The sequence below is a fragment of the Miscanthus floridulus genome, chromosome 7, assembly GCF_019320115.1.
Source record: "Miscanthus floridulus cultivar M001 chromosome 7, ASM1932011v1, whole genome shotgun sequence".
Lineage (NCBI taxonomy): Eukaryota > Viridiplantae > Streptophyta > Magnoliopsida > Poales > Poaceae > Miscanthus > Miscanthus floridulus.
In genome coordinates this window covers 102,251,233-102,313,920 of record NC_089586.1, presented here as the reverse complement: position 1 = coordinate 102,313,920, position 62,688 = coordinate 102,251,233, and the positions used below count along the sequence as shown (strand labels likewise).

Here is a 62,688-nt window from a genome sequence, read left to right as displayed (position 1 = left end):
GAGCGCGAAAAATACTGGGACTAAAACCAAATTTCGAAGTGGATCAAAAGTCGTTTATCTACTAGTGTGTGCCTCCGCTGTCGCTGCATGTGTGCGCCACCGTGTCCGCTGAGCCGCGAGCGGGGTCGAGCCAAGGTCGTGGCCATTGTCGTCGTGTCGACGTGGTAGTCGCCCTGCCCTGTGTCCCACCTACTACGAGCCCGTGTCGCCGTTCGCCACGTCTGGGTCAACCGACCCTAGTCACAGGGTGACGGCGACGCCTCTCTGCTCGTGCTACCTCACTTGCCCCCACTAGCCGACGTCGGTGAGACCTGCTCGGGTCTGGCCGCTCCAATTCAAGCACGTCGTGCCAAAGCCGACTGGTCTCATCACCTATGTGCACGAGCTCGCTCTGCCATCGTCGACCGGAGCCCCGCTTTAACACGCCCTACCGCTCGAGCTCATCCGCGTGCTTTTCTCCACGGCATGACCACCGTGGGTGCACTGTGCGCTCTGCCTCTCGATTCGCTTAGCTCGGAGCTTCACAGTTCAATTCCTTGCACCAGCAAGTGGACTAGGGAGTCGACTAGCCAGGCGACCCCTATTGAGGCTTTGTCGCGCCTCGGCATGGATGAAATTGGTGTTTCTATGGCCACCGGTCATCACGCCTCTGAAACAAAGCATGACTTGAGGGTAAGGCCCTACCCCTCAGTAGGGGTTCAACTAGTTGTTCCTATGAGCTCACCTTAGTCCCCTCGTGCTGTTGCTCATCTTCATTTGACCAGGAATAACGTGAGTGAGGACCTGACATGTCGGTGTCAACCTTGGAGCGCCACCGATATCACTGCATGCACGTGGCCAGGTGAAAGGTCCTAATGGCTAGAGGGGGTGGATAGCCTAATAAAAATTTCTACAACAACACTTAATAAAATGGTTAGACAATTATGAAACGAAGCAAGTGTTGCGCTAGTCTACTCAAAATGCAAGCCACCTACCATAATTCTAGTTTAGATAGTATCTATTCACACAATAGCTATGACACTACTCTATGTTAGTGTGCTCTCAAGGGCTAACTAAAGAGCCACACCAACCAAGCAAGAAAGCTCTCACAACTAGCTACACTAAAGAGCTTGACAACTAGTTTGCGGTAATGTAATGAGAGTGATCAAGAAGGTTATACCGCCGTATAGATGAAGGAACCAATCAATCACAAGGATAAATAACAATGAAGACCAATCACCTCGGAATCAATGATGAACACAATGATTTTTACCGAGGTTCACTTGCTTGCCGGCAAGTTAGTCCTCGTTGTGGTGATTCACTCACTTGGAGGTTCACATGCTAATTGGCTTCACACGCCAAACCCTTAATAGGGTGTCGTACAACCAACACAAGATGAGGATCACACAAGCCATGAGCAATCCACTAGAGTACCTTTTAGCTCTCCACCGGAGAAAGGTCAAGAATCTCTCAAATTACCATGATCGGAGCCAGAGACAATCACCACCCTCTGCTCAATGATCCTTGCTGCTCCAAGCCATCTAGGTGGTGGAAACCACCAAGAGTAATAAGCAAAATCCGTAGCGAAACACGAACACCAAGTGCCTCTAGATGCAATCACTCAAGCAATGCACTAGGATTATCTCACAAAGATGATGAATTAATGATAGAGATGAGTGGGAGGGCTTTGGCTAAGCTCACAAGGTTGCTATGTCAATAAAAATGGCCAAAAGTATAAGCTTCAACCGGCCATGGGGCTTAAATAGAAGTCCCCACGAAATAGAGCCGTTGTACCCCTTCACTGGGCACAACGTGGGCTGACCGGACGCTCCGGTCATGTTGATCAGATGCTGGACCTCAGCGTTTGATCGCCCGACGACAGCCAAATGTCCCGATCTCAACGGTCACTTAAGTTGACCGGACGCTGCACTATAACTGACCAGACACTTAGCCTCCAGCATCCGGTCGTTTCTAGTAAGGTTTCAGAAATGATTTTCTTTGACCAGACGCGTTCGGTCATGCTTGACCGGACCCTGCCAGCGTCCGGTCACACAGTGACTTCTCTCTACGCTGCCCGACAATAAGACCGGACACACCCTTCCAGCGTCCGACCGTTCAAGACCCAGCGTCCGGTCGTTTGACCGACGCTAGCATCTCTGCTGTTACAACTGATCGGACACGCCGGTTCCACTGGGACCAGCGTCCGGTCATCTTGTGACCAGCGAGACTAACTCATTTTCACCTCTAACTTCTTCACCCTTGCTCAAATGTGCCAACCACCAAGTGTATCAACTTGTGCACATGTGTTAGCATATTTTTACAAACATTTTCAAGGATGTTAGCATTCCACTAGATCCTAAATACATATGCAATGAGTTAGAGCATCTAGTGGCACTTTGATAACCGCATTCCGATACGAGTTTCACCCCTCTTAATAGTATGGCTATCAAACCTAAATGTGATCACACTCTCTAAGTGCCTTGATCACCAAAACAAAATAGCTCATATGGTTTATACCTTTGCCTTGAGCTTTTTGTTTTTCTCTTTCTTCTTTCCAAGTCCAAGCACTTGATCATTATCATGGTATCACCTTCATCATGCTATGATCTTCATTTGCTTCACGACTTGGAGTGTGCTACCTATCTTATGATCATTTGATAAACTAGGTTAGTACTTAGGGTTTCATCAATTCATCAAAATCAAACTAGAGCTTTCAATCTCCTCCTTTTTGGTAATTGATGACAACCCTTTCACAAATATATGAATTAAAATTCAATTGAATTCATGTTGCTTGCCCAAGCATATTTACCATGTGTAAAAGGATATGGACAAGTTTCATGAACCCCATATGGTAGCAATTGCTCCCCCTACATATGTGCTAAGAGTTTGGATTGTAGCTTACACATATGTTTAGATAGGAAATATAGGAGTCAATGTCTACCAAATAATGCTAAGGTATAAAAGATGGACCTTTGAAGCGTGATACCAATCGGAGTGCTCTATTATACCATCCTTAGCACCATGGTTAGCTTTATACTACTTGAAATCATACTTTGAGAAGATACCACTTGTAAAAACTTGCTTGGAAATGAAAGTTATCTGGTGATCTCATTTCATCATTCAATCTTACAACTAGCATATATCACACAAGCATGGATATTTTAAATTTAGAACTTATGCCATGCAAGCAAACATATGAAATGCACCACACAAGTTCATGAGCTTGCTCCCCCTACTTGTGTGCTTAAAGTTTTAATTGATTCCTTTCCTTTGCCATATTGCTTTCTCTATGTCAAATTCTCCCTTTTTGTTGTCTTTTCACTTAGTACACTATATTCTCTCCATGTACTAATATCTTTGTTATTTCTTTCCCTATCACTTATATCTTTGTTTCTCTCCCTTTTCATTATTTTTGTGCACTATTTCTCCCCCTTTGTCATCAATGACCACAAAAACTTAAAATATAGATAGTACCACTTATAGGGTCGAGATTATCAATGTCAATCAATGGGGGTGAGAATTATTTTCCCAAATTTGGTCTAATCTAGATTATTTACCAAAGATATTTAACTCGGTTTGATCCAAGAACAAGCTTCTTCACACCTCCAAATAAGGGTTATCTTGTACCATGTTGAGTTAAACACTTAGAGTTCATTTTCTAGATAAAACACTAAGTTTATAAGCCCATAAATATGTCATATGCTACCACTAGATCAAGTCAAGCATAGAAGCAATAGTGATACCATATAAACATTAAATTCATTTGATTTTCATGAATGAGCCTAATAAAATTGAACCATTTGAAAGGTCCTAATAGAATTGAAAATGTGACTAGATGCACTAAACATGTCCTTAACAAGAATGTATGTTATGCCAATCAACTTTTACCTTGACTAGCTCGAAGGAGAGGCATGTCATATAAGTGGGGGGTGCATCAACACATATTTGAGAAATCCAATATGTTCAACTCATTCCTTAGCTTGCAAAACCTTTTCTCATCCAATGGCTTGGTGACTATATCGGCAAGTTGATCTTCAGTGCCTAGACTCTCAATACAAATGTCCCCTTTTTGTTGGTGATCTCTTATGAAATGGTGGCGGACATCAATATGCTTTATTCTTACATGTTGAACCGGATTGTTGGTTAGCTTGATTGCACTCTCATTGTCACATAGCAATGACACTTTCTTGAACTTGATTCCAAAGTCACTCAAAGTGGCCTTCATCCAAAGTACTTGTGCACAACAACTACCGGTGGATATGTATTTGGCTTTAGCGGTTGATAATGCAACATTATTTTTCTTCTTTAATGACCATGAAACAAGTGATCTTTCCAACAATTGACATGTGCCCGAGGTGCTTTTCCTTTCAACCTTGCATCCCGCATAATCCGAGTCGGAGTAACCAACTAGCTCAAACTTTACTCCTTTGGGATACCATAAACCAACATTTGGTGTATACTTCAAGTATATCAATATTCTCTTTATAGCCTTCAAATGACTTTCTCTTAGTGAGGCTTGAAATCTTGCACACATTCATACACTAAATATGACATCTGGCCTTGATGCGGTTATATAGAGTAGGCTTCCAATCATAGACCGATACAACTTTTGATCCACCATGTTTTTACTTGCATCACTATCCAAGTTGTCATTGGTTTCCATTGGTGTGCTAATGGCTTTACTATCAATCATTCCAAACTTCTTGATCATGTCTTTGATGTACTTGTCTTGACTTACAAATATACCATTCTTCAATTACTTGATTTGAAGACCAAGGAAGTAACTCAACTCTCCAATCATAGACATCTCAAACTCATTAGCCATCATTTTTCCAAACTTATCATAAAACTCTTCATTGGTTGATCCAAATATGATATCATCAACATATATTTGCAATACAAATAGATATTTTCCAATCTTCTTGATGAAAAGAGTGGTGTCAACCTTGCCCATTGTGAACTCTTTAGAGAGTAGGAAATTTCTCAATCTCTCATACCATGCTCTAGGTGCTTGCTTCAAGCCATACAAAGCTTTCTTCAACTTGTACATATGGTTGGGCTTCTTGTCATCTTCAAAACTGGGAGGTTGCTCAACATATACTTCTTCATTGATGTAGCCATTTAGAAATGCACTCTTGATATCCATTTGATAGAGTTTAATGTTATGGGCACAAGCATAGGCTAGCAAGATTCTAATTGCTTCCAATCTAGCAACCGAGGTATATATTTCTCCAAAGTCAAGACCTTTAACTTGTGTATAGCCTTATGCTACCAATCTTGCTTTGTTTCTTACTACTATCCCATCTTGATCTTGCTTGTTTCTAAAGACCCATTTGGTTCTAATCACATTGTGTCCCTTTGGTCTTTCTACCAACTCTCATACTTGATTTCTTGTGAAATTATTCAACTCTTCATGCATAGCATTCACCCAATCAACATTCTCCAATGCTTCATCTATCTTCTTAGGTTCAATAGATGACACAAATGAGAAGTGTTCATAAAATGATGTCAATCTTGATCTTGTTTGTACACATCTTGAAATATCATCAATGATAGTGTCTAATGGATGATCCCTTGTAACATTTGTTGGTTGGAGAATTAGAACTTGATTGCTTGCACTTGCTTGATCATTTGGTTGAGATAATATACTAGCCACTTGATCTTATTCATTTTCATGAGATCCATTTATACTAACTTGATTTGTATCATCTTGCACATTTGAGTTAGAGAGCACTTGCACTTGATCATCTTTATCATCATTCACTTGCCTAGGCCTCAATTCATCAACATCCATGTTCCTCATGGCATTTGAAAGTTGAATGCCTCTAACATCTTCCAAGTTCTCATTCTCTACTTGTGAACCCTTGGTTTCATCAAATTCAACATTATGAACTTGCTCAAGAGTACCACTATCCAAATTCCAAACTCTATATGCTTTGCTTATAGTGGAATAACCAAGTAGGAATCCTTTATCACATTTTTTGTTAAACTTGCCCAATCTAATGTATTTCTTTAAGATATAACATTTGCAACCAAAGACAAAAAAAAATACAATGTTGGGCTTTCTACCATTCAAGAGCTCATATGATGTCTTCTCTTTCAATCGGTGACAATAGAGGCGGTTGCTACAATAGCAAGCCGTGTTGATAGCTTTGGTCCAAAAAGATTGACTCACATTGTACTCACTAAGCATAGACCTTATCATATCAATAAGTGTTCTATTCTTCCTCTTAATAAGTCCATTTGATTGTGGAGTGTACTTGATCGAGAATTGATATCTAATTCCAAATTCATCACATAACTCATCAATTCTAGTGTTCTTGAACTCACTACCATTGTCACTTCTAACTCTCTTGATGGTTGTTTCAAACTCATTATGATTGCCTTTGACAAATAATTTGAATGTTACAAATACATCACTTTTGTCTACTAGAAAGAATACCCATGTGTATCTAGTGTAGTCATCCACTATCACAAAAGCCATATTTATTACCACCGATGCTAGTGTATTGTGTTGGCCCAAACAAATCCATGTACAATAACTCAAATGCTTTGCTAGTGCTCATCATGCTTTTCTTAGGATGTGTGTTTCCAACTTGTTTGTCGGCTTGACAAGAGCTACAAAGTTTATCCTTCTCAAACACAACATCTTTAAAGCCTCTAACCAAGTCATGCTTAACCAGTCTATTCAATTATTTCATTTCAACATGACCAAGTCTTCTATGCCATAACCAACCCATACTAGACTTAGTGAACAAGCATGTAGATAATTTAGCTTCACTAGTATTGAAATCAACCAAGTATAGATTCTCATATCTAAAGCCTTTGAAGATCAAGTTAGAGCCATCTACACTTATGATCTCTACATCATCTACCCCAAATATACATTTGAATCTAAGATCACACAATTAAGCCACGGATAGTAAATTGAAGTTCAAGCTCTCTACTAGCAACACATTGGATATGCTTATGTCATTGGATATTGTAATCTTACCAAGCCCTTTGACATTGCCTTTGCCATTGTCACCAAATGTGATACTATCATAACCATCATTGCCATTAGTATTGATTGAGTTGAACATTCCTGCATCACCGGTCATGTGTTGAGTGCACCCACTATCAAGAACCTAATGTCTTCCTCCGGCTTTGTAATTGACCTACAAAAGAAGATTAATTCTTTTTAGGTACCCAAATTTGCTTGGGTCCTTGAAGGTTAGTCACTAAACTCTTTGGTACCCAAATGACTTTCTTCTTTGAGCCTATCTATGGTTTACTAATGAACTTAGCCTTCACACCATTTGTATCCCTAGTAAGCATATAACATGAATCAAGCTTTATGAAGGATACATTAGCTTGTGATTTCTTATTCATGCATTTTTGCTCTACATGACCAACTTGCTTGCAACTAGTGTAAAACTGACCATTGTTCTTCACAAAACTATTCTTATGAGGAGCAAAGGCCGCCTTGTCTTTCTTGAGGGTATAGCCCAATCCTTCTTTGTAGAGAGAAGCTCTTTGGCTACTCAAGCACATAAGCAAGCGGTCCTCACCACCATAAGCTTTAGCCAAGGTGTGAGTGAGCTTATTGACCTCCTTCTTGAGGTTCTCATTCTCAACCACTAGTGAGGCATCACAAGTGAGACCATCACTATTAGATGAGGTAGAAGTGGAGGTGCTACAAGAAGGGTTAGTAGGAGCAACAATGATAGACATGGATAGTGATTCATCAATTATATCATAAGTTAAACCTACATTGCAAGTTTCAACATGCTTCTTTTTATTTTGCTCATCAAGCAAAGATGAATGAGCCTTTTTAAGCTTTTCGTGAGCTTTGCCAAGCTTCTCATTGTCTTCCTTTAGCCTCTCATGAGATGCATTGAGCTCATCAAAGGCTTGCTTAAGGTCTTTTAGTTCCTTACGCAAGCTTTTGTATTCCTTTCTCTTGATGTCAAAGTATTCTCTAGCATCCTCTAGCATGTCAAATAATTCATCTTTAGTAGGTTCATCATTATCACTATCACTATCATTTTCATTTTCATGTCCATTTTCATCATCATCTTCCTCATCACTTTTATCATCATAAGATTGTACCTTAGTGGCCTTAGCCATGAAGCATGATGAAGATTCAAAAAGAGAAGGCTTCTCATTGATAGCAATGCTTGCAAAAACTTTCTTCTTGGTGGTCTTGTTATCATCACTATCATCATCATCATCACTTGAGGAAGCATCACTATCCCAAGTGACTACATATGAACCACCCTTATTCTTCTTGAATACCATCTTGTCCTTCTCTTTCTTTTCCTTCTTGTTCTTCTTCTTGTTCTTCTTGTTGTCATCATCATTGTCGCTATTGTATGGGCATTGAGCAACAAGATGATCTTTGCTTCCACATTTGAAGCACCTTCTTGAATCTTCTTTGTTCTTGGATGAAGACTTCTTTCTTCTAGCACGGTAGCCTTTCTTCACCATGAACTTGCCAAATCTCTTCACAAAGAGGGCCATCTTCTCATCATCATTATCATCCCAAGATTTATCTTCTTCACTTGAGGTTTCTTGCTTAGCTTTGCCCTTGGATGATGTGGCCTTGAATGCCATACTCTTCTTCTTCTCATCCTTCTTCTCATCTTTCTTTTCCTTCTTTTCTTCCTTCTCATCTTCATCTCTATATGTATCATCGGCCATGATATCTCCCAATACTTAGTTTGATGTCATAGTGTCCAAACCACTCCTTATTAGAATAGTGACTAATGTGCCAAATCTTGAAGGTAAGCATCTCAAGAACTTGTGGGAGAAGTCTTTGTCCTTCACCTCTTCTCCAAGCGCTTTGAGATCATTGATAAGCACTTGAAGCCTATGAAACTTCTCCGACACACTCTCATCCTCCTTCATCTTAAAGCTTGTAAACTTCTCTTTGAGGATGTATGCCTTTGCACCCTTCATGGCTTGAGTACCCTCAAATGATTCTTCCAACTTCTTCCAAGCCTCATGAGCCATCTCAATATTTTTGATTTGCTCAAATATTCTCTCATCAATTGCATCATGAATAGCACTTAGAGCAATGCCATTATTTTGAAGAAGCACTTCTTCGACCGCGGTGGGATTCTCTAGATCACCAATCTCAGTTTTGGTTTCTACCACCTTCCACACCTTGTGGCGATTCACTCACTTGGAGGTTCACGCGCTAATTTGCTTCACACGCCAAACCCTCAATAGGGTGCCACACAACCAACACAAGATGAGGATCACACAAGCCACAAGTAATCCACTAGAGTACCTTTTGGCTCTCCACCAGGGAAAGGTCAAGAACCCTTCACAATCACCACGATCGGAGTCAGAGATAATCACCACCCTCCACTCAACGATCCTTGCTGCTCCAAGCCATCTAGGTGGCGACAACCACCAAGAGTAACAAGTGAAATCCACAGCAAAACACGAACACCAAGTGCCTCTAGATGTAATCACTCAAGCAATACACTTGGATTCTCTTCCAATCTCACAAAAATGATGAATCAATGATGGAGATGAGTGGAAGGGCTTTGGCTAAGCTCATAAGGTTGCTATGTTAATGAAAATGGCCAAAAGTATAAGCTTCAACCGGCCATGGGGCTTAAATAGAAGCCCCTACGAAATAGAGCCGTTGTACGCCTTCACTGGGCACAACGCGGGCTGACTGGACGCTCTGGTCATGTTGACCGGACGATGGACCTCAGCATCTGGTCGCCCGACGACAGCCACGTGTCCCAATCTCAACGGTCGCTTAAGTTGACCAGACGCTGCACTATAACTGACCGGACGCTCAGCCTCTAGCGTCCGGTCGTTTCCAGTAAGGTTCCAGAAATGATTTTCTTTGACCAAACGCGTTCGGTCATGCTTGATCGGACCCTGCCAGCGTCCGGTCACATAGTGACTTCTCTCTGCGTTGCCCGACAACAGGATCAGACACACCCTTCTAGCGTCCGGCCGTTCAAGACCCAGCGTCTGGTCGTTTGACCGACGTCAGCATCTCTGCTGTTACAACTGACCGGACACACCGGTTCCACTGGGACCAGCGTCCGGTCACCTTGTGACCAGCGAGACTAACTCCTTTTCACCTCTAACTTCTTCACCCTTGCTCAAATATGCCAACCACCAAGTGTATCAACTTGTGCATATGTGTTAGCATATTTTTACAAACATTTTCAAGGATGTTAGCGTTCCACTAGATCCTAAATGCATATGCAATGAGTTAGAGCATCTAGTGGCACTTTGATAACCGCATTCCAATACGAGTTTCACCCCTCTTAATAGTACGGCTATCAAACCTAAACATGATCACACTTTCTAAGTGCCTTGATCACCAAAACAAAATAGCTCCTATGGTTTATACCTTTGTCTTGAGCTTTTTGTTTTTCTCTTTCTTCTTTCCAAGTCCAAGCACTTGATCATTATCATGGCATCACCTTCATCATGCTATGATCTTTATTTGCTTCACGACTTGGAGTGTGCTACCTATCTTATGATCACTTGATAAACTAGGTTAGCACTTAGGGTTTCATCAATTTACCAAAACCAAACTAGAGCTTTCACCAGGTCACCTCGGCACTCCTCCGCCTCAATCGCCACCGTAGCGCGAATGCCGGTGAGCTACTGGTGCTTACCCGCTATCCCTACCACCACGATACAACCTTAGGTTGTCGGAACAGTCGCGCCGCCACCGCGGATAGCCGCTCGCCGCTGTAGCCCGTGATAGTGCGCCTCCGAGTCCCTAACCGCCACCCATCCTTGCGCGTTTAGCTATAGTTGATGGTCGACACCTTACTCCCATCGTAGCACGCCTAGGTTGCCCAGTGTAACTGGCTTATGCCGTCGGCCACGGCGGCGGCGCACGCAAGGTTTCCAGGGATCTCCCCGTGGTAAAGGCAAAAATATTCGAGGGTTTGGTTGCAAAGTAACAAAAATAGTCTAGCACGTTAGAGCTATCTCGTTAGCTTGCGAGGCATAATCGTATTTCTAAGAGTTTCGGTTGTCGTTGATTATTTACGTTGATGTGTTGCATCCACGTATATCATAATAGAAACAACGATGGATCATGGAGTCGACTGAAGTAGCAGAAAAGATAGTGCCTTGATAATCGTGTCATCATGATGGAATGGTAACTTTTGGTTATATCTTATCCTGGCAAGCCCAGGTGCATAACCTCTATTATTATGCACTTTATTTTATGCGTGTGCATTAAGTTTTAAGGAGTTGAATGAAAATCCACTTGCATATATATATATATATCTCCTTATCCTATGAGTCATACTAGTATGGCAGGATCGTGTAGATTGCTATGCTATATGATTCGGTAGAAGTCGAGTGATTACCTATCACTCACGAGAGATAGGAAAGCTATTATTGTTGTTATTATATTACTATCACATGGGATATATATTGATGATAATTGGAGACCAGGCGGAATGGTACTTTGGATCTAGACTTGGTTGAGCATTCGAGCGAGGCTCAGATTGTATTTGTTCTGCTTGTGTCGATTGAGGACCGTTCATTGCTGTGGATGGTAGTCAGGTTACTGACTTATTATCCTGAGCACATACTTGCTTATGGGAGCGGGAAGGCTCGTTACGGTCTTGTTGTGGGTTCCAGGTCTTTCTAGACCGATTGATTGGAGGCGGGAAAAGGTGGAGGTCTAAGCACCATACTGAGACTAGGTCTCAAGTGTGGGGGTTTGGATTCGAAGTTTGGATGGGGACCTAGACCCCATAATAGGAGTGGAATAGGTTGATCTTGTTTGTGCCTGGGGTACAAACAGGTCATGTGTTTTGGGGTATCCAGCTAGGAAACATTGGTTCGCGAATCTCTATTTCTGTGAGACGGTACCGACTTGACTATGGTCTAGCACCATAGTAAGAACTGGAATATAAAATATGGTAAAATGGTTCTGATTGCTCACCACCTGCTTAAAAGTAGCATAGGTGCTTACATAGAATGGTTAGTTAATGGACTAATGATGACTGCTAATAAAATTGACTATAAGGATGCACGTTTAGTAATGCTTCCGTAGATGCAATAACCCACAAGCCAAATAAGTCTTGCATATCCTTGGAGTCTTTTATTTTTCTCCTGTCGGGTAAGTCTTGCTAAGTATAATCGAGTACTCAGGGTTTTATTCCTCCTGTTACTGGTAACCAGAGGATACGTAGCGCTGACTCTTGTGTGGAAACCTCCTATTGGGCTTAGAGAGAATTCCTTTCCCACTACGACCGTAATGTTTATTTATAACCCTCACTAAAGGTTTTTATAAGAAAAGATGTAAAATCTGCTAGCATATCTTTGTATAAAAATGTCCACTATGTTAATGCTCCACCATGTCATTAAATTAATTTTGCTTTCTCTGTAACTCTGATAACATTGTTATATTCCGCTGTTATAATCAATTGAGGTAATATTTTGTTACTGTAATAAAGTGATGTAAAAAATGCCTTAAGAATGTTGTAAGCTTTATTCTCTCATTTATGATTCTGATGGAAAAATGTGAATTTTCGAGTTCTCCCTTAGAGTGTGCTCGATGGAACTGCGTAGTTTAGTATCCTCTCTTGAGTACTTAGTGTCTAATGAAAGACAAGTACTCCTGGGAGACATTAGATTAGGCGGTTCTGCTTCTGCCACAGAAAACATAGGCCCAAAGCAAACAAGCCTTTGTCTTAATCTTAGTAAAAACAAACGAAGAAAGGTGTTATGCTTATGCGAGACTCTTAGCACCTAAATTTTTATTCACCATTTTACAAAATGAATTACAGCTAAAAAATAGGTAGTTTCAATATAATATACCTGTAACTATGCTGTTAGCAAAAGTTCAAGCGTGGGCGTGGGGGAGGGGGGGCTATAAGAGCATTTGAAAATTTGTAGATAATTATCATCTTAAGACATAAATCTTGACTTGAAACTATGGCATCAAAATTCAAGTGTTTGGAGAGTTGGAGCTCTTTAGAATACTAAGGGCCCATTTCGCAGAGCTCATAGAGCAATTTTCTGTTTAGTAGGAGCTCTGCCAAGTAGTTTTATACTGAGAAGTGATTCTATACTGGTTTATCAAGTAGCTCATCTTGATTCACTCTACATACAGAGTAACAATTTGCAGAGAGTTTATACAAAAGAATCATGGAAAAATAACAAACATAATTTTAGCATCTTTGTGTTTCGCGTGAGGCTGAGCCGCAACGAGAATAGAAGTACCACCTAGGCACCAACTTAGGTCCTATTTGGCACAACTTCTCCACCAGCTTAACAAGTTGTTTGAAGCTATTTTGTGCCTAACAGGTCTTTTGCAAAACCGCTTCAGGGTGAAGCTCCAGTCAGATTTGCCCCCGCAAGGCGCATGCGCGCGCTCGGCCACCGGGGTGTGACTGACACTGCTATCGATGCTCGAGTGCGTCCATCACCAAGCACAGTCAACAGGGCGGGGGCACCGAGGCTAGCGTCGGTGCGCCACCACCGCCAAGCGTGGGGGCAGGCACGATCGTTGGGGTAGGGCTAGGGCGCTTGGGCCGTCGTGGGGTAGGGCGCGAGTGGATCTGAGGATACTGGCAGTGAAGAAGAACGAAGAAAGTCGACTGGAAAAAGGAAGAAGAAATAGCATATGAGGGGGGGGGGGGGGGAGAACAACATCGTGATCATTTCACTCTTTTGTGTAACTTATGAAGTTGTGTTTACCTGATGTGTAATCAAAGCAACTTCAGTTTACTCATAGAGCCGAAGAAAAACAACTTTATTAGTGAAGCTGATCTGAAACAAGGCCTAAGGGCAGGTACATAGCTACACGTCAGTGGTAACGTACGCCGTCTCATGCAGTGCCACGTAGGATTTTTGCTGATGTGGAGGAAAGAGAGAGATGAGAGAGAAAGAGGTTATTGTTTCACGAAACAACTACGTCATGAGCTAAAATTTAGGATCATGAGACAACTATTCTACCATTTATATGAGTTGTTGTTGTTATGCAAATCATAACTTTACTTTTATTCTATCCATAAATTAAGAAATTATGAGTTACTACGATACAATTTTAAAAAGTAACCATTGTACATATTAAGTCGTCTTAGAATTACGTAGCACTATACGAGACAACCATGGTACATGTTGCCCTAAGTGAGCGGAGCGTCAAGGTGGTCTCGGCAGCGGCTTCGGCCTCCGTGGACGGTGGACGCGGTGAAGGCGCAGGGCAGGCTAGCGCCGGCCGGCGTTGGCAGTTGCGTCATCCGATCATCGTGCGATGTCTTGCCCGCTTGTCCCTCGCTTATGTCCCGTGCGGCCGTTGCCTTTGGTTTCCTTCGCGTCGTCGTCTATCGTCGTCGCTCGTCGGGGGACTCTGCCGCTACGCCACGTCACGCGGTCGCCCGGCCTCCTCGCGCAATGCTTTTGCCGTCCGGTGTTTGGACTGCCGTTCGTCGGGGAGGAGGATGAAATGGTTGGCTCCGAGTTTCCCGGCCTGTCGCTGTCTCCCGATTCCTGAACCCCGGCGCACGCTTCGTTCCGGGTTCTCGCAATCTCGCTGGCGTACATCAAAACGCCCGCGTGCGGTTTCGAAGCACCGCAGCACGCGTTCTGCTCCGATCATCCATGCATATATGTCGCGTTACGATTCCGACGTGCGGCGCGTCATGGCGTGAAGACACCAGTTAACACAATCGTGACCTAGTTCGCGATCGGTCGACTCTGAATCCGTCGCAGGCTAGGGCTAGCGAGAAGAGAACTCACGGCTGAGATCAGGCAGCAGAAGGTTACTTTCCGTGCAGCCGCGTACGATCTGCTTGCCTTGACGCACGTGTCGTATTCGCAGCGGATTATGTTTGCAAGGTTTGACAGCATTGCGAGCTGCGATTCTGCGAATTACCGGGGGCAGGCAGAGTGGCGTGTGCCAAATCAGAAAGCAACGGCGTGTGGGACCTGAAATTTGGTGGGGGCTGCCGGCTGCGTGCATACCTGGAATATGGTTTTGCTCCTTGGGTGGGAGCCGTGTTTGGCTCTTTGTGGCGCAGGATCTTACGGCTGGGACCGAATGGCGACGTGGATTAATTCCGCCCCAGCCCATAACCGGAAGCGGAGAAAGCAACGGTTGCTGGTTGCGGCGATGGAAAACCGTTGGTGCACAGCTGAAGCTACATGGTTTTGAATTATTCTAGCCTTTTATAAAATTTCTGCTTGCTACTACTTCAATCCGGAAGCATAAGCTACAAATGTTTGTTGTTGTGAAGAATACGAAACATTCTGTTACATAAACAAATGTTAAGTCATTTCTAGGAAAGATCAAAGGGAATAAAAATCGTTTTCACAAAGTAGACCTTTGCTTTCTACGTGGAACTCGTGTCTGATTAACTATTTTGTTCACACAAATTACACAACACAAAAAATACTAGAGGGTCCAGGCTTATTTTGACGTTTCTTGTCGCGGTTACTGTACATCTAGGTTTGAGCCTTCGGTTCAACATAGGTGCTTGCATTTCTCGATTAAGTATTATTTTTTTACAAGTGATGTGCATATCGATAATAATTAAGGTCTACATGTTGAGTTTGTTATATCAAAGTTCGTTAGCCTAATCAACATAGATGTTTGTAAGAGCAGGCTATGCATGCATGTATATCCTGGAAATACTGGATTTTGGGCTCCTTTGGAACGTAGGAATTTCACACGAATCGATTCATGTTCACATAAAAATGCAAGAAATAGGGGGAAAAATCCCACATTCCAAAGGGAACCCTAATTGCGTCCTTAGTAAAACTATGCAAAGTTTGATCAAGTTTATAGGAAAATAATAGTGATATTTAATACATCAAATAGGTATAATGGAAAAATATATTCCACAAAGAATATAATAAAAATATTTATTTTGTGAAGTATTCATACTTTTTATACAACCTCGGTCGAATTCAAGATGTTTTGACTTAGCACTACGCTAGAATTGTATTGAGGAAGTATGTGTGTTCGTAGAAATGAGCTTATGTTTAGCTAAAGGAAAGTAGTTTTGATGGAGGGTTCTTCATCGAGAACATGAAGCTGATTAGCCTCAAAAGTGTGAGAACCAAGGCAACTTTGAGATAATAAACGTTTGATAAGTTCAAAATTATAGCACCTTAATAATTGCCCATTGCAGAATATAAATCAAAACTAATTTGATGGAATCACATTGCTAGGAGAACTGAAAATTAAAGCAACCAATAAGCATGACACCACAAGAAACCGCACAACTAGTATGGGTGACCCCTAGCAATACTCAACCCTCTCCAAATATATATTGGAGCATAATGCGTTCGCTCGAAGATTTTTGCAACTCCTCAAAGCTCCAAAGACCCCAAAACTACCTTCCTGCTCAAGCCATTTTTTTTAGTTATCCAATCCGTTGCGCGTAGGCTGTTGGATAGCGCGCGGTGCAGCCGAGGAGACCTCGCAGTCGAAGCACGAAGGCAACCTCTGTTTCCGGCGAGACGGCGATGAGGAACCCGCCGGGCAGGCGCCTCCTCCGCCTCAGCAGCCGCGCCGTGCGCTCTTCATCCTCCTCGTCGGCGCTCGGCCCCGGCGCCGGCGCTTCCACCTCCGCCGGGTCCCCACGCCCGCGCGCCGTCGCGGGCGGGCGGCCCCTGCGCGCCAGCTCCCCGCCCCCGCCTTCCGCGGTCGCCGCCGCCGCGTACTGGGAGTCCCGCGCGCTCCGCCGCGACGGGGAGGAGGGGGACTGGGAGGAGGTCGTCGCCGGGGCCCCCGGTACCGGGGAGATGGAGGAAGAAGACGAGGAGTACAGGGTGGTGTTCTGGTCCCCGCCCACCATAGACGAGGTCACCGGCGCAGTCACCAGCATCCAGGAGTAAGATTTGCGTGCTCACCTCGTTAAGGCATTTTTTTTCGCGCACTGTTAGATTGGATCTAACTTTGCGTCTTGTGTTGGTGACGCGCTTGATTGTCACGACCTAGGTTAACCTTTGCTTCCATGGATTAGATTCGGTAGAGCTGTTTTTGTATGTAGTTTGATGCGACATAGATAGCTTCTCATGGGGACATGGGAGCCTTGCATGGTTCAGTTCGTTTAGCAGTGGTTAGCATTCGTTGTCGTTGTATATGCGGTCCCTCTGCCATCTTAGTATAGAGTCTTCTGGGTGGGGATGGGGGTGGGGACGGGCTATGGGGGCAGGGGTGGGGGCGAGGGATGCATGGATAGACATCCACATGAACTTGCAGAGTTGCAGTATCAATTTTTTTATCATGCAGAATTCATTAACTATTGATGTTGTGTTCTTGAATCATAGTTCTGTGTACCTTATTGTACCCGTGTTGTAGGGACTATTATAGAACATTAGATCCACCTAATTACATCAACTTTCAATCATGATTAGTAGCAACTCTATGAAGAATTATAATTGGAATTATGGTAATTCCTCAGTGTTTGTTTTCTTGTCACCTTTTCCAACCCTGTGGATTGTATTACTTGCTCACTTTGGTTCATTCTTGCCAGGTGATCCCCAAGACTAGCTTTGTTGTGCTAACAAAATTTGCATTTGTCTTTTAACACTCCCCCCACCCCACCCCACCCAAAAAAATACAGAACGATTGGTCTGAAAAAAACTAAAAGATTTGTTCTTGTTTGTATTCTAATTAGAACAAACAAAAACTAATTAGATAGAAAAAGGTGCGGAAAAGGTTCTATGGATTAGACTCCTTTTCTTTCTGGGGTTTGTATTATGCAACACCTTGTTCTGACCATATTGCACTATGTACCATCATTTGATAAACCGAAAAATGTTTTTTTTTTCTCTGATTCAAGTTTGTAGCATGAAAACAAACCTTTTTTCTTTAAAAATCTATAGTAGACCTTTGCTCATTAACTCATACCAAAGAGTTAAATCTTATGCGTTGCTGTTCTTTGCTCCATCTAATCGAGTTATCGTTTCCTTCAGGGTATTTGAGAATCCTCTTGGACAGGATTCAGATACAACTGATAGACAAAGAGCACTGCTGTCTGCATCAGTACACTCATCTGGCAATTCATCTGGATCAGATGACTGGATTGAACCTGCTGCCTATGTTCTTAACTCAACTGCTCTTCTTTCAAGGGAACATAGGAATGTTTTGGATGCTTTCCGTCTGTTGCAAAAGGACCCCACCGTTCAGGTTTAAACCGAACCTATTCCTTTTATGTATTTTCAGTGTTCACCTAAACACTAGATGCTAAAAATGGTCAGTCACTTACTGCGTAGCCTTTTATTCGGGCTCAGGAGCTGTTTAAACAAGCAAAATGGCTGGTTAAATGGACACAACTGGTGACCATGTAGTGATTAAACAAGCTAAACGGATGTTTAGGCGAGCAGAGGTATTTTGTAACACTTAGTTAGATAATGATACATTATTACCAAATCATCTTATAGTGCACTGTCATATTTTGATGTACCATTCGTAATTTCTGATCTGAGCTGTCACCTAGAAGTTTCTCAACAGATTATCTGTCAATCATTGTGTTAACCTTGTCCATTATGCAGAAAATGGTTTTGTCTTTGTCATGCGATAAGGCTGTTTGGAATGCTGTCATGAATAATGAGGCAGTTCAAGACTTCAGGAGATCTTTACATGATGGTATGTTGCATGAAACTTTCATGTACATGCATGAATCATATACAATGTTCTGTTTGTTAATTCCAAGCTGTACTCAGATGAACCATTTGACCTTAGCCGTGTAACATTTGCAAGAAATATCCACTGCTTTAGCTTTTCTTTCTGGTCTACATGTTTTAACATATTCCGGCTAACAACATCGTTCAGGAAAAGAAAATGATAAAAAGGGAAACACTGATGGTCCTGCTGAAGTGCTTAAGTGGATCCTGGAAAGTGCCCAGGCAAAAATAGTTGAATTCTTCGAGAATGTTATGAAGATAATCAGCATGTTGATCCACCCTGAAGAGGATGAAGATAAGCCAGATGCATACAGCGATGCAGTTAAGGTGTCGTTCATGCTCACGGTATTCGTCTTCACCGTGGTGGCCATTGCTCGTATCAAGTGAGCACAACAATCCGTCGACTTTATATTTCTATATGTTTTATTGTCTCTTGGTTATACACGGAGCAAGTCTAGTCAGTTAGTCAGGTCAAGATTGAGGCCATCCAAAGGTTGATTGGCCAAGAATTTGGAATTTGTTATCGTGCCATTGTGTGGAATTATGATATGTCCTAGTAATATTAACATTATTATGCTTGCATTCAGCGTGCTTATGCTTTTCATTTCCTGGTGATTTTGGCTACAGTTATGAACATTGGGATTTCAAAGTGTGGTGAGGCGAGATTCAGGCATTCTACAAGCTCGTCTGTATATGTTTTGTAGAACCCACCAAGCTTCATAACTTAGCCTACTCAAAATTTTACCCTATGGTTTGGCTGTATCATTTAACCCGGGCAGTGGCAAATCGTGCAAGGGATGTTGTTGTTCTGGGTCATATTTGTGTGCTCAACCATCGGAGCCGGATGGACCTATGTAGCTACGCCTCTACTCCAGCAGTCCAGCGTCAGCAAATTTCATGTCTGCAGTCCTTCATTTTAAGGATACAACATTAACTGTAGAAATAGCCCACATAAATGTCAATTGATAAAATTCTTTGTATAAATAAAGTTACAGGCTGAGTTTGATTTGATTTGTTCCATTGAAATAGCCCGCATAGATGTCAATTGATAAAATTCTTTGTATAAATAATGTTTGATTTGGTTCAGTTCACAAGCTCATGCTCATCTTTCGTTCGCGGAAAACAGACCGTTGGGTGCGTGTGCAAACAATTCTGACCAATGTCAATGTCACACACTAACGACTAACCCCTGTTGCAAACAAATAACAAGGCTTAAGATAAGCAGCTTTAGCCGGTAATCATGGTGCCGGTGCCCTCGTCCGTGAGGATCTCGAGCAGCAGGAGTGCGGGACGCGGGCGTCGATGATGCTGGCGGTGCGCACCCCCTGGGCGATGGCACGGACGCAGCACTCCACCTTGGGAATCATCCCGCCGCCCACCTTCCCCTCGGCCACCATCCGCCTCACCCCGGCGACGTCCACCTTCCTCACCAGGCTCCCTGGGTCGTCGCGGTCCGCCAGTATGCCGGACACGTCCGTGAGCAGCAGCAGCTTCTCGGCTCCCACCGCCGCCGCGATCTCCCCGGCCGCCGTGTCGGCGTTGATGTTGTAGGCCTGCCCGGCATCGTCGGCCGCCACGGTGGCGATGACGGGGATGTGCCCGGACGCGATGATGGGGTGGAGGACGGCGGGGTCCACGCACGTCACCTCGCCGACGAAGCCGAGCGAGGCGGCGTCAGGGGAGGGCCGCGCGGTGAGGAGGCGCGCGTCCTTGCCGCACAGCCCGACGGCGGTGGTCCCCGCGAGGCTGATGAGGGACACGAGCTGCTTGTTGACCTTGCCCGCGAGCACCATCTCCACGACCTCCATGGTGACCGCGTCCGTGACGCGGAGCCCATTGCGGAACTGAGGCTCCACGCCGACGCGCGCCAGCCAGGAGTTGATCTCGGGCCCGCCGCCGTGGACGAGCACGGGGCGGAGGCCGACGCAGGACAGCAGGACCAGGTCGCGGATCACCGACGCCTGCAGCTCCGGCGACTTCATCGCCGCTCCGCCGTACTTGACCACCACCGTCTTGCCCTTGAACCTCTGGATGAACGGGAGCGCCTCCAACAGCACGTCCACGCGGCTCAGCGCCGCTGTGGGCTGCGCCGCTGGCGGAGACCCGGAGACCGCCGCTGCGGCTGGAGGCCGACGGGGTCAGGGCCACAACGCGGTTAGCGTTTAGGCCATGCTTTGGGGTCGGCGTGGCGGCGGCGAGGGAGGGGTGGGGCTTGGTGAGCCGCATGGTTTGCAACGGGGGTTGTGTTCGATGAAATGCCTCGCTTTGGTTTGGGTGTATGCGGAAGCGAGCTTGTTGCTCGGCACTGGAAGCGTGCCGCTGCGGCGCAGCGGAAACGGGTAATTGTAGATTGGGACGGCGGCGGAGTAGGTGGCGAGTGGCGGCGACACCAGAGCACGTGTTTTCGTTTGGGGATCGACTTTGCTTTGCAAATTTGAGTATATATGTTGTTTTGTGCTCTAGTTTTGATTAACTATTTGGCACGGTGTAGCAGCACATTTGATTTGATTGAAAATTTTGGATAAAAATGTGAAAAGAAATGAGGGCAATTCTCACATCTGGAGAGGTTCTGATTCATATGAACTTTCTGGTCGAGTCTCTGTATTTACATCGGAGAGATCCGTTGGATCTTCTGCATTTTAAAACCCGTTCGACAAAAATGAAAGGTCAGGACTAAACAAAACCAGTGTTGCCTGACAGGCCTGATTGGTGTCTCGAGTTTGTTTCTGAGCTGTCTTGACATGCCCAACGGTCTGCCAGGGACACGACTATTGTAGCATTTGGGCTTCAGGGTCTGATGAGTGGCTGAGCCAGCAGGCTGGAGCTTTGGCCCAGCAATCAACTCTTGGACTTTTTTTTAATTATTATTTTCCAACTTAACGAAAAACAGAACGACGAACTGATCTTCTATTCTAGTTAGGCTCTCTGATGTCCTTCTTCTTCAAATCTTCTAGAAAACTCTCTTCTGATTGTATCGTGGTTTGACTTGATTTGCTCAAAATTGCTCGAGTGGTTTGTGACACCAACCTAGTCTACCTTGCAATGTGAACTGCCAGTAAGTATAGCCCGGCCCAAAAACAGACTGGATTAGGCCTTGTCGCGTCAGTCATTGTGGACACCAACCATGGGGAGAGCCCAGTATCGTCGTAACCTAGTTTGTTGGGCTATGTGGATCTGTACCGCCAGTGGCTTTCCTACTTTTTTTTGTTTGTCAAATAGTACTGTATCTGTCACCTCACCTGTTGTTTATATCCAAATTCCAAAGAGCCCTGCATAGCCAATATGTTAGATCCAAAGACGTATGGTTAGTCATTACAGAACATAACATTACATTGTATAATACATAGTTTGCAGCTCTTCTTCGCTATAACTGATTATATGCAGGTTTAAGCTGCTGGTCATCATTGTTAAATGTTCTGTGTTGTAGATAGTGAGATTACAGTCAAACGCTCTGTGTTCGTGGAAGAGTACAAACTTCCATTACTCCCTGCATCCAAAAGAAAAGGCATTTTCAGATTTAAAATAATTCAAACTTCGTTAAATTTCGACCAAATTTATGGAAATTTTATACTAATATTTATGTCTTTTAAATAGATTCATTATAAAATATATTTTATAATTAATCTACTGGTACTCATTCGGTGTTATAGATGTTAGTTTTTATTGATTTAGTTAAAGTTTTAAATTGTTACTCACTCCGTCCCAAAATAAGTGACGTTTTTTACTTTCAGACATCTCATTTGACCATTTGTCTTATTCAAATTTTTTTGTATAAATATTATCTATTTTGTTATGACTTATTTTATTATTAGAGATGCCTTAATAATGACTTATTTATTTTACAATTTACATTAAAAAAATACATAAAACGAACGGTCAAATGTGATATCTGAAAGTAAAAAAACGTTGCTTATTTTGGGACGGACGGAGTAGACTCTTTGAAAACAAAAAAAAAAAATGCTTTTTTTAGACGGAGAGAGCACCGAGCACCTTGAGTATTTGGGGCTTATTGTCGTCTGAAATTCTTAGCCGTGTATTGGGGGCTGTCGGCATACGCTACAATGTGCATCGAGTAATCATGAGTTTTTTGGCCGTGTGTTTTGGACGGGTCCGTTTGTAATTTCTGACCTTTATACAAGCTCCATTCACCATTTGCTGGCAGCAGTAGTACGGTAATAGCTCATTGATGATCTTCTTTGTTCCTCTGTGGAGACAGGTTGGTAAAGACTGCAGCTCCTTTTTTGCCTCTGCCATACTGCTACGCTGGAGAGGCATGCATGTCATTCAGTGATGCTGCCCCGTATTGATTGCAGACTGGAGCCTGGATATGATCTGCCATTCACTGTGAACTTCTGACATGTTCGGCTTAACAGTGTATGTTGGATGATTCTCCATGATTCAACCGTGTTCTATAAGAGATAATAAATTAAAACAAACTGAAACAATTCGAGACCTGATCAGCCGAATGCGGTGGTGCGGGGGCGCGGTTGGTCTCGACTCTCGACGGCCAGATCCAGATGGGCCAGGGCCATGGCACGAAAGGCAGCCATTGCAATGCCCTTTGGAGATGAATGGATGGACTTGAGGACGTCCCGTCTTGTATACTCCTACTGTACGCTACTTTTATCATTCATTTTTTGACCGTGTAACAGTGCCTTGCTGCCACAAAGTGTGCGGCTGTCTGCCCATTAATTCAGGCTCGTGTATAAGCTGCGTGCCACCTGTTTTTTTTTTGGGTACTGTAACGCTGAATGAGAATGGGACTGCAAAATCCTCTTTCGCATGTCTTCCTAATTAATCCCATTTCGTGCTCCACGTTTGTCCGTAACCGGTGCCGCTCCACATACTACATACAGGCATTTAAAGGCCGTCGTCGTCCCCTACTCTCCCTTTCCCATTCATGACATCCCTTGAACCCGTGTCGCGCAGCAGGAGCTCCGCGCGAGCCGGCGAACAGTCGCCGGCTGGGCTCGTGCTCGTCGCTGGACTGGTCGGCCGCTCCTACTGCCAATCGCGTGGACCTATCGAGAGTCCGAGGAGGCAAGCACGCACGGCCGGCAGCACTGCTTGCCGTGTCATGCCCCTTGCCTGCCTATTGGCTACATTGCCTTCCGCGCACCTTGGCTGGGCTGTGGATGGAGCGAGCACTCGTCACACAGTCACACACAGGCTTTGGCGTTGCGCCGGTAGGTGCAGTGAGATTGTCGTGGCAAACCGGCTGCACTTACCCGGCAGCGGCACCCACACCACACGCGCGCACCTCACCTTTCTCTCTCTCATGTAGTAGCGGACGGAGATGGGTGAGCTGAGTGAGACCATGAGAGCGCCCTGTCGAGGAGGAGCAAATTATTAATCATGTGGGCGCCCGGGCCAGCAGAGCCAGAGCGATCGAATGGGGGTGAACGGACTCCGGTTCCGTGACCGTGAGAGCTAACCAGCCGCCCGCCCGGCCACCCACGTCCACGTACGTACCTCATCTCCTGCTCCCACGCCTCTACTCCAGCAGTTCCTTCCACGCGAGCGCTTTCGTTTTCCCATGTGGTAGGTACAGGGAGCTGTAAAAAATGCCTTGCCGCCAATGAACGGTGTATTGGTGTTGAATGGGGTACCTGTAGTGGTACCTGTACAAGCCTACGGAGTACTACATTCCTGATGCCCAGTAGTACAAAAGCAACTTTATGCTAGCCGTAGGACGGTAGGAGGAGTAATAACATTCACCCACTGTTTTGCACGGTACGTACGTAGTGAAGTTGACCCCCCTGTATACATAATAATCGTACTGGGGAGTGGGGATCCTCTATTCCTTCCTCTCTTAAAAGCCACGGAACAAAACTGTACTGCACTGTGCGCGCGCACACTAGCTCGTGGCTGGCTTTGCCGGAGCCTGGTGCCTGATGAACGCCATCACGAGAGCGAGAGAATCGAATTGGGGATTCCTGTTCCACTGCATGCCCCGCTCACCGCGACGACGCACGCGCGGCGTACGTACGTGCCGCGTAGGGTTCCCCCTATACTGCCCTCTACCGCAACTGGTTGCCGCGCCTGGCCCTGGAGTGGGTGCCGCGACGCTGCCGCAGGTTTTGGCCCGGAACGGTGGTGGTACGTGACTGCGTGACTGGTGGCATGCTCGTCGTACAAAAACATACGAGGCCGAAAACTGCCGCGCAATGGCGACGGACACTATGCCAAAACAGCACAAAGAAAGACACCCAATTTATTAGTGACGCGGAAACAAAATGCGTCTGTGATGTGTGATCGCAGACGTACATGCATGCTTTCCGCTTTCGTACGTGTATTCAGTAAAAACACAACTTGGGCGCTTGTCCCAGCTAAACGTCGCCGGTAATGTAATGTAACCGAGCACGCGAGGGACGATTTCCCTTTTGTCTTTGTTCTTCCCCCTCTGGCTCTCTCGTTTCGATCGGGGGATGCTAGCTTTTGGTCACGGTGGAACCTTAGTACTCCGACGTAGCTGCTGAATCGTGCGTTGCTTTATTCCGGCCGGCACTCTTTTATCATTTTGCATTTTTCTCGGATTCTCTCGGCGTCGTTCAGGCTCCAGATGCTATTCCATCTAGAACCGAGGACCATTTCTTTGGAGTTTGGACTGTAGTAGGGGCCTGTACACTCTTTTTGTGCTTGTGCGTATATATATCTACATCATCTCCTCTTTTTTTTCATTTTTCCTGCTTTTGCTCATTTGCTGTGGTTATATTATTAGCAAGCAAGGACGACAGCTACGCATACCTTACTACTGCTCCTAATCAATGGAACGAATCTATGACCAGTGTGTAGAGTACTATCAGCGTAGCTTTAGCATAGCACCCGGCCGGCCGGCCTCCTTTTCTGCCTACGGATTTTTGTCTCGCTCCACGATCATCTCGAACACAGGGTGGGGGAAGAGGTATATGGACACCTGTAGTTTAGGGCATATCATCGTGGCTAGATTTTCCTGCCCACTTCTTATTATTACTACAACCATCTATCATCGTTGCTTGGATGATTTCCTACCACGCACACGCACTCGACAGATGAGCCAAACATAAAACGCCGGCCGATCGGTCGACCCATCCACGACGTCGCGCGCGCGCGCGCAGCCTTTTTACTATCGCCGCAGGAGGAAGCTTCAGCCTCCCTTTTGTTCATGGGGAGCCATGCATGCGGTCGATCGCCTCTCCCGCACAATCATGGGGGAATCTAATCTCTTTGCATTGAACGCCATTGATCCACGTCATTATGCACGATGCTTTATTCGCCCTGTCTCTACGTGTGTCTAGCAGTGTCTCCCCATCAAAACCGAGCTTTAATGCTGGTGGGTAGGCCGTGCTTTTCCCATGGTACGTCACACCCCGGCCCCTTGCAATGCCACACCAACGTGCATGCAGAGTGGAGTATTGCAGAGAGCCTCTATGCATATACGAAGTTCGTTTCTTTTATAATCCGTATTTTTAGCTTGTTTTTTCAGCTGGACCAGTACTTTTCTCCAACACCAAATCAGCCGGAACAGTGTTTTGGCTTAGTTTTTTCAACGAAGCGAACATGGCCAATATATATATAGGTACCTCTAACCCGAGATCTAATATACTACAGTAGTTTTTTTTTTACCCTGTTAGAGCATGAATGGAGGCTAATTCCTTTACCTACAGATATATTTTCCCACAACAACGAAACTATTCATAGTGTAATGGTTGTGAGTTGTGACTTCTTAGTAGCACCTTTAGCGCCTGGTAACTCCCGTGAGAGCAAATTTCAAGGCTGGTTAAAAACCATCCCTTGTCAGCAACCCTAAATAGTGGCAAGACATCGACATATGGTAATGGTACGGTGGCAGTCGGTGCTATATGGTCTACACTGCTAGGGTTTGGGCGTTTCTCGCCTTGTAAGGTTAAGGCCTTCTACCTTAATAACAATGTCCTAGGGAGGTCGTATCCTTGAAGGGTCAAGTTTTTTTCCCACAACAATAAAAGCGAATGCCACTACCATGCAACAACAAAATTACAAATAGATATCGGCTGTGGCAGAACCACCTAATTTATAAGGGCTCAAGTACAATGCCTGTCATCCCGAGGACTAACTGGAGCTACGCACTTGAACCCATATATATTTTTCTAGTCCGTCGAGTGCCCCGAAGGACCTCGATGAAACCATCTTTACAACAAAGATCACAGTCTGGGATAGAGTACAACACATCCACACATAGGTTTACAGTACAAATAGTTTTTACAAATCAGAGTGCGGAAGTATAAGTTATTACAATAACTTGTTTCAAATACAAATAAGGTAAAACAACATAAGTTCAAAAGTGCTCTTTTCATAGATTGAGATATAGTGCTAGGAAGGTATGAAAACCACGAGAACAAAAGCTGAGGTAAGTTTAAAGGATTATCATGCCGAGAGCAGCTACAATATGATTCCAAGTTTGATCATCTAGGTGCCATGAGGCCATTTGCCCTACCTATAGGTATGTCAATGAACAAAAATCCTTAACCATCTGATTCCTTACCCATGGGTATGTTAATGGTTGAAAATTCATTAAAATCCTTAACCCTCGAAAAAAATCATTAACCTCTTTTGATTTTGTTACAATCTGATTCCTTACCCATGTTAGTTGATTTATAATTTGTTCATATTGTCATAGTTTGGTACATGTGAGTATGTGACCTATTTCTTTTGGGGGTATAGGCAACCCATTGGTTACCTGATACCTACATGAACATGGGTACATGCATGAAGTCTGTACATAGATATGTTTTTTTTTTCACAGATACTCCCTCAGTCCTAAAAATAAACGCACATCTCGTTTCTTGAGTCAAACTTTTATAAGTTTGACTAGAAATATAGAAAATAATATCAATATTTGTATCTCCAAATAAGTTTTTTTATAAAAATATATTTCATTCTCAATCTAATGATACTTATTATACATCATATTAATAATTTTTTTAATATAGTTAGTCAAAATTTAAAATATTTAATTCCTTGAGAAATGAAACATGCACTGGTAGAGAACCGAGCTTTACTCCCGGTGGGGAACCCCCTCTAGTCCCGGTTCCCCACCCGGGAGCAAGCATCCGGGACTAAAGGGGGGGTCCTTTAGTCCCAGGTCAGGAACCGGGACTAAAGGAGGACCTTTAGTCCCGGTGGATAACACCAACCGGGACTAAAGGTGCCTCCTGACATGCCACGATGGCCGACACCTTTAGTCCCGGTTGGTAATACGAACCGGGACTAAAGGTTTTTTTCTTTTTTCTTTTCTTTTCATTTTTTTGTTTTCTTTTCAAAATAGGTTTTCGAAGTCGTATTGTACGCTGCTAATTATACATTTATACGCGCATATAGTATGTTTCGGTTCAAGCACAATGAACGTATTAAATCACACAATTCAAGCATAGAAATATATATATATATATATATATATATATATATATATATATATATATATATATATATATATATATATATATATATATATATATATATATGCATGCATCACATATATATTTACATGCATGCATGCATATGTGTATTTTACATTATATTATTTCATGTGCATATATTACAAAAGATTGCATTATAGTTGTTGTGACATAACAAGTTTCCTCTCATCCTCTAGCTTGGCTTCAATGGCGGTGTTGGGTCGAAGTAGAACTCGCCCTTGGAATCGATGACCTGCTCATTAAAAAATCCGGCTATAGACTCTTGAATTGCTTTGATTTGGTCTTGCCGTATGACCTTTTCCTCCAACCATCGAGTTTACAGGTTTGAATTAAAGGAAAATAAATTAATATATGTACATATATATATATAAAGACATAGTAACACAATCAATAATAATAATTAAATGAATATATAGTGTATTTTTAACGTACTTTGAGTCTCTCTGTAGGAGTTCTTTGGGAGAGCACCTTGATAAACTTGCAAACATAGTAACCACAGTAGTTGTTCCCCTGTTCCTGCCTCAGACACCACTTTACGAGAAAAAGATTTGTCATCCAATCTGGTGATCCGGTGAAAGCTATATGTTTAATTAATAAAGATGATGCGATTCAGGGGACTTACTTTCAAAGGGATTACATTCAGTGGCGCTTTGCATTTTTCCATGTGTTGCTTCTCAATAAAGGTTTTCCAAACACTGCCCAATAAAAAATTTGCCACGTCATCAGATATAGTTAATCATCATGTTTGTGTGTATATATAGTTGCTAGAGATCCCGAAATTACCTCTGGATAATATCTATCATATCTTGGTAGTCTTGTTGTGGTTTTCTCATCGAGTCATAGATTATCAAGTGACTTTTCACCAGATCGATGTCCATCAATATCCAGTGATTGCTTGCATGTGTTTATAGGATATAACGCATAACACTCATTAATTAACTAGAATCAACATATGAGCCATTAAGGCTATGATCGACATGATTAACACTCACTTGAAGTTATAGGGAAAGAGTATATCCTTCTTATGGCGTTGGTTCACTAAGAAGTTCATGAGGTTACTCTCTGACTCAGACTTCCAATTAGTTTTTGGAGTAATTGGGTCTTTGAATACTATATGGGGATCAACAAAACCAATTTCATTGCAGCCTTCCTTTCTGAGCTCTGTCATTGTAAATCTACATATATAGTACTTGTTAGGATAATTTATATGCATATACACACATATGATGAGTTTAATAATAGATCGAAAGAATTATTACTTACAGGCAATAGCAGCTAATGATAACTTTGTCCAGAGAGGTCAGGTGGCATAGTTGATGAAATTCTGCAAAGTCAACATACATAACATCATCGCCACGGAACCAATGTTCGTCTCTAATTCTGACACCAACGCAGAAGTCTCCACTGGTAGACGCCTGCATGTACCACTTGTTTAGCAGGTACATTTGCGTCCCCAGATCAGATAAGGCTTGAGGGTTGTATAGACTCTGGCCTAGTACAAATTTTTTCTTCCAAATATCAACCTCCGCCGCACTCTCAATGTTTCCATCACCAAACATCTGGTAAAGGTCGAGACCAGTCTCATCAAGAAATTCACCAAGGTGATCCAAATCGACATCCGGAGGTATGTTTGCCTGATGCATTAATCCTAAATTCGAACCATATTCATTACCAACAACTAGCGGGGGGATTGATTGGTGCGCTTGTTGTCCGAGTTGGGCAACTCCTTTCCCTGCCCGCTTCTTTTTCTGTGCCGCCTCAATTGACTTGGTGAGAGTGCGGTCATAGTCTGATAACGTTGATTTGGACGGCTTACGAGATTCCCGCTGTTGTTGCTGGTAAGAAGTCACCTTTTTTCTTAGAATATCTGGAGCTACGAAGAAGTACGGTTTCTCCGGGTTTCTCCTTGCTTCTTGATTCATTTTAAGTTTGTCATAGAATCTAGACATGTCTTTTTTATATGCATCAGTTCCTTCTTCCTTCTCTTCAGATATTATTTTGGGAATAGCCCTTGGTTTTCATGGTGGCTTTCTTTGCCGGCGGGGACTGGTTCTTCGTTTGTGGGGCTGGCCTCTTGCTAGGCTTCTTGGTAGGCGGGGGCGGGGGAGGCGTTGGAGACCTCCTTGGAGGTGTTGGCAGCGGCGTTGGAGACCTCCTTGGAGGTGGCGGCTGCGACGTTGGAGACCTCCTTGGAGATGGTGTGGATGCAGCCTCGTCTTCCAACACAATGTCATCGTACAGAGCACTATGATGATCTGGCGATTGAACAATTGGATTTAGGTTGGGGAGGATCTGCTACAAAAAAAGGAATGACATATTATTATGAGCAGATTATTAATTATTTAAGCCAATACAAATTAATGATGTAGTGTTTTCATCCGCACGTACCTATGGTGAGGTAGTTCAGGAGGAGGTGGAGCCGACATCCCTGGAATGATGATGTAGCGCTTGCGCCATAGAATGAATGTCTTCTCCGCTTCTCCTAGAGTCTTCTCGCCATCACCTCCAGGAATGTCAAGAGGCAAATCACTAAAACCTTTTTCAGCTTTATCTACCGAGATGGTAGCATATCCTTCTTGGATTATATTCCCATGAATCCTTGGTGTCTTGGTTCGGTCGATAGGATTAACAAGACCGATAGCCACCTTGATTGTGGAATTCTCCTTCGGAATGTGTAGCTCACACGTTGTACAAGGTTCAGTGACGTCATCCACAGGGAAGCACAGTCCTGTGTCCCCTTGATTTGGTATCTCCGTGGAAGCGCAGCTGCTTTTCAACTGAACAGATTGGCTAATGTTGATTCCTGGCTCTGATGCCTGCTTGCTTGCACTCACTGCTATTTGCACTTGCCTTCTGATTTCCTCCTGCATTCTCGCTTCAAGGTTTTTTTCCCGCTCCTGTGCTTCACGCACCGCTTCCTCCAACCTCTGGAGCCGCTAGTGCCTCTTCTTCCTTCTTTCTCTGGCGACTTCTGTAGGAAGGTCTGTCCTGAGGGAATCCATGCTCCCACGAGACACTTCCTTTGCCTCTAGTTCGGCCACCATGTTCAATAGTCCCGATGGCGTATGTCAGCTCATCCTTCTCTCTGTTGGGCCTGAACGCACCACTAGCAGTAGCTCTCTGAGCATAAAACAATCTTTCTGCTGCTTCTTGCAGTCTTGCGCCATAAACGCACTTCCCTGTCTCCTGGTCTAGTGTTCCCCCCATGACCGAAAAACCAATTCTTTGCACGTTCTCCCCACTCAAGTGATTCTGGTCTGATACCCTTGGCAAGAAGGTCTGCTTCCATTTTGTTCCACTTCTTAATGGCAGTCGGGTAGCCACCTGATCCCAAGGTATGGTGGTATGTCTTCTGTTGGGCATTACGTTGGTTCTTTATCACCCGACTCACACCCTCTTCCGAAGTCTTGTACTGTACAAACTTATCCCAATAGGGCCTCTGCTTTGAGATCGGGCCTGGGACAGTAAAATCTGGTGCTATGTTCTTCTTGACATACGTCGTGTATAGGTGTTTCTTCCAAGTCTGAAACTGGGTGGCCATCTTCTTCATTGCCCAATCCCTAACTCGCTCCTTCAATTCATCACCATCTATTATATCATCATAACCATCTGTTTGGAGCGTGAAATGTACCAAGACATCATTCCAAATTAACGCCTTGTCACGATCGGAGACAAAACTGATATGAGGAGCATTGGTCTTCTTCTTCCATTCACGGGTACTAATCGGGAGCCGGTCCCGTACAAGGTAACCACAGTGGTGCACAAATTTCATTTTATTCGGCCCCCCCGGTTCTCCTGTATCCACATTGAACTCCGAGATGATGAAGCGACCCTCCAATGGCTTTTTGGGACCTCGAACATTTTTACTCTTCGTTGTAGTTGTTGATGTCGATCCAGAGGGCTACAAAACATAAACATTATTTTTAATGTCATGAGCACACATAAGACATATGATAATATATATAGCTAATAATAAAAAATATATACTTGGCCAATATGTTGTTGCTCATTTTGTTCAAGAGCTAAGTACTGACTCCCGTCATCTGCATCCTCTTGCACGTTATTTTTAGCACCATCATCGCCGGCAACTTGAGTGCCAGTGTTGATCAAATTCATCATCAACTCCTCCTCATCCATATTTCTCGGGTCGGCCATCTAGCTTCAAAAAACAAAACCAATATATAGTACGTCAAATCTTTGCTTATTACATGCGTAAAATCTACGAACAATATGCATTATTAAATCTTGCCCCTCGGTCACGGACGTAATTCGCCACACTAGGACGAACTACGTCGGTACTAGGGCGAATTAGGGCTATACATAAACGGCCGAGGGCAAATTGCGTCGGTGACTAGGGCGAACCACGTCGGTGACATCAACAGCGCGGTTCGCCCTGGTGTGATTGTTTAGCATTAACGATAACGATAATACGAATGTTGATCAACTAGGCCACGAGAAAGGGCGGTGTGACAAGAGTGGCGGTGCTCCACTCCGCCGTATATATGTCTGTACACATGGGTGAACGAGGGCGGCGGTGCTCCGCCGTATACATAGAAACGCATGGACGAAATGCATATGAATACAAATGACGTATATATACGTGTCGGCGCGGTGGCCGGTGTGCTGACGACGATGACGTGAGGCGGGCCGGGGCGGTGTCGGTGCGTGATGTTGTGATCCTATGTACCATGTGAACCATGTAGTCATTCATCATATGAGAAAATTCTATGTTAATAATGTAAGTATAAGTCATTATGAAATGTAAGTATATGTGTCTTATTGCTCATATAACCATTACTATTTCCGAAATGATAAGAATTTATTTTCTTCTTCTACAGGCGATCTCTGATGCTATGATATGAAGTTTGAAGATAGTCTTCCCGGAAAAAAATATGTAATGCTCATATTACTTTAGCAACATTAATATATTATATCTGTATATTCAAAGTTCACAAATGAAGAAACGTTGAAGTTTTCCTTCATTTGTCTGTAGCCATGCATGCAAGTCCAACCAAAACTGCTAACATCATCACATGTGATATTTTTGATAAACTAAAAAACGCTTAGTTTACAAACTGGGTATCAAAATTGAGTTCCTATTTGACCAGGATTTACAAATAATATATAGCGTGTTTATTATACAAGCCATGGATTTACATCGATCTAATTAATTTCTAAAGTAATTTCATTGGTGGTCCTTAATTAAACTTGTCATGAGTTCAGGTCCCAGTGATCTTAAAATGTATTTTTGTACCATAAAATGCAGTTTTTGACACTCTAATTAAACTTGCTAATTTATCCATATAATATCCAAATATTCAAAACTTGCGTTAAGATATGTTTTTTATTTAAAATCATTTAGAGTTCCAAATATCCATTTTTAGTTCCTAGATTTTGTGATTCAGAATTTGGAATTTTCAATCGACCTCGAGCGTTGACATGGCTTACACCAAAGTTGTAGTTTTCGACGTGATCTATAACTCGGCAGTGGAGGGCTCGGACGAATGTACAAAGAGATCGACGAATATATCACCTCAATCGAGCTCGATAGTGTGGAGGGCCTCGGGCGCGGTGGGGCAACGCGCGGTGGAGGGCCTCGGAGCGGAGGAGGGCAGCGGTGGAGGGCCACGGGCGCGCGCGGAGGAGGGGCACGGGCGCGCGTGGTGGAGGCCGCACGAGGAAGAAGAGGGCTGGCGCCGGTGTCACGAAAGGCGAACGGACGCGGCGCGAGGAAGAAGAGGGCGGCGGTGTTCGACGAGGAAGAAGACGAGCAGGATCGATCTGCGCCAGGCGCTGGAGGTTATATATCAGAGAGAATTACTCCCGGTGCCAGCCACCAACCGGGAGTAAAAACCCTTTACTCCCGGTGAGTATTACCAACCGGGAGTAAAGGTACCTTTACTCCCGGTGCGTGTTACCAACCGAGAGTAAAGGTATACCTTTACTCCCGGTTGGTAACACGCACCGGGAGTAAAGGGTTTTTTTGGCGGGCCACGAAACTGCAGCCCACCTTTACTCCCGGGTGGGCTTCCCACCCGGGAGTAAAGGTGGCCTGCAGTTTCGTTTCCCGCCTGTTTTAAGCAATAGTCTTGTTAAATACAATAGAAATGCAATAGTTTTTGTTAAATACATAGTAAATTAAATAAAAGGCATAAAATTATTTTGTTAAAAATATGAATTTTCTTTTTGTTTATTGCACATAGGAAAAATCTATAACCTAACTTTTTTTATTTTTTGTTAGAATTATAAAACATAATGTAACTAATATTTATTATTTCGTTAATGCAAAAATGTAGTGTTTAATTAAAATTATTAAAACTATTGGTTTTGGACAGGAAATTTGTTTTCACATCATTTTAACGTTAATATTTTAATTTTTCATCACTCAGTATCCTAATTTACCTTTTTGAGAGAGAAATCCCACCAAATCAAACATTGATTTAATTTGAAACATGACATAATAAACATCTGAATTCACAATTATTACATAATATCTCAAACACACACTATATTAAATCACTATATCATCAAGTGGGCACAGCAGTGAACTTCTTCTTTACGTATGTCCCTTGGTTATGATCGCTTCGTAACCATGGAGTGTCCTCATCATTTACCAAGATGCTAGGGTCTTTGTTCACTTTGAAGGGCGGAATTCGGTCATCCTTTTCATATTCTTCTGACATGTCCGACTTGTCCTCAATTCCCACGATGACTCTTTTCCCTGAAAGAACTATGTGGCGCTTTGGCTCTTTGGTTGAGTCATTATCGTTTTTCCCTCTTTTTGGTTTGGTAGACATATCATTGACATAGAACACCTGATTCACATCCTTGGCAAGGACGAATGGTTCGTCTTTGTACCCAATATTACTAAGGTCTACTGTTGTCATTCCATACTCGTTGTCTACTGTTACCCCGCCTCCGGTCACCTTGACCCATTGGCACTTGAACAATGGGATCTTCAAAGTAGGTGCATATTCTAGTTCCCATATTTCATCTATGCGTCCATAATATGTCTGCTTATTCCCATTCGGGTCTGTGGCATCTATGCGGACACCACTGTTTTGGTTGGTACTCCTTTTATCTTGGGCTACTGTGTAGAATATGTTCCCATTTATCTCGTACCCTTTGTATGTGACGATATGCCATGATGGTTGCATAGCCAATAAATACAGTTGCTCATGGATGCTCTCATCACCTTGACATTTTTTTCGCAACCAACCGCCGAAAGTTTCCATGTGCTTATGCGTAATCCAAGCTTCAGTCTTCCCTGGAAACTCGGATCGTAAGAGATCCTTGTGTGTCTCAATATACGGATCTACCAAAGAGGAGTTCTGTAGAACTGTGTAGTGCGCTTTATTGAAATAATCATCATCCGTACCAATATATGTTTTCCTCCCTAGTGTCCCCTTTCCGCTTAGTCTCCCCTCATGTCTCGATTCAGGAACACCAATCGAGTCAAGGTCGGGAATAAAGTCAACACAGAACTCAATGACCTCTTCTGTTCCATAGCCCTTGGCGATGCTTCCTTCTGGGCGAGCACGGTTGTGAACATATTTCTTCAGGACTCCCATGAATCTCTCTAAGGGGAACATGTTGTGTAGGAACACAGGACCGAGAGTGAAAATCTCCTTGACTAGGTGAACTAGGAGGTGTGTCATAATATCAAAGAAGGAAGGAGGGAACACTAACTCAAAGCTGACGAGACATTGAACCACATCATTCTGTAGTTTAGCTAGATCAGTTGGATCAATTGCCTTCTGAGAAATTGCATTGAGGAATGCACATAGCTTCACGGTGGCTAGACGTACATTTGGAGGTAGAATTCCTCTTAATGCAACTGGAAGTAATTGCGTCATGAGAACGTGACAGTCATGGGACTTTAAGTTACAGAATTTCTTCTCTGGCACATTTATAATACCCTTTATATTCGAGGAGAATCCAGATGGTACCTTGATGTTGTTTAAGCATTCAAACATGATTTCCTTCTCCTCTTTGCTTAGAGTGTAGCTAGCAGGACGTAAGTAATGGCGTCCATCATCTGTCTTCTCTGGATGCAGGTTGTCTCTTTCTCTCAAACAACGCAGGTCCTGTCGTGCTTCAAATGTGTCCTTAGGCTTTCCATACACACCCATAAAGCCTAGCAGGTTCACACAAAGATTCTTCGTCAGGTGCATCACGTCGATCGAGCTACGGACCTCCAGGACTTGCCAATAGGGTAGGTCCCAAAATATGGACTTTTTCTTCCACATGGGTGCGTGACCGTTAGCGTCTTTCAGAATAGGTTGGCTTCCATGTCCTTTTCCAAAGACGACTTTCACATCATTGACCATATCGAGTACATCCTCACCGGTTCGGTTGCGAGGCTTGGTCAGGTGGTCTGCCTTCCCTTTAAAATGCTTGCCTTTCTTTCTTACGGGGTGATTTGCAGGAAGAAATCGACGATGGCCAAGGTACACGACCTTTCGACATTTTTTCAAGAATACACCTCTAATATCACCGAAGCAGTGTGTGCATGCATTATATCCCTTGTTTGACTGTCCTGAAAGATTACTTAGAGCAGGCCAATCATTGATTGTTACGAACAACAATGCTCGCAGATCAAAGTGTTCCTGTTTGTACTCATCCCACACACGTACACCTTCTTTATTCCACAAAATGAGAAGTTCGTCAATAAGTGGTCTCAGGTACACATCGATGTCATTGCCAGGTTGCTTCGGGCCTTGGATGAGCACAGGCATCATAATGAACTTCCGCTTCATGCATAACCAAGGAGGAATGTTGTAGATACTTAGAGTAACAGGCCAAGTGCTATGACTACTGTTCTGCTCTCCAAAAGGATTGATACCATCTGTACTTAAAGCAAACCTTAAGTTTCTTGCGTCATTTGCAAACTTCGGGAATTCTCTGTCGATTGCTCTCCACTGGGACCCATCAGCAGGGTGTCTCAACATATTGTCTACCTTACGGTCTTCTTTGTGCCATCGTAACAATTTTGCATGTTCTTTGTTTCTGAACAGACGTTTCAAGCGTGGTATTATAGGAGCATACCACATAACCTTGGCAGGGATTTTCTTACGCGGACGTTCGCCCTCAACATCACCAGGGTCATCTCGCCTGATCTTATACCGCGACGCATGGCATACCGGGCATGCATCCAATTTCTCGTACTCTTTGCCACTGGTATAGGATGCAGTCATTAGGACATGCATGTATCTTCTCTATTTCTAGCCCCATAGGACAGACAACTTGTTTTGCTTCGTAGGTAGTGGCGGGCAATTCATTGTACTTCGGAAGCATCTTCTTTTGGATTTTTAGTAACTCTCCAAATCCCTTGTCAGATACACCATTCTTTGCCTTCCATTGCAGCAATTCTAGTGTGGTTCCCAACTTTTTCTGCCCTGCATCACAAGTTGGGTACAACAATTTCTTGTGATCTTCTAGCATCCGCTCGAACTTGATCTTCTCCTTTTCACTTTCACATTCTCTTTGTGCATCACGAATGACCTGACAAAGATCATCAGCCGGCTCATCTTCTGCGGCTACCTCTTCTTCAGCTTCTCCCATTGCAGTATCATTGAAGCACGCACCATCAGGAATAATATCATTGTCGTCCCATTGTTCTTCTTCACCTTCTTCCATTACAACACCGGTTTCTCCGATGCTTTGTCCAACAAATATAGTTTGGCATGAAACCCGACTTGAACAAGTGTGAATGAAGAGTCCTTGAGCAAGGATATTCCACCGTATTCTTACATATGGCACATGGGCAGCACATGAAACCGTCGCGTTTGTTTGCCTCGGCCGCACGTAACAAAGAATGCACGCCGTCAATGAACTCTTGGGAGCGGCGATCAGCATTATACATCCAATGACGGCTCATCTGTATTACATGACATAAATATCATATTAAAACCTAGATCATAATTAATTATTTATACAACATGCGTGCCACCACAAAAGATACAAATTTATGAAAGCATCGCTACAATGTAGACAATCCCAACTACCACTAAAAGAACTAAAGCTAAAATACATTTCAGGAGCACAAGGATTTCGCGACCAATCTCAACTAAAACAGACAGATCCCCCGATTGTGCAACATCTTTGGGCTTCTTCGGCTGGATCACTGCCTCATTAGCCGCCGTATCTGCCTGTTGTGCAAGATATTTTTGCACGAGTTCAACATACTCTTCCTCCCAGTAGAAGCCTGAACATCGTCCACTGCCATCCCACTGAAATTAAAACAAAAAATTAGAACTTTAATCACAACCATCATGAAAATAGGTATAAACTAACCATAATCATTAAATACGATAAAATAACTCACATTGCGATCCGGACACTTGTAGAAGATACGATCCTTGTTGGGACCCTCCTTCTTCACTCGGTACTCCATCACAATCTTCGTCTCATCACGACACTTGCCGCATGGAATGAGAGGAAGGCCCGGCCTAAGTCGCTTTGGAAACCCATGAGAGGCCGAGGACCCGGAAGCAGTTGCCATCTACTCTCTATACTCATTTTTTAATACACTATAAATTTCTCCTTTTATAAACAAATAAAATTAACAAACTATAAAATTATCTAGATCTCTAAACAATGATATTTTTAATGGTCATTGTGTTCTCGTCTTTTACTGCGGCAGGTAAGTAATTCATATGATATTTCCGCAAATTAACAGAAGAATGGGAATGTACACACATAACAGACTACTACGACGATATCGGGACGTGTGAATAAATAACCATCCGTACTAGTTGACCTTGCTTACGTGATCATCTCGGCGAGCATTTCTCCACCGGACGGCACCGTACTTGGCCACGGAAGAGCTCCAATTCTACGAGGAAGGGAACACGGTCTTCCACGACCGTTGCCGCTCTCCCTCGTAGAATCAAAGCTCCTCCTTGACGTCCGTTACCGCTCGGCAGAGAACATGCTCGCCGAAATGAACACGGTCCGCTAGTTCAACTAGTACGGATTTTCTATAATTTTCTAACTATTTTCTAAGTTTTTCATTTCATAAAAAGTTAAAATAAAAAGTACGGTGATTGACAGACTACTGCGACGATATCGGGACATGTGAATAAATAACCATCCGTACTAGTTGAACTTGCTTACGTGATCATCTCGGCGAGCATTTCTCCACCGGACGGCACCGTACTTGGTCAAGGAAGAGCTCCGATTCTACGAGGAAGGGAACACGGTCTCCCACGACCGTTGTCGCTCTCCCTCGTAGAATCAAAGCTCCTCCTTGATGTCCGTTACCGCTCGACAGAGAACATGCTTGCCGAGCTGAACACGGTCCGCAAGTTCAACTAGTACGGATTTTCTATAATTTTCTAACTATTTTCTAAGTTTTTATTTATATATACTACGTTTAGGTACGGTGATTGACAGACTACTGCGACGATATCGGGACATGTGAATAAATAACCATCCGTACTAGTTGACCTTGCTTACGTGATCAGCTCGGCGAGCATTTCTCCACCGGACGGCACCGTACTTGGTCAAGGAAGAGCTCCGATTCTACGAGGAAGGGAACACGGTCTTCCACGACCGTTGTCGCTCTCCCTCGTAGAATCAAAGCTCCTCCTTGACGTCCGTTACCGCTCGGCAGAGAACATCCTCGCCGACCTGAACACGGTCCGCAAGTTCAACTAGTAAGGATTTGCTATAATTTTCTAACTATTTTCTAACTTTATATTTATATATACTTTAACCTTCTTTCATGTAAATATGCAAGCTTGAAGTGATTTTGAGCTCAAATTGCTTACAAATGAAAAAAACCACAATAAAGAACCATAAATATATATAGTGAACAAAATGGCATAAGAAAATGGTAAAAAATGAGAGTATGAGATTGGTAACCTTTACAACTGAAGAATCGACGGAGGAATCGAAGAAATCGACGGAGGAATCGAAGAATGGATGGAGGAACAATGGAGGGAGGGAGGAAGCAAGAACACTACTGCAGTGAGCTTCAAAATGTGCTGAGCTCGGGCTCGGGGAGGAAGGAGGAGACGGCCGATTTATAAAGGGAGAACATTTAGTCCCGGTTGATGGATCCAACCGGGACTAAAGGTAACTTTCCAACCCCGGGCGCAGCCACGGCCCGGGAGTAGACCTTTACTCCCGGTTGGAGCCACCAACCGGGAGTAAAAGTATACCTTTAGTCCCGGTTGGTGGCTCCAACCGGGACTAAAGGTCCCTGCCACCTCTGTCTGGCGCAGTAGCCGTTGGGCAGGGACCTTTAGTCCCGGTTGGAATCCACCAACCGGGACTAAAGGTATCTCTAGTCCCGGGCGCAAAAAATCCCGGGTCTAGAGCCCATTTTGATCGAGGATCAAAGGTCTGTTCTCTACTAGTGATGCATTTATTTTAGGATGGAGGGAGTACTGGTTAGGGTGATATCTATTGAGTATAAAATCATTGCCATCCTCATCCTCGTACCACTACGCAACAGTGCAAGCCCTATGGCGCTAGCTACCTAGTGCATGTTTAGTTCCCAAAATTTTTCAAGATTCCTCGTCACATCGAATCTTTGGACGCATGCATGAAGCATTAAATATAAATAAAAAATAAAACTAATTACACAGTTTAGACGAAATTCACAAGACAAATCTTTTAAGCCTAATTAGACTATGATTGGACACTAATTGCCAAATAACAACGAAAGTGCTACAGTACTATTTCTCAAAAAAAATCACCAACTAAACAAGCCCCTAGCTTATCTCCTCCAAAGAAATTAAAGTGTGTTGCCAGTATGCTATGCTAGTCTTGTCGAATAGATTTAGGGGCTCTGGTGGTCTGGTGGAAAAGGAGGAGTGCATGCGTGTGCGAAGGCATGTTGCACGCGACGGGAAATGAATAATGCTAGCAACGAGTCCCTAAAAAACTTCGCAAAACGTTTTACGTGATACGGAATGAATCGAGACGTGCCTTGCATGCATCTTTCGTCGCCTCACCTGTGGGCAATGGGCATCAGCATCATGTTATGTCGCATCAGTGGTTATGCATGGGCGCCTGGCCCGCGTGACGTTTCCTTTCCTTTTATTTCTCTGAACTATCGCGCGCGTGACTTTCGTGCTACTACAAGAGAATCGACGGCAACGATGCGTCGATCGATCCCGTGGGCGGTTGGTCGCTCGTGCCGCCGTACGACGACGACCGGTCGGGGCGTATCGTACACATGCACATCGTTTTTTGGGGGGGTTGTTTGCCGATGGGCATCACGGTCTACGTGGGAAGACAAAGGAGGCCACTCAGGTGATAGCGAGCGTGACGCCGACGTGACACCCACCACCGTAGGCTAGCTACCGCCGGCCGAATCTATCCTCCTCGACGACGATGACGTCCCCTCCCTTACAATACGTGGCCACAGCAAGACTAGTACTGTCTTCTTGTTCGACGTGGCCATGCACTGGCACGTACGAGTGGTACTGTTGCATGGGAGAATCCTGTCCTGATTCGCCCGGCCGCAGGCGAGACAACCAACCACTGGCCGGCTCCGCTCCATCTCGGCCCCTCGATACGACCGTGGCAGCGCCAGCGGCAAGGGATTTTTGTTTGCCCTTTCACAGCGTCCCCGCCGTTTTGCCGTGCCGTGCAGCCCGTCCACCCCGTGCGCGCGCGGGGCACCCGCCCGCATACCGCGTTGCAGCCTTGCAGGCAGGCGCTGGCGCTGGCGCTTAAGCCTGGGCAAAATACCCGATACCCATTACCCGTACCCGAATTATCCGAACCCGGACCCGAATTACCCGAACCCGAGGTACCCGATCCCAAATTCGGATAGCGATTTTGATTACCCGAAATTAGTTTGGGTAATTCGGGTAATATCCCCCGGTACCCAAACTACCCGAACTACCCAAAGATTTGTTTTGTCTTTGTATTCATCATGTGTTGTTAGCTGAACCATTTAACTTATCACTTTATTAGAATATAATTCTCTCTATTTGAATGAGTGACTGTAATATATTATTCTCTATAAATTGCTATTGAAATTCTATACAAATTGCTGCTGAAATTATGTATAGATCGCTACTGAAATTTAGTGTAGTTTGTTGTTTCTGTAAATTTGGGTATATCAGGTAATACCCGAACCCGAACCCGAATTATCGGGTACCCGAATTTGCGGGTAGTGTTTTTTCGGGGGTAATATCGGATAGCAATTTTTATTACCCGAATTTTGAATTACCCGAATTACCCGACCCGAAAAATCGGGTAACCCGAATGCCTAGGCTTACTGGCGCTGCCTTCCGCGCAGGCGGCACAGCCCCTGCCGGTCCTTGCTGGCGGCACACCTGGTCTGCCCAGTGGCCGCGGCATCGACTGCCTTTTTCACATAGCCACCGGCAGCGGCAGGTAACTACACGCAGATCGAAACGCGCATCACCGGCCGTACCGCGGGGGGGCGGCCCGGCGGGCGCGGGTGCAGGCGCAGCACAGCACAGCCGGCCCGCGCGTGCGGCCGCCGCGCTGGCGCCGCTATTGAAGTTTAAGCATGCCCACCTACTCCAGCGCATCATAATGGCAGACGCTACGGCCGCGGGCCGCCGGCCGTACGATGAGTCTGGGGCCTTTTGGACATTTCTGGGTGTGTCCAAACCACCCCTTGCACGAGGCTGGACTCGCCTTGGCTGCTAGTGCCAGTGCTGGTACTGCTACCGCATTAGTACTCTGTTTAATCTCATGATGATGAATGATGAAGAATAGAAACAACCTAGGATTCCACATTTTCCACCCGAACCAGCTCCATCCGGCACCAGAGGAGGAGTACTCGTAACCACTAACCAGCCGCGAAGCGACACGACAGCATGGTCCCTGGCTTTGGAACGGAGCCGAAGAGAGGACTGACTAGTGACTACTGGACTAGCGCTAAAAATGGATACTGTGCGGGCTTTGGCTTTGCATGTGTGTGGTGGGCGTAGCTCCGCGTAGGTCGCTACCTCATGGGCCGCCCCGACGGCCCCATTTCAGGGAGGCCCACCGCACCGCCGCACGGTAGGTGCAAGGACGTTAGTACGTAGACCATGCGTCATGTTTCTTGGACGCGCAGGTACATTCCGAAATCTCAAATCTCTCTGTGTAGCTGCGTTGCTCCTAGCGTTGTATTGTAGCTACTAGTAGTAGATTTTTTGACATGAGACAAGAATCGGCCATGATATGAACGAAAGAAGATCTGTTCTCGTTTCTTCTCGATCGATAATAATAAATAAATAAATAATCGCTGCTCCGTCCCTTTGTTTGAAGGCGTTATTTATAGCACAGACAAATAATAAAGTTTTTTTTGGCATTGCATAGGCCCCCCTACTATTACAAAATAAACGATGGAATATTGTCGTACAAGGATGCAACCTGATGATGAGTTGTCGTGTCAAACCGGATCGGAGCTACTACTTGATTAGCGATCGTAATCTCTGAATACCCCCCACGTACAAGGAATTAAAAAACATGCCCAAGTGGTTCCAAGAAGTACTTAGATTCGTATCGAAATTTTATGATACAGGTACCACAGCGCCACCGATCGATATATACCCTAATTAATCATGGTACTAGTGTAGTAGTACTATTTCAGGCATGGTCATGTGCAAACATAAATATGTTTTGGATTTTATTAGACGGTACTGTACTCGACAACACAAAGAAGAAGACGCCGATACAAGTGTACTTGATACTTGTAGTAATTAAGTAATTCACCAATTAAGATTTTACTGCAGTCATTATTACCGACGAATGACGTGGATGCTCTTATGAAGGTTGAGCCATGGTCTCCGCCAAAGGGATGCTGCAGACTGGCTGGTTTCGTGTCAGTGATATACCAGGTGATCAAAGATCTATCAGGACCATAGTCAAGATTGGGGGCTTGGTGGGTAAAGTGGTGGAGATAGATGACAAGACCAGGTTTAGAGCTGATTATGTCAGGGTGAAAATTGCTTGTAGGGATCTTTCAGAAGGTGCCAGGAACAGCTGAAGGTACTTTGGGGTTGTGTATTCATGATTTTGGCTTTGAGAGATTCCGGAGAATAACACAGTGAAGACCCTGACTAGTGGCACAAGGTTGGGTACAAAGAACCTCCAAACAAGAAATACAAAGCTGAAGAAAAGAACAAACCTGTACTGCAACTTGGGTCATCTAGTCAAAGTAAGCCTAAAGTACCTGAAGCTAGTTCTAGCAAGAACAATCAGCAGCAGCAGGCTGCACAGATCAATAGTTCTGCTCCTCCTAAAATGGCCTGTAATGTTGCTATTAATTAAGAACAAGTCTGAGAATATGGACCTGACAAAAGCTGGTGAGAAATCAAAGCAAGTTGTTGCTGCTGCAGTTGCAACACCAAGTGATGTGGTTGGTCAAGCTGAGAAAGTTCATATCCCTGACTCTTTTGATGATTCTGATGCTGATAGTGAGACCCTCAGTGACAAGTTATGGCGGATTGATGCCTATACAGAGGTTGGTCAGGGAAGTGAGCAATCTGGGGGAGAGGGAGATCAGGTTTGGCGTATGGAGGTGGATGAACAAACTAAGAATGCTTCTCAAGTCATGCATGCAATGCTGAAAGATCAAAGTTTTGTTAGGTTGATCTCTAATCCTAAACTGGGCCCAACGGCCCAGTTGGTCCTTTGATCCGTGTCCTGATCGGGGGCGCCCAGCCCACTATGGCTGAAGGGCCCCTGTCACACTGTGCAATAAATAGAGGTGGGGGCCGGCGGCTCAAGTCATGAGGTTCGCCTGAGCCGAGCTCCCCACCGACAAACCCTAATCCGATCTAGAGGGCGCGCAGCCAGTGACAGGAAGCCACCAGCCGCGCCGCCACCGGACTCCACTGCCTTCACCGCCGGTCGCCACAGCGCATCACCAACACCGTCTTCACCGACCGTCACTGCCCTAGCGCAAACATCGACTCCATGGCGGATGCAAGCGGATCTTCCTCCACTGCCGTGTCAGGTTTGACGCGTCCATCTTCTACCTCTCCCTTTCTCTCGTTCTACCTACTGTTATTACTCTGGTAGTCGTTCTAGGGTTCATGACACTATTCAACAGCAAGTACCCGGCTAGATCTATGCTCCTAGTGATCCTATAGATATAACAATGGTACCAGAGCCATCGGTTTCTAGGGTTTTTAGATCTAGAATGGGTAAACCGATTAAAAAATAAAGTAGAAGGTTAGATCCAGTGCGGGTCTAAGAAGAACAGAGGGTTCGGTTGAACCCTAACCCTAACTGGGTTAAGGAAAGGAGAAGAAAAAGAGGGTTTCGGCCTTAAGAAGGTAAGAGGCGAACCCTAAACCCGTGAAGACTTCATGGGGAAGATAAACAGTGTAACCCTAACAAGAAAAGAAACCCTAACCCTAGATCCCCAATCGGTTGAATCCGAGAAGAACAAAAGAAAGAAGCAAATCAGAGGGGGATGTTGGGGAAAGGGGGGTCTACCTCGCCACTGCGTAGCGCTGCGGCCTCACCGGCGCGTGGGGAAAAGAAGGCCGAGCCGGGGGCGCTTTTCGCCGGGCTCGGGCCAAAGGGGCGCCGCAGCCAGGCCGCTCGACGGCGGTGCGCTCACCCGCTGGGGAGCACGCTCGCCGGCGAAGGGGCCGGCGACGGTGCCGAGTCGTCTGCTCGCTCATGCTCGCTCTCGCTCGGGCTCCGTGCGACTGAGAGAGAAGGGGAGGAGTAGAATGGGAGTTAGGGTTTCGGCCGACGCGGCCGGGCCTTTTTGTTCGGGTGAGACGACCGGGCGACCGTCGGATGCGATCCGACAACTCAGATTGATCGGGCTGACTCGTGGCCCAGGCAGGCGAGCGCACCGCACGGCTTTACCGGCCCAGGCCCAGGTTGCGGCCTAGGTGCGGGCAGCGCGCGCGCAGAGAATTGGGCCGGGCCGTTTTGCCGGCTGGGCCGAATGAACATTGCTGAAATGAATCAGTTTTTTCTTTTTTCTTTTTCCAGTAAATATTTATTTCCTGGAAAATGAATAAATGGCTTAAAGAAAATAGAAAAGAGAATTTTTCTGTGGGTAAAATTCACTAAATTGATATTACTTTTCCACTGCATATTTAAAGATGTTATTTTCATTATTAATTTCGAACCAACGGGAGAATTTAATTTAAAATGGATATGTTTTAATTGATTATAATATTGTTATTATTCTGACCAACATTGATTAATGGCAATATTATGATATTTTGTCATGCATTAATTCTATTTCTGCCCAACGGTGATGTAGAATTTGTGTAAAGGACAATTGTATGTTTTAATTTTGACCAACGTTGAAACTAAGGAATGCAACTGTTATTGTTATTATTTATGTTCTCACTCTATATGAATTGTGTTTTCGGGTGGATACAATTTGATGGGTTGTATCAAAGAGATCCCCACTCTCAAAGGTGATAACTACATGGAGTGGAAGAAAAATATTGACCTGGCCTTCATTTTGGCTGAGATGGACTAGGTAGTCACCTCACCATGTCCCACTGAGCCTGTGGCACCGGTGAGGAAGACAAACGAGGCTGATGCCGCTTGGGCAACCAAAGAGAGGGATTTTGCATCCCAAAGAATGTCCTATGACCTTGAGTATAGGAAATGACTCATTGCCAACTAGAAATGTTTGGCTGTGATAAAGAACATAATTGAGCCTGCCATTGTGGGCTCAATCCTAGAGTGTGACACCGTCACCGAGTACCTCAAAAGAATAAAGAGTCAGTTCACTGGCTCTTCAAAGACATATGTTACCTAGCTGATAAAGCAGCTGGTGACAGAGAGATACTCTGGAACTGGTGGCATAAGAGAGCACATACTAAGGATGAACAATTTGACATCCAAGCTAAAACCAATGGATCTAGCTCTTAAGGAAGAGTTCCTTATCCATCTGATTTTTGCTTCCTTACCAAAGGAGTTTGACACTTTTGTTGTCAACTACAACATACAGCCCGAGAAATGGGATATGGAGAGGCTCAAGGCTATGTGTGTGTAAGAGGAGGAGAGAATGAAAGCTGCCAATGGTGGCACTATCAATTATCTAAAAGACAATAAGAAAAAGAATAATAATACTAACTTCTCCTCAAAGTCAAAGGGAAAGGGTCCCATGCTGCATCAACCTCAGCAGAACAAGTTCACAGTAGAGAAAGACTAGTGTCTCTATTGCAAGAAGACGGGACATTATAAGAAAGATTGTCCCGATTACTTAAAGATGATCATTGCAAAGAAAGGTGAGAACATTATTACATTTATAAATAAATCACTGTATGTACAGTATTCAAAATCTACTTGGTGGATTAACTCAGGTGCAACTGTTCATATTGCTAATTCTTTATAGGGATTCTGTTCGACGAGGACTACGCAAAGAAGCGAAAGACACGTTAAAGTTGTAAATGGAGTCCGAGCTGATGTTGAAGCCATTGACGATCTTTCTCTAGAGCTTGCTGATAGCTTCACACTTATACTTAGAGATGTTCTTTATGTTCCCTCGTTACAGAGAAACTTGATTAGTGTTTCATGCTTGGACAATGATGGATATGATTGCCATTTTGGAAATGGCAAATGTAAGATAACATTTAATAATGCATATGTTGGTCTTGCTATCTTATAAAATGAGCTTTATTTGTTATCACTACATGATGATGTAAATGTTGTATGCGATGATGGGAACGTTGCGTGCGACAATGTGAATGAATCTTCGTCTATGGATGTAAACAGAAAACAAAAGAGAGCTCATGATGCATTGTCGAAATTATGGCACTGTCATTTAGGCCATATTTCGAGGGGGGAATAGAAATACTAGTTAAGAATATATATTCTTCCTTCATTAGAGCTCTCAGATTTAGCACAATGCAGAGAATGCATAAAAGGAAAGTATGTAAAGAAAATTAAGAAAGATGCCAAACGAAGCGCAGAAATTTTACAAATTATTCACCCAGACATCTGTGGTCCATTTTCTGTAAAGAGTGTGGATGGTTATGATTCATTCATAACATTCACAGATGATTACTCCCGTTATGGCTACATTTATCCAATCAAAGAAAGAACAGAAGTATTGGATAAATTTAAGATATTTAAGGCAGAAGTTGAAAACCAACACAATTTAAAGATCAAGATAGTCAGGTCCGACCGTGGGGAGGAGGGAGTACTATGGTCGGCATACCCTATATGGCCAAGTTCCTGGACCTTTTGCAAGGTTCTTACAGGAGAATGGCATAGTAGCCCAGTATTCTACACCGAGCGAACCTCAGCAGAATAGAGTAGCTGAAAGGCACAATCATAGCCTAATGGATATGGTGCGCAGTATGATAAGTTACTCCACCTTACTGATGAGCCTATAGATGGAGACGTTAAAAACTGCCATTTATATTCTCAATAGACTACCAAGTAAGTCAGTGCCCAAAACACCGTATGAGTTATGGACAGAAAGAGTACCCTCATTAAACCACTTATGTGTGTGGGGGAGTCTTGTTGAGGCTAAAGTATTTAACCCAAACATTGGAAAGCTAGATCCCAAAATAGTGAGTTGCCATTTCATTGGTTATCCAGAAAAGTCAAAAGGTTTTTGTTTCTACTATCCAGACAGACATATAAAGTTTGTGGAAATGAGACACGCTGTCTTCCTAGAGGATGAAATGATGAGGGGGAGCATGGTAGCTCAAGAAATTGACCTTGAAGAGAAGCGGATGTATGCGCCCACTCTAATGATTAATGAGCCATTTTTCTCACTACCTACTGTCGCTGCACCAATAGTAGAAGATACTGTGGTGCCAGCACCTATTGTTATTCCGCCTGTGGCAACAATGAATGATAATGAGGAACCTGTTCTTTAGGATCCTATAGAACCTATTGCCACACATGAGGGGGAGCAACAACAGCCTCAAACAGAAGATGTGCCAAATATGGCGGCCCCTAGAAGGTTTCAAAGAGTTAGAAAATCAGTTATTCCTGCTGATTATGAAGTATACAACAAAGATAAATTTCAAATGGGGGATGACCCCACTTCATTTGAAGAAGCCATGAGAAGTGATCATTCATCAAAGTGGCTTGAGGCCATGGAAGATGAAATAAAATCAATAAATGCTAATAAAGTTTGAGACTTGGAAATAATTCCTAAAGGAGCCAAAATAGTTGGCTGTAAATGGGTCTATAAAACAAAACTTCACTCTCAAGGGAATATAGAGAGATATAAAGCGCAACTTGTGGCAAAAGGCTTTACGCAAAGACAAGGGATTGATTACAATGAGACCTTTTCTCCAGTCTCATGTAAAGATTCCTTCATAATCATATTGGCATTAGTGGCACATTACGATTTAGAATTACATCAGATGGATGTAAAGACGACATTTCTCAATGGGAACTTAGAGAAAAATGTTTACATGGCATAACTGAAAGGTTTTGTCATGGAAGGAAAAGAATGAACAGGATGCCACCTAAAGAAATCCATTTATGGATTAAAACAAGCTTCAAGACAGTGGTACTTGAAGTTTGATGAGACAATAATGAATTTTGGGTTTAAAGAGAATGTTGAGGACAACTGTGTCTATGCAAAGTTTAAGAATAGGAAGTTTATCTTTCTTGTCCTGTATGTGGACGACATCTTACTTGCTAATTGTGATGTCAGTCTACTACTGGAGACAAAGAAGTTTTTACCCTTAAAATTTGATATGAAAGATCTTGGTGAAGCCTCATTCATTCTAGGGATCGAGATTTATCGAGATAGAAGTAAAGGGGTATTAGGACTATCACAAAAGATATATATAGAAAGAATCTTAAAGAAATTCAGTATGCACAAATGTAGTCCCTCACCTGCTTCTATAGTTAAGGGCGATAGATATGGGGATTTTCAATGCCCTAGGAACCAATATGAGATCGATCAAATGAAACGGTTCTAATGCTTCAGCTGTCGAAAGCTTGCAATATGCTCAAGTATGTATGCCCCCTGACTTGGCATTTGTTACCAGGTTACTTGGCAGATTCCAGAGCAATCCTAGAACAGAACACTAGAAATTAGTAAAGAAAGTCTTGCGTTATTTGCAAGGAACAAAAGATCTCATGATGACGTATAGAAGATCTGATTCACTCCATATAGTGGGATATTCAGATTCTAATTATGCGAGAGATGATAGAAAATCCACGTCTGGATATGTATTCACTCTCACAGGGGGAGCTATTTCATGGAAAAGCTCAAAGCAAACTGTCACTTCATCGTCCACAATGTATGCCGAGTTTGTAGCGTGTTATGAGGCAACGGGACAAGTGAACTGGCTAAAGAAGTTCATACCCGGTTTGAAGGTGGTTGACGACATCTATAGACCTCTTAAGTTATACTGTGATAATAATCCAACAGTACAGTATGCTCACAACAATAAGTCAAGTGGTGCTGCCAAACACATTAACATAAAGTATTATGTTGTGAAAGATAAAGTCTGAGATCATGTCATAAGTCTTGAGCATATAAGTACCGAAAAGATGCTCGTGGATCCGCTTACAAAAGGCTTACCACCCAACGTGTTCAGAGAACATGTAGCCGGCATGGGTTTAAGGGAAAGTCTATAATTCCTAGACAAAAGAAGGCCCAAAGATAAGTATCTATTTCAGAACAGAGTGGTGTGTTGTAGCTGTTAAATCTATCAGCAATTGACCGTGACGATAAAACATGCTCTATGCGCTAATCTGTAATGGAATGAACAAAAGTAAATGATATGAAATTGAAAGATGGTAGGAGATCAAGGGGGAGATTGTTAGGTTGATCTCTAATCCCAAACTGGGCCTAATGGCCTAGTTGGGCCTTTGATCTACGCCCTAATTGGGGGCGCCCAGCCCATTATGGCTGGAGGGCCCCTGTCACACTGCGTAATAAATAGAGGTGGGGCCAGCGGCTCAAGTCATGAGGTTCACCTAAGCCGAGCTCCCCACCGACAAACCTTAATCCAATCTAGAGGGCGCACAGTCAGTGACGGGAAGCCACCAGCCGCGTCGCCATCGTACTCCACTACCTTCACCGCCAGTCGCCACAGCGCATCTCCGACACCGTCTTCACCGACCGTCGCTGCCCTAGCGTAGACATTAACTCCATGGCGGATGCGAGCGGATCTTCCTCCACTGCCGTGTCAGGTTTGACGCGTCCATCTTCTACCTCTCCCTTTCTCTCGTTCTACCTACTGTTATTGCTCTAGTAGTCGTTCTAGGGTTTATGACACTATTCAATAGCAAGTACCCGGCTAGATCTATGCTCCTAGTGATCCTATAGATATAACAAGTTTATCTAAGGAAAAAGTTGCAGAGACCGAGATTCCTCAATCTCAGGTTGTATCTACTCAAGTTAATCAAGTAGGTGCTGCTGACAATGTCTTCAACTCTCAAGATAGTGTCCTTACTGATGATGGTGGTGAGAAAGCTATGGAAGTTGAGGACAAGATGGGTGCTGCCAAGATGAGTCAAAATAAAGATCAAATTAAGAATGACCAGCCTGAAAGAAGGAGAAGCGAGAGGCTGAAGACATAAGTTCATCTATCTACCATGGAGAAGAATGAGGCTATGGCTAAAAAAGAAATCTAGAAGGTAACTCAAAAGTACCTCGCAATTTATCTGATGTTGATAACTTGGTGAAAGGTCCTTGTATGGTTTTGGTAATTGAGTGACAACCTAGGTGGACTAATTGTGTTTATGTGAGATACACAGGTAATTAGTCCATAAGTACATGTGTGTGAGCAACATATGTCATAAAGGTAAAAATGGCTTGGAGATGTTGCAAAACTCACACATGTGAAGATGAAGGAGCTCATTGCATATGAGACATGACATTGAGTCATGTGATCAAAGATGGAGAAGATCAAAACAAGACTTGGCTTGATGGACCGGTTGCAAGCGTGAAGGGCAAGTCGGAGGCTTTGGAGCAATGGACCGCGTGGCAGTGAAGCTTGAGAAAGACTTGGCGCCGATGGACGAAGGCAACGGTGAAAAGCAAGTGAAGTCAAGATCGATGAACCAATATGATCACGTGATGATATGAAGTGGATCATATCATTGTTGATCGTGTTGGTGCATGTGTTGCATCGACATTGGAGGAGATGGAATGGAATGTGCAAGGTAAAGGTATAACCTAGGGTATTTCATTTCACCGGTCATAGGTGTGTAGAGAAATTTATGACCGGGTTTAGGATAGATGGCCGTACTATCAAGAGGGGCAAACTTATTTGCATATCGGTCATCTAGTGCCACTCGAGTGATCTAACTTTGCATCGTCGCTAGGATTGAGTGGCGTGATAAGTTGAGTGGCTAACATCCTTTAGGAAATGATTGTGAAAAGCTAACACACATACACATGGTGGTGTACACTTGGTGGTGTTGGCACATTTACAAAGGAGATGAAGTTGGAGTTGATATGGATCAACTCGGTGAAGAAACAGAGATGAGAAAGATCCCATAGAGTGGACCAGACTCTGGTCACACAGTGATCGGACGCTGAGGCTCAGCGTCCGGTCAGTAGTGGCAGTCAGCATGCAGCGTCGGTCTGTCGACTGGATGCTGGCTCTGAAAGTGACTGGACGCTAGAGGCAGTGTCTGGTCCTATTATCGGACGAAGCAGTGTCGCTAGAGAGTGACTAGACGCTGGGGCTATGTCCGATCATGACCGACCAGACACGTCCGGTCGGGGTTGGTACCTTACTGTAAACGACCAGATGCTGAGGGTCCAGCGTCTGGTCAGTTGAAGCTGCTGCGTCCGGTCAGAAGATGATCGTTGAGATCAGAAGAATGCCGTTGAACGTAGGTGACATGTGGCTATCATCGGGTGACCGGACGCTGAGGTCCAGCGTCCGGTCAACACGACCGGAGCGTTCGGTCGACCCGACAGTTGCCTAGTGAAGGGGTAACGGCTAGTTTAGCCCTTGGGGCTATAAATAGAAGTGGCCTTCGGCCATGGCTGGTGCTGAGCACCTTGGGGGACTTTGTGTCCATGCTTGAGAGTGCTTAGGAGCCCTCCATCTCACACATACTTGATAGTGATCATCTGCTTGTGTGAGTGAGCGATTCTAGTGCGATTGCATCATGAGGTTGCATCGAGTGACACTAGGTGATCGAGTTACAAGCCGGTGGTGCTTGTTACTCTTGGAGGTTGCCATCTCCTAGACGGCTTGGTGGTGGTCTCCGTCGAAGCCCGCAAGAAGTTTGTGCGGTGCTCCGAAGAAGAGCTTGTGAGGGGCATTGTGCTCGCCCCGCGGGAGTCGCAAAGAACAACTTTAGTAAAGCGTGTCATTGAGCTACCCTCACCTTTGGGGTAGGTTCTTGTGGTGCCTGACGTGCGGGCTTGGCGGGTGATGCCAATTAGCCGCCGAACCACCAAGTGAGCGGTCGACACAACGGGGACTAGCGTGTTGGCAAACACGTGAACCTCGGGAGAAAAATCATCGTGTCAACCTTGTTCTTCCTGTTGGTTTGCATCCCCGTTACCCAAGCTTGCGATTACTTTCTATATATTGAGCTTGTGTTGTTGCTTTTATAATTAGTTAGCTTGTGTAGCTTGCTAGTTACCTTCTTGCTTGTGTAGCATAGAAGTAGCTCCCTTGCGTGACTAATTTGGTTTGTGTAACCTTGTTAGTCACATTGCTTAGTTTGTGTAGCTAAGTAATTGCGCTCTCTAATTTGGCATTGGTTGCCTTGTTATTGAGCATTGCTAGTGAGCTTAGTTGGATTTATGCTTTTGCTTACTAGCATGTGTAGGAGCTCCCTTGTTGCTTAAAGTACTAGTGGCATAGGTTTGTGTGACCTTGCTCCTAGAATTGGTTAGGTGAGCTCTAGCTAGCCCAGCACCTTTGTTGCTTAATTAGTATCTTTGGAAGGTGCTAGAGAATATAGATAGAGGGGTGTAGTCTTGGCTAGACCGATAGTTCTAATTCCGCACTTGTTTCGGTTAGCCAATGCGATTAATTTTAAAAAGGGACTATTCACCCCCTCTCTAGTCGCCATCTCGACCCTTTCACTTGGTTCTTAATGATTTAGCTAAAAATATGGGGGTGGTAGTTCCAAAAAATAACTTTGCTACGTTTGATATGCTTAAGCATATAGAAGCTGCTAGAAATTGTTTATATTTAAAGCAGCAAAAACAAATAAATATCTCTGTATCTATTGAGATTGTTGAATTTAATCTTGAGAATGATGACTCTGCTAAGATTGTGGTTATTGACGATGATTCTGATGTGAATGAAATGATGATTCAACAATCACATAAAAAAATTCATCTAATAAGAAGAAATTCAGATTCTCCCCAGGGGGGAGGAAGCAAGACCAGGAAGATCTTGGCTTGCCAGATTCAAGGAATGTCTGCATTCATGTGAATCTGAATAAAAGGAAAAAACAAAGGAAAAATGGTAGTCCAAGGCCTAATCTGGAACTATTGAGGCCTTAGGAAAAAGGGGTCTCTACTTTCTTAAAAAACCTTATTCTTGAATATAAATTCCATTTTGTGGGCTTACAAGAGACTATAATTGAAGAATGTGAAAATTCTTTATTAAGAAAATTTGATATGAATCAGGATTACCTTTGGTTGTGGAATGTTTCCAAAGGAAAATCTGGTGGTATTTTGGTAGGGGTGTTGATAGAACGTTTCGATGTCGGTTCTTTTAAACAAGGTGAGTTTATGATTCAAATGAACCTTTGGGATAAAGTTTTGAGGTTAAAATGTAATTTGCTGGTAGTTTATGGGTTGGCTCATGATGAGAATAAGATATCCTTCTTAGCTGAATTATCTCATTTTTGTGCAAGTAATACTGAACTCATGATTATAGGAGGTGATTTCAATATCATTAGATACCTGAAAGAAAAGAATACAATGGATGGAGTGCATAGGCACACTGCTTTACTTAACTCTTTGATTCATTTTTATGAATTGAGAGAATTGATCATGAATGGTGGTCTTTTTTACTTGGTCTAACAACCAGGATCCCCCTGTGTTGGAAAAACTAGACATAATTTTGATGACAAAAGAGTGGGAAGACATCTTTCCTTAAGCAATTGTGAATAAGTTGCCTAGGGCAGTTTGAGACTATAATCCATTGATTATTTCTACTGGAAAATGTGACAATCTTCCTCATATACAATTCAAATTTGATCTTAATTGACTTAAAAATCTTGATTTTTTTACTCTGGTTGATAAGATTTAGAATAAGTCTTACAAGGCTAAGACTACAATTGATAGAATTCAACAAAAGCTCAAGTTATTTAAATAGTTCTTTAAAGGTTGGGGTTTTAACTTGCAAGGAGAAATGAGGAAAAAAAGAGAAAAGATTACCAGAGTGAATTGGGTATGCTCGAGTCTATTGAGGATGAAGTTGGTTTATATACTGACCAAATTGATTGGAAAACTTGGTTGATGATTGAAAATCTAAAAAGTTTGGAGCAAGAAGAAACATATTGGTATGAAAGATCACATCAAACTTGGCTTATTAAAGGTGATAACAACACATCATATTTTCACAAATGTGCAAATGGTAGAAAAAAGGAAGAATAATATTATGAGTCTAGAAAGTGATGGTCAGTTAATTGAAGGTGATGAAAACCTTTTGAAGCATGCTTCTAAATATTACACTGATCTCTTTGGTCCACCAGTTGAATATGAGGTTCAAATGGACCTTGAAATTTGGGAAAGTATTCCCAGAGTCTCTTCAAGTGATAATGAATCTTTGTGTAAACCTTTTACTAAAAAAAGAAATTAAATACGCCCTTGATCAGATGAAAAAAACAAAGCTGCAGGACCAGATAAAATCCCTATTGAGTTTTATCAAAGTTATGGAACATTGTAAAGGCTAATATTACACAATTATTTGATGATTTATACAATCAAAGAGTTGACACTAGCAAAATTAATTATGGGATCATCACTTTGTTACCAAAGATTAAAGAAGCTTCAAGAATACAACAGTTTAGACTAATTTGTTTACTGAATTGTCTATACAAATTGATTAAAAAAACATTGACCCTTAGGCTGGAGTTGGTGGCTGATAAATTGATTCATAATACTCAAACTGCCTTCATGAAAAATAGAAATATAATGTCGAGAATCATGTGTTTACATGAAATCATACATGAAACAAAAAGAAGGAAAGAAATTGGAATAATTCTGAAGCTAGATTTTAAGAAAGCATACGACAAGGTAAACTGAAAATTGCCTTTTGAATGTTTGGAAAAAAGGGTTTTCATAGCAAATGGTGTTATTGGATCAAACAAGTTGTATGCGGCGGTACTATTAGTGTAAAGATGAATAACAAGATTGGTTCCTATATCAAAAGCTTCAAAGGGGTTAGGCAAAGTGACCCATTGTCACCAATTCTATTCAATTTCGTGGCTGAATGTTTGACTAGAATGGTGCACAAAACTCAGGAAAGCAATTTAATTATTGGATTGATAAGTCATGTCATACCTAATGGTGTGGCTATTTTGTAGTACGTGGACAATACTATCCTCTTTCTTAAACATGATTTGGAGGGTGCTACTCATATGAAACTCTTACCGTACATTTTTGAAATGCTTGCTGGATTGAAAATTAATTTTAACAAAAGTGAAATTCTTATGATTAATGATGAGGAGAACTGGGGTAATCAGTATGCTGAAATTTTTAAGTGCCAAGTTGGACTTTTTCCAATTAAGTATTTGGGGTGCCGATTAGTCCAAGCAAATTAAAAGTTAGTGACTGGATGCCATTAGTAAAGAAAGGTAATAAAAGTCTGGATGTCTGGAAGGGTGGAACCTTGTCTATAGCTGGGAGGTCAACCCTTTTTTCTTGAACGTGCTCTGTAGCACGTATTTCGCTAAGAGGAAGTAGAGAACATCCAAACAAACAACGGCAACGTCGGCGTAAGGTAACCAAAGGTTGCCCCGTCTAGTAGCACAAACATAAAACCGAGCGGCAAAAGAAAAACCAGCGTTAGCCGGCAGGGATCACACAAGTGACCAATTACATGAACGAAGTGAGCGACGACAGGGGCGAATACCCGGCCCTCAACCACAAGTCGGCCTCCTGTCGGATCTCCAAACACAGCTCTCGAGCGTCCTTGGCTTCATTCGTGAACGTCCGTGTGTTGCGTTCCTTCCAAAGCACCCAGCAGGTTAGCATGAGTAGCGAATCAAAACCCTTCCTGCTGTTTCGGTGCACCCTACGCCTAGTCCAGGCCCACCAGAGGAAGGTGTTGACATCACCGTGAGCGGCCACGGCCGTGAGCCCAAGCTTGGACAGGAGGATTATCCAGACCTGACGGCTGAGGACACAACCCAGCAGGATATGATCCAGAGTTTCGGATGCTTGAAGACACATGATGCAATCGTCACTGTCCTGCAGCCCATGACGCATTCGTCGATTCGCAGTCCAGCAACGACGATGCATAGCCAACCAGAAGAAGAACCTGACCTTGGGCGGTGCGCGCGTCCCCCAAATCAACTTGGCACCGAATGGCGAGGTCGATCCGATGAACATCGCACCATACGCCGACGCCGCGGAGTACTTGTGGTCAGCGGACCAACGCCAGATGACGGAGTCCGTAACCCCCGTCACCAGCTGTACCCCGCGCACCCGCGCCTAGAGGTCCAGGTACGGGAGGAAGACCTGAACAGTTTGCGCCCCGGTAATGTCGGACACCTAGGCGTGATCAGCCAGTCCCGACGCCACAGACCGTGGCCTCGTCTTCACCCGTGGGACTGAGGCAAACACTACAGGCGCAATTTGTTGGACACAGCATCCATGGATCCATGAGTCTTGCCAGAACAGCGTTGAGGTCCCGTCCCTGACTACCATCATTGTTGCTGCACAAAAGAGGGCACGCGTGGCTGTGTCGGTTGTTGTCGGAAGGTCGATCCAAGTTCTATTCGGGTCGACCTTCTGCACCCACTCCCAGCGCAGTCTTAGAGCCAGACCAAACCTGCGCATGTCGATGACGCCAAGACCACCGAGCTCCTTGGGCCTACAAACCACGTCCCATGCCACGCGACACCTGCCCGCGGCCACCATGGCCGACCTAGACCATATGAACGATCGACGCAACTTATCGATGCGGTCGATTGCCCATGGCGACAGACACACGGCAATGGAGAGGTGCACCGGGATGGCCGAGAGCGTCGCCTGTGTCAACGTCATAAGTGCTAGTTTGAATAACTCCTCAGTTTATCATATGTCGGTCTATCTGCTTCCTAAGTCAACTATCAAGTGCTTGGATAAGACTAGGAGAACTTTTTTTTAGCAAGGAGGTGGGACAAAGAAGAAATATCATTTGATTAAGTGGGAAACAATTTGTAAAAATAAATAGAAAGGTGGTTTAGGGATAAAAGATTTGAGGAAACTGAATATTAGTTTAATGTGCAAATGGTGGTGGAGATTAGAAAAAGAAGAAGGCTTGTGGCAAGATATTATAAAGTTTAAATACTTGAGATCTAAAGGCATAGTGAACTGGTCACTGCTCGACCTGGGGTTTAGCAGCGCCTGTTGAGGGAGGTCGACTTTTTACTTTTTTAACAGGCGCGTATGTAACCTAGAGACGGTGTGTAAAGTTGGTGTATATGCTGTTGTATGGCTATATAAGCCTTTTATCCCCTTTCTTAATGCAATGATACGCAGCTCTCCTGCGTATTCCAGAAAAAAAAATCGATTCATGAGGTTAGCCATAGATTGAATGATTCTTTGATTTGGCCTGATTTACTCAAAGTAAAAGACATTTATTTACAGGGTAGATGTGTATCCATTGGGAATGGAAATTTAACTAGGTTTTGGCTTGATCGTTGGGTATATAAGGAGCCTCTACATGTATCTGCTCCTGTGTTGTTTGAATTGTGTGAAAACAAAAACATCACTGTTGCGCAGTTTTTTGGTGGGATGTCAGTTACTTTTAGGCGATGTCTGTTTGAGGAACTGAGAACTAGCTGGAACAATATTCTGCATGATACTTCGAGCTTTACGTTATCTGACAGTAATGATGCAGTTCTATGGAGATTAGGTAAGAAAGGTAGATTTACTGTTAAATCGGTGTATGATGCTTTGACTAGCTCTACCACTGGGGTGTATCACAAACGAATTTGGAAAGGGAAAATCCCAGAGAAAATTAAAATCTTCTTATGGCTTTTAGCAAATGATGCTATTTTTACTAGAGAAAATTTAAGAAAGAGAAAGTGGCAAGGTGATCCCAGTTGTGTGTTCTGTGATTCAATTGGGACTGTTTCTCATCTTTTTTTTCATTGTCCTGTTGCTAAGATTATATGGGTTATAGTTGCCGAATGCTTTGGTGCTTCTAATGTTCCTATGAATCTCGAGCAGTGTTGGTTATGGTGTGAGAAGTGGTTCCCGTTTGGCAAGAAATTTCATCCTTGGGGGGTGGCAGCTATTTGCTGGGCTATTTGGAAATGCAGAAACAAAGTTGCATTTGAAGGAAAAGCGTTAAAAAACCCGTTGGAAATAATATGTCATGCTTGTGCGCTCATGATTTATTGGTCAGGTTTATTTGCAGAATTGGACAGAGATCAACTAGTGGAGGCCGCAAACACTATGCTCAGAGTCGCCAAGGAGATTCTCGCGGCCCAAACCACAAGACAGGTGAATCAGTTGCTCCTTGAAGATGGTGAACGATCTAATCAAGACGATGATTCTGCTTAACTCCCTTGCGCTGTGCGGGCATCAAGTGCGTGGAAAAGTGCTTGTTCAGAAGACAGAACCTGGGATGGTTCCTGGCTATGGTGTGGCCTTTTTGGATGAATAGACATTGTTAGTTTTAGCAGTTGAGTCTTCGTCTTGGTTCTATAGAAAATCTTGTTATTGTCACTGTGGTTTCTGGTCAAGTGGTTTCTGGTGGTTGTTAGGTGGCTGTTTCTTTTGAGCCATGCTTAGCCGTTTTGGTGATAGTTTGCTACTTCTGGAATCTCTCGTCTTCTGTCTGTAATCCTCACTGTGTATTTCCGTTATCTCAGCTCTAATGAAAATGGGTTTGCCCGCGTGGAAAAAATTACCGATTAAGAAGCGAAACACCCCTAGCCTATGGGCCCACCCGTATACACGTTATTATAAATTCATTTAATAAAATATTTAGACTGTAATAATATGTCCCGTTCGCTTCGCTGAAAAAACTAAGCCGAAACACTGTTCCGGCTGATTTGTTGGGAGAGAAAAACACTATTCCGTCTGAAAAAACAAGCTGAAAAAACGGATTATAAGAGAAGCGAATAAGGCCATATTGTTTAAGTGTAGCAGAAGTATAGTTGTACGTGGATTGTAAATAACATTGTTCAACAGGACAAGTTAAGTCTAACCAAAGCACCACAACATTGCCGCTCCTAGTACGAGTTGCTATAAGGGTACATCCATCCACAGCACCATCTGAACTGGTCTCCCGTCTCCGTTGCTGTCGCATGTGTGCATGACGGATGGATAATACTCTACACGACCTAGAACCCGAATTCTTGCAGGAAATGCACAGAGCTAACCCGTAAAACAAGGATCCCCTATCCCGCGAACACGGATAATAAATTGAACAGTATAGTACTCGTGTGTGTGTGTGTATATATATATATATATATATATATATATATAAAGATGAAATGTCCGTCAAAAAAAAGAGATGAAATGGCGGGTCAAAGATCTCGTGCACGGAAAACAACGACGACTCGCCAGCAGTGCCGTACAGCAGAACCCCGGCAGGCCTCACGCCAGCCACCACCCGTGTTCACCTCCGTGGCGGCCCACTCGTGCGGCCACCTCTCGCGCTTGTGTACAGCCACACCACGATCGCCACAATGCAAGGCTGCTGCTGTGTCGTCGTGCATGGTTGCCGTGCGTGCCAGCACGAACTGTCCTCCACGAAGGTCCAAAGGAGCAGTATGGTATGGTCACTTGGTCAGGTCAGCAGCAGTGGCATTAACTCGTCGCTCAAGGTGGATAAAGCGAGCGAGCTGCTGAGGGCGACGACGCCGAACAGAGAGGACGGACGGGAGGCACGCCCTCGAGATATATCTCGCCTTATCGTCGCGGTACGATCGACGACGCCGGCCCGCCCGCCCGTCCCCCCGGCCCGGCCAGGAAACCGTGCCATTTATGCGGGCGCAACCACTCCGCTGTCGTCTCCTCGCCGCGGCCCCGTTGGCGCCGTGCGTGCATCTATGGCCTGGCCGTCTGCGTCAGCCGGGCTCGCTCGCTAGCGTCGACGAAAACGACCAACGCGCCACCGCCGATCGAGCGGTGCCGCGCGCGCGTACGCCGCACCGTGTGCGTGTATGAACGCCAGGGCAAGCGAGCGAGAGGCGAGAGCACGCACGCGCGCGATCGGTGGAGCCGGCCAAGGCGTCCGGCACTGCTGCCACCGCCTTCCTTCTCGTCTTACAGCAGCCCGGCGCTAGCTCTGCCGGGATTCATGCACGCCGCTTTCCGCGCAGTCGCCGTCGCTCTCCATCGCGCCGCGCGCCTCGGCCTAGCTCCGGCCGGTCGCCATCCCACGGCTTTTGGTTCGCGGTTACAGGCTGCATGCGACCGTCGTTGTTGCGTGAAAAGGCCACAGGACAGGACAGGTTCCTCCTGCTGGCCCGGGTCGGGACGTCGGGTGAATTTCTTTCTTCATTCACTTCTTTGATTGACGATGGGTGGCGTGCGCGCGCTTTTCATTTCGTGCTGCGTTGGAGATGATCGGTGGACGAATCCGGCCGTAATTTAAAAGGTGTGTGCACCTTTCGCGAAAGCGTTTCGTGAGGGCATTAGTCCAAATCGGGCTAGATCACCTTTAAATAGCACTAGTGCTTGCTACTTGCTACTACTAATTAAAAGATTTATTATATATATAACCCCATTGAGCAACGGAGAATGAATGAAAGGAAAGGAGCTAGATGCGCGGTTAGTCGTGCACCATACCATATTCTTGCCCCACAATCCAAGCAAAGACAGACAGACTGGACACTGGAGGAGCGAAAGGAACGGGCCGGGGATGAATTGGTTTTTTTATACGTGGAACCTAATTAGAGCCATTTCTCCTTTAGACGCAAAGGAGAAATAAATCTAATTAGGTTCCATTTCTGCTGATCCAGCGCTGCACTGCATGGTTTACATCGCTAGTTCCTTCCTGGACCACTGACGCAATTACAGTCCATAGCCAGACACACGAACGAAGCAGCTCGAAGCCGCGTGCTCTAACTTGATTCTCGTCGTCGTCGTCGACGACTGCGCAAAATATTCTATTTTTATTGGACTCAGTACTCCCACAGCAGCGGCGGCTCCTCCAGGCGGAACGCGCCGGCACCGGCGGCGCCGGAGAAGCACACGTCGTCGTACCACGATGGCGCGCACGAGAGCTGGCACGACGAGGCCCCGTGTCTTAGGTCCAGGAGGAGGTCGGGGAGGTCGAACAGCGCGTCGTCGGGGTTGTCCAGCGCTGGCGGCGTCGAGGCGGAGACGTCGTCGGAGGCGGCGCTGGCGTCCGGGCCGTCATCGTCGGGGTCCTCCCTGGCGGCGCCCGCCGCATTGGCGGGGGCCGGGAAGTCCGCGGCGGCGGCGAGCGCGGCGGCGGCCTGGACGTCCTTGGGCGCCGCGGTGGCCGGGCGCGGGAGCTCGCTCGCGAGCTCCGGGAAGTTGAGGTGCGCGGCACGGCCCTTGATCGCCAGCGCGGCCACGTCGTGGGCGCGCGCCGCCATCTCGGCGGTGGCGAAGGTGCCGAGCCAGATG

The 62,688-nt window shown here is 44.4% G+C and overlaps 2 protein-coding genes and 1 pseudogene across 2 annotated transcripts in view; 1 reads left to right on the top strand and 2 right to left on the bottom strand.

Annotated features, from left to right (window-relative positions):
- Nucleotides 1-16,275: 16,275 nt before the first annotated feature.
- LOC136467452 (uncharacterized) lies at nt 16,276-19,617 on the top strand. Its single transcript, XM_066466165.1, has 5 exons — nt 16,276-16,808; nt 17,896-18,109; nt 18,475-18,568; nt 18,755-18,989; nt 19,234-19,617. The coding sequence occupies exons 1-5, from the start codon at nt 16,441-16,443 to the stop codon at nt 19,262-19,264; spliced, it is 942 nt and encodes a 313-aa protein (XP_066322262.1). The 5' UTR covers nt 16,276-16,440; the 3' UTR covers nt 19,265-19,617.
- Nucleotides 19,618-19,759: 142 nt separating this feature from the next.
- On the bottom strand, nt 19,760-21,156 carry LOC136467451 (uncharacterized; annotated as a pseudogene).
- Nucleotides 21,157-61,855: 40,699 nt separating this feature from the next.
- The window catches only part of LOC136464025 (ethylene-responsive transcription factor ERF039-like), a 1,220-nt gene continuing 387 nt past the window's right edge, over nt 61,856-62,688 (bottom strand). Inside the window, exon 1 of the mRNA XM_066462992.1 lies at nt 61,856-62,688. This exon is cut by the window's right edge and continues 387 nt beyond it. Within this exon, the coding sequence (XP_066319089.1) occupies nt 62,217-62,688 (472 nt within the window). The 3' untranslated portion in view covers nt 61,856-62,216.

Coding starts and splice junctions, on each gene's coding strand:
- LOC136467452 (XM_066466165.1), top strand. CDS start 16,441: ATGAGGAACCCGCCGGGCAGGCGCCTCCTCCGCCTCAGCAGCCGCGCC. Junction 18,110..18,474: donor AAAAGGACCCCACCGTTCAG/GTTTAAACCGAA, acceptor TCCATTATGCAG/AAAATGGTTTTGTCTTTGTC. Junction 18,569..18,754: donor CAGGAGATCTTTACATGATG/GTATGTTGCATG, acceptor AACATCGTTCAG/GAAAAGAAAATGATAAAAAG.